This window comes from Nannobrachium achirus (assembly GCF_963921795.1).
Source record: "Nannobrachium achirus genome assembly, chromosome: 1".
Taxonomy (NCBI): Eukaryota; Metazoa; Chordata; class Actinopteri; order Myctophiformes; family Myctophidae; genus Nannobrachium; species Nannobrachium achirus.
Genome location: NC_137810.1, coordinates 59,668,518 through 59,740,606, shown reverse-complemented (window position 1 = coordinate 59,740,606; position 72,089 = coordinate 59,668,518). Strand labels below are relative to the sequence as shown.

General features: G+C 41.5%; 1 protein-coding gene across 3 annotated transcripts; it reads right to left on the bottom strand.

The window, feature by feature from the left end:
• Window positions 1-45,034: 45,034 nt before the first annotated feature.
• Window positions 45,035-64,946, bottom strand: LOC308285015 (uncharacterized protein). Of its 3 annotated transcripts, XR_013962044.1 has the most exons (12): window positions 64,776-64,946; window positions 62,637-62,788; window positions 62,044-62,173; window positions 58,744-59,031; window positions 55,718-55,828; window positions 54,890-55,087; window positions 51,742-51,905; window positions 50,738-50,845; window positions 49,952-50,029; window positions 49,565-49,654; window positions 48,113-48,303; window positions 45,035-47,653 (listed from the first exon to the last, which is right to left on the bottom strand). XR_013962044.1 is itself a non-coding variant. In XM_080725736.1 (11 exons), the coding sequence occupies exons 2-10, from the start codon at window positions 62,694-62,696 to the stop codon at window positions 49,577-49,579; spliced, it is 1,215 nt and encodes a 404-aa protein (XP_080581862.1). In that variant the 5' UTR covers window positions 62,697-62,788; window positions 64,726-64,946; the 3' UTR covers window positions 45,035-48,303; window positions 49,565-49,576. The 3 variants fall into 3 exon arrangements, 2 of the variants coding, with proteins under 2 accessions (XP_080581862.1, XP_080581861.1); XM_080725736.1 differs by having other exon boundaries at window positions 45,035-48,303; window positions 64,726-64,946; XM_080725735.1 differs by having other exon boundaries at window positions 45,035-48,303.
• Between the last annotated feature and the right edge of the window lie 7,143 nt (window positions 64,947-72,089).

The following is a 72,089-nucleotide window of genomic DNA, read 5'->3' as shown; positions in this document are numbered from 1 at the left end:
TTTGGTGAGACTAGAGGTTGTCTTGTTTCATTTCAGGTACTGTAGGACATTGTCAAAAGAATACAGAATTTAGGAAAAATGTCAATATAAAAAAAAATTATAAATTTTTTCATTAAACAAAATGGCAGGAGAGCCAAACAGTCAATGTTAAAATGGCGGCCAATGTGTTAATGCATGCACATGACCTTATCCTTATAATTCTGTGACGGCCAAGTCAGCGGACACAATGTATAAAGCAATACTGTAGTTCAGGGGTCTTCAACGTTTTCAGGCCAAGGACCCCTTAGTTGAGAGAGAGATGAAGCAGGGACCCCCACAACCTTATCATAGATTCCATATATATTTTCATTGTTTGACAGCACAATCATCAGTGTATTTTGGATTCATGTAAATTTGTGTTTTCAGATATTTAACCAATTGAACCGTCCATACTTAATAATCTTGACCTTTCACTCTGTACTTAGTCTGCTCTTTTTCCCCACCTCTTTCCTGAAAATAGCCGATCTACAGGCTCACAATGCCTCGAGGCGTTGTGAGCTTGTAGATCTGCTATTTTTGGCTAAAGTTCTCAGAATATGGACACTAGGGTTCAAGTGGTTAATATAAAAAAGGAGGAAAAAATAAACTTTCTATCACTCAAAGATTTGGAGGACTCCCTGTAGTAACTCTGAGGACCCCCTAACACTTTCCTCTGAAAAGCCATCCGTTTACTGTAATAATCATAAGTATACGATTCACCTTTACAGCTTAGAACCAATTATTGAAATCCTAAACATGGAACATAGTTGGACCATCCATGACACATTTAATGCCTGTCTCAGGAAGGCCACCTGCAGGGACGTGCTGGGCCCCTGATTCAGCCCTGAAAAAGGAATTGGAGAGGGCCTCATTGTGCGTGGCTATTGGCAGTGCGCCAGATTTTTTTCTGGGGCCGGTATTCACATGATAGACAAGCAGGTGGGGCCAATGTGATTGCTCTGTGGGTTGCTGCTACTCAGCACTATAGAGAGAGCATAGGTGCAGTCACCATTTTCAAAATAGTATTGCCATTGAGAGGGGCTAATGCGCACGTGAAGCGCACGCAAAGATTTTCGGATGTCCTCGGGTGTGTGTGTGTGTGTGTGGGGGGGGGGGGGGGGGAGGGTTCAGGGTGAATAGGGTTAGTACTACTAAAGGCCTACAGGAACAGTAATGTGACATTTTCTGATCATTTACATTTTGCATGATTTAAATTATGATCTGATCATTTACATTGTTGCATCATTTAAATTCAAATGTCTTAAGAAACTCATCTTAGCTGAGTAAGCTTCAGTTTTGGTTTGTACACAAGTTAATGACCAAGTATCTCATTTAACTGTATATCCCCTCCATTGACACAATGTGTTTAACACAGAGGTCATCAAAATGTCTGTACAATTTGTCCGTGGCAAGACATAAAAAATATAGTCTATATCAATATTTTCTTTGTTGAGTACCTAATTGTGTTGGGATGACTTGCTCATTATTGTTGCAGGAGATTTGTGGTACTGTACATGCTACTGTACATGATTGCATCAGATGAGAACAAGACAGCTAGAAGTAATATTTGATAATAACCTTAATTCCCTGAAAATAGCAAAACGTCAGGACTGGCTGTGTGTGTGTGTGTGTGTGTGTGTGTGTGTGTGTGTGTGTGTGTGTGTGTGTGTGTGTGTGTGTGTGTGTGTGTGTGTGTGTGTGTGTGTGTGTGTTTTGGTAACATTTTGCCAAGGCAAAAATATATTTCCCCCACAAGCCAGCTGGTTTGTACATGATATATTATTTTTTATATGTATTCATACATATACACTTCCACTGTTCGACCCATGCTGAGAGTTAGCAACTTGAAGATGATGCCACAATACAGCCTGCATGCCTCAACAAATCAAGGCAACAGGTCCTGTTACATGGGACTCCAATTGTACCTTCTTGATTTTGTTAGCCTGGACAAATCGAAGCGAAGCCCCTAACAAAACAATGTCCTCTGACATTTTGCACGCAGTACTGGAGTGTTTCCAAACACCTTGTGGATATTTAACTTAAAATGGGGACACATAATGTTGCCATTATTCCCACAGCCTTGCATTGGTGAGAGCAGGCAACATTACCCCATGCTCCGTGCACTGTGACATGCTGGAGCGCTTCCTTGTTGTTTGACCATTGACGGGACAGAACTACACCAGCCCCCCCGCGTGAACCAGCGTCAAGCCGCCGGTGATACGAGAGAGCGGTGCTTCGCAGATAACTCAGTATCAGTAGCTACACTACAGTCACGGAAACTGGCGAGAGCCGCCAGCGATATGACCGTATACAGTGCGCTTTGAGGCCACCAGCTTGTTTTGTCTGCAAGCAGATAAACAGCCGTGAGACGTGTCAATCAGCGACAACCGCTGACAATACGTCTTTAAGGAGAATCACACCGCGATACGCGTAAGAAAGCGACAAGCCGCTAACGATACGTTCGGTTTATGGTGTGTTCTCCCATGGCCAACTGATTCCCACAGTTTGTTTGTTATACTCACTACAACGAACCATGACAGCAATCCCGAGAGGAGCGAGTCAACATCACCAGCTCTCTGACTACAACTGCAGTCAGTGGATCACTCTGCTGCCAAATCGTAAGTAGTTTAAAAAGTTCAAAAAATTCTGTATAAATTCTGTATCTGTGATAGTGATACTTCACTCTACACTGCTGTAGAGACCACGTCTGCCACTGCTGAGGTGGAGATCATAAAATCAATGTGATCACGCACACCTGGGCCTTTTATAGCCCGTGCGTGCCAGGGTCAGGTGACCCTGGGGTGTCTTAAAGAAATAATCCATGTCGAGGTGGGGGTTAACCCCAAACATATATATGAACATATAATATGTTCGAGTGTAGAGATGGTCTCGATACGATAGAGAACATATTACTCCAGTCTTAGCGTCGCTAAACTGGCTCCCGGTTGTTTTTAGGATTGATTTTAAAATTATTTTACTTGTTTATAAAGCTCTAAATGGCCTGGCACCTTCGTAGCTCTATGACTGCCTGCATAGATACTGGTACGTTCCAAACCGCCCACTCAGGTCTTCTAGTGCTGACCTACTCGATGTGCCTAAAATGAAATATAAAAAATATGGTGAAGCAGCTTTCTGCTTCTACGGACTGACAGCTTGGAATAAACTCCCACTAACCTAAGACAGGCAGCCTCTGTGGATAGCTTTAAAGCACAGCTCAAGACCTATTTCTTTACTCTTGCTTTTAGGTGAATTTTTAAATCCCTTTGATGCTATTGACGTCCACACTGTTCTGAAATTGTTCTTCAATATTTTGTTTTTATTTCTCTGCTTTATTGTATTCATGTGTAATTTATTTTTCTGTTAAGCACTTGTGCTTCATTTTCTGCTCTGTAAAGCGCTTTGAGCTGCATTTTTCATGTCATGAAAGGTGCTATACAAATAAAGTTTTATTATTTTAGTGGCCAAGGCCACAAAGTGGCAAAAGGCCACTTATTAGTGGGCTCGCCTGAAAGGCGAGCACACTCTAGATATTGTCATTATTAGTGTGGTTGCCCTTACAGGGCAACACACTATAGTCCTAGGGAAACTTTATTTTTATTCTAGATAAAACTTTTTTCGGCGCGTTTCACCGCCCACAGTTTTTACGCCACACACTCACGCCATATGTCAAATCGACCGGCTTCATCGGGAATCGAGTGCTATTATTCTGCTAAGAGAAAAGTTGTATCGTTTAATTGATATTAATTTATTAGTGAATTAATTTTCCCCATTGACTTATAATGGGGATCGCTAAAACTCACATTCAATTATTTTCTTTCTCGCAAACCATAGGGGCTACAGTTTCAAAACTTGGAGAGGAGATTTATAATGATATCAAGGATTAAATAAAAAATAATATCGTCAATTGGCCTCATGGTGGTGCTATAACAGCCCACTTTACGTTTCGGCCTGTAACTCTTGAACCGTAGGTCGGAAAATTAAAATTCCTTTTTCCCTGGATTCCTTGGGTCATGACGCATCTCCTCATATAGGCCACGCCCATTTGCGTCAGGATAGATTTTCCGCCATTTTGAATTTTCTTCAAAACACACTTTTTGCTCCTTTTCCTACATATTTTCTCCAAATGTCACAAAAATCGGTACACATGATCTATGGACTCATGCGATAAACATATTCAAACGATATTTTGATAGTCCATACCGTTCTTCCGTAACAGGGTTCCAAAGTTAGCGGGAGGAGCCCGTTTTGTAAGAAGTAGCCATAAATCAGAAACGACACATCCAGTCAACACCAAATTTTAACCACAAATCACGGGTGGGATATTCAACAAATCCCCAAAAGCATTTCCAGTTCGACCCATAGGGGGTGGCAGGGCAGGCAACCACACTCGCAATTTCCCAAATTGCACATTTTCTAGTTTATCTATCAGTCATGCAGGCAATCAGTAGACGGGAACTTCGGTTCCTTTCTACTCCTACATACTTAGTGAGAAAATGAAAATAAAAACATCAATGTGTTCAGTTTACAGTGGCGAAGTGTGCTATTATTTTTTACAGCAATCGGCCAAATGGTGGCGCTGTAGGAAGCCTTCGAAAGTGCGAACTTTGAACAGGTATAGCTCATGCTGTGTTTGAGGTCCAGCCATGAAACCTGTATACACGTATGCGTCTCCTCATGCCGAACAACTTTTACGCTCTGACTTTTGACCTTTGACCTTTAGATCCCCCAACATTTTGAATTATATGAAAAACAGTAAAAATCAATCTCCTCCTGGGATTTTTGCGATACGCGCACAAAACTTTTTTCACATGAACTTTGGACCAATACGGTCAAACTGTCTGGTCGGATTTCTTTTAAAGTGAAATATATTTTTTTAATAATTCAATGCATATTGCGGTTTTATGCAAATTATTCTTCTGCCTCTAAATCATACATGCAAAGTTACACGTTCATGGCATTTGGCAAAGATGTAGAGGGTTAGTCAAAGTATCACTGAAACCAATTTTATTCCAATCGGCCAAAGGGGGGCACTATACAACGCGTTTGAAAACTCAAACTTCAAACGAGTATAAGTCATGACTCGTTTCGTTTGAAGACATGCAACTTGCTTACACGCGGAAGACATCTGTGTCTTTGTTAAGTAAGCTCCGCCCTTAGATTTTCCGCCATTTTGAGCAGTTCGTAAACCGCTTAAACCCGCTTTTATTCTGGAATTTTCGCGTCACGTCCACAAAACTTTTTTTACATGAACTTTGGGCCAATACCTAAAGATCTGTCAGATCGGATAAAAAAAAAAAATCGAAACATGCTTTTTTAATAATTCAATGAATATTGCAGTTTTATGCAAATTATTCTTCTGCCTCTAAATCATACACGCAAAGTAACATGTTCATGGCATTTGGCAAAGATGTAGAGTGTTAGTCCAAATATCACTAAAAACAATCTTACTCCAATTGGCCAAAGGGGGGCGCTATATCATTTTGAGCAGTTTGTGAAACGCTTAAGATTTTTTTAGCAATTTGCATGAAACATTCTACACACAATCTAAGGACCTTTATCTAATATGCCTATGAAGTGCACACACACAAAAAAAAAATAATAATAATAAATATAGCTGCAAGCAGCGTTAAAGTGGCCAAAGCCAAAAACACCTCAAATCATGAACACAGCCTGCAATGTGCGTGAAATCTTGCAAGCACATTCCCAATAGGTCAAGGAACAGATGCCACCCTTCTTACATATGTTATAGCGCCACATGTTATAGCGGGTCAACTTTTGCACATCACATTTTTGGAACAAAATGGACCAATCTTTGACGTCAGTAACGTCAAAGAGAGCACTGCCTGCGAACTTGACATTTTGTACTTTTATAGCCATTGTTTTCTGGCTTGAAGCGAGCCCACAATTGTTTCGAAGGAACAATATTTTCTAGTGTTATCTGCTCCCTTTGTCTGCTGAATATTGCTTGTACGGACTTATACTGTTTTTCCTCTTTCCATAAGTATTATGTCTTTTAATTCCTAATATATATGAGTTAAGTAAAAAAATATATACAATTCAACAAAATGAGGGGGGAGAGCATTAAGAATTTAACAGATTAAAAACTTCTAGTTTGGGGTTTACAGTCTGGTAAATCAAAAAAAATGTTAAAATATGGACCTAGACTGTTTTTCGTCTCAGGTACTCTATTGTAAATTCACAAAACAAAATAGGCTACTATGATATTGTTTTACATAATTATTTCTTATCATTAAAATCGTAGTGTTTTGCCCACAAACGTTGCCCACATTGAGTATAGTATCTAATCAGTATTGAGCTCACCTTCAGTAGTTTGGAGGAAGTCCTCAGAGCTGAGAAGAACCGCGTCAGTAATGTCTATAATTTGAACTGTGAAGTCAATCTGCCCGAGCTACTGGAATATATACTGTCTGTACTAACTGCCCCAGGTGTTTATGGAGGGAGGGGGTTGCAAATATTGCATGCGTGCGTGCGTGCGTGCGTGCGTGCGTGCGTGCGTCTCACACACAGTGTTTTCATAGATAAACATCATATTATGCCAAACAAAAAAGATGCCAATATCAATATTTTGCAGCATAATCAAACAATGCCCAGAGGAACTGTGCTCAACGTCAGTTTGTTTTATTCTTCAAACACGTCTAAAGTATAGTTCTGTCCCGATCATGGCATTTTACGATTCATTTTCATACAAAAAAGTTTTTCTTTTAGGCCAGGGGTCTTCAACGTTTTCTGGCCAAGGACCCCTTAGTTGCGAGAGAGATTAAGCAGGGACCCCCAAAACCTTTTCATAGATTCCATATAGTTTCATCGATTGACAGCACAATCTAATCATCAGTGTATGTACATTTCTGGGTGCGTTCGGAAATGTAGTGTAGTGAGTTCAGTGGGCGGTGACGTTGAGAGTGCTGTGCATTCAGTGTAGCTTATTTACAAACGACCAGTTAAGAGGCAACTGTATGCTTTTTCGGAAAACTTTCTTAAAAGCAGCAGTTGCTAACGTAACGTTGCTATTGATAGGTAATTTAATTAATAACTTTGGCCTACCTGCTGTTAGTTTACACGTTGATGCGTGTGTAACAATAAAGCCCAAAGGACCAATAAAGCAGTAAATAGTGCATTTTCTTATCATTTCCTACGCGATTGTTCACAGATGAGAAGTGCGAGACACCACCATGAAAACCAACCAATCAAAACACCGCACCGACGTACCACACCGTCAAACCCATCTTCTGAGTAGGGTAGGTCGGTGCGTGCACTCAGCACACCGGTGCGCCGCGCATTGGATTTTCGAACGACAAAAGGAATGTTTTTTGTGCAAAACAGATGCTTGCAATCGATTCAGAATCATGAAAAACCCCTAGTTTGACCCCGCATATGCTACTTAAAGCAGATTAATTTTTACCTTTTTTTCCCTGTAATGTAAAGTTAATGGGACACCAACTCTAGCGGGTGATAAGTGCCATTAAGGTACCAGATTGGTGAGTTATCATTACCAAAATATAAACTAGAGACATGTACGAAAAAGAAAATCCAAAACCTTTACGGTCACCTTGGGTGGTACCCCAATTTGTATTAGCCCCTGTACTGGTTAATTTAAACGCAGTCACGTAGTTTATTCTCAGCCTTTTAACAACCCAACCCAAGCCCAAGGGTGTTTAATGGCAGATCATGATGACAAAGACAATAAAATAATTGCTATAATAAAGTTTGTTTTATTAATTAAAATATTTGTGTTCCAAAGACTTTGTTTGCTTTTGCAAAATAATATGACACATGATGCCCTGGGCCAGGGTGGTGTTAGTTTTATTCATTCAACAGACAGGACAATGTTCCAATTTACATTTTAAGCATTTAGCAGATGCTCTTAATCCAGAGCGATTTACAATAATAATAATAAATATAGCTGGTCGTTGGATCTGCCAAGTACCGTGACAGAAGAACATTTGAATGTAATTCTCATAATACAGTGGTTCTCAAATTTTTCTTTTCTGGCTCAGGGCCCATTTGAAAATCTCAAAAACACACCCATCTGGCCACTTAAGATTCTAGTCTATCCACGAGTTTCCTACGCCCCATAGTGCATTGCGCAAACGTCTGCATCGAGGTTCCGCCGCCGATTTACAAGCTCACAACGGGTTGCATCTGCGACGCGACGTGAGCTTGTATGTCTGCTGTTAAACCCGGAAGTTTGGTCCTGATAGTCTCCAGTAAACTCCCGGGGAAACTTGTGGATAGGCTGCCATGTTAAGCACTCAGATGGATGGGCCATGTACATTTTTAAAGCATGCTGTTATCCATCAATTGAGTACCTGAGATGAATAAGTCCATATATATATATATATATATATATATATATAAAGTCATTTGTAATCTGTTAAATTGTTAATGCACTCCCCCCTCATTTTGTTCAATGGTCTGTTTTAATTGTGGGCTCGCCTGTAAGGCGAGCACACTTTAGATATTGTCATTGTGGGCTCGCCTGTAATAGACGCTGAGCTAGGACCACACATATGGGGTCATCGGTATCATTTGGGGGGATTGGGTAGGTATACACCTCTAGTGATAGGAAAAATGTGATAGCCTTGCATTTGTGGTAGCTTTCTCTGTGCTATCTATCCTTTTATAACAACATGCCAAAACTGTTTTGAACATTCTACTTCAAACTGATGGTTCTCTCTTATTATTGATCCTATCTCTTTGAAATATGGTTGGGATAAAGTTCAGACTATATATAGTCCAGTAAGGTGGTTAAAATGTGCATATATAGAATTGTTCTTTATTACAGGCAGTGACATATAGTGACTATATAATTATGTCATAATACTCTGAGCCAGGGCCCCAAATTTGGGGTCATCGGTAACATCTGGGGGGAATGATTCTCATAGTGACTTTTGGGAAGGTATGTACATACCTAGTAGCTACTAGGAAATATGTGATAGCCTTGCATCTGGGGTAGCTTTCTGTGTTATCACTTCATTTATAACCACATGCCAAAACACAGTTTTCAAAATCCGAATGAAGCATTCAACTTCAAACTGATGATTCTCCCTTAGTATTGACCCTCTGTCTTTGAATGGCAAGGATAAAGCTCAGACTACATGTTTTTCATTGTACGTTGACATGCACGTCCTCAGTCATTGTAGTTCATTGTCAGACTGCATCTGTTCTACAACTTGTTGGAAAACTTAAAGTTGCAAAAGAGAAAGATGAACGATTAATGCTTTGAAAGAATAGTGAACTAGTCTAATGCTTTAACTTCCCATTTGATGAATGCAAAGCAGCCTAACCTTAACTGATGTAACGTCAACAAATGTAAGAGGAAACTCAATACAATGACACTGGTGAATTTGCATCTATCAATGGGAAGGTCTGTTAATCATGAATAATGACTTCTTCATTTCTTTCAGGTTGTTTAGGACATTATAGCCTCATTGTAAAGGTCAGGCCACACAAATAATGTTCCCATGGAGACTCAAATAGATTACCTTGTTTTTACGTCCGTCCTCCTCTCTTAACTTTTTTGAGTGCTCGGATCAATCCTCTTTTTTTCAAGTGCTCTGTGCTCCCGATATTGTTTTATTTCTAAATTACAATCTGTCAGCTGCGGATAATCCTCCATCCGTCAATGCTCTTGTAAAGTACCTGTCCTCAACCATGGAGTTCTAAAGGTTTGAATCCATCATGGTGCAAAAGGCTTGTCAAGTGTCTATATGAACACAATTGGCCTGGGATGGGAAACCGGGATCCGGAGGAGGATCTTTGACACTGAACTTATCTTTATCTCCTTATCATGTTATAAAATGATGAGTATCTTGTTAAAAATCTTTTTATTTTCATCCCCTTAGAAAGAAAGAAAGAAAGAAAGAAAGAAAGAAAGAAAGAAAGAACACGTTGTGTGTGTTGTTGGTTTTATGGACTTGTAGAGACAAAGTAGGCTGCCTCCATTAGTCACTGACATCAGAGGGACTCAATGTGTGTAGGGTTCTGATTAACACTGTGTTTACACAATCACTTATATGAACAAAAACACTGTAATGGAACCATGAAACTACCAGTTGTATAGATGAATATACTATGAAACAACATAATTACTGGGTCCGAGGCTCGAAACATTACCAATAAAAATACTCAGGAGGGAAGCAGCATTCTGGTGTGCAGATCTTGTTGTTTCATGTTATTTATAGTTTTGATCCAGCATCCAGCCAGCCTAAATGGATGTTCGTGGAAGGGAGCATTCTTAACTGGAGAATGTAATAGACAACAGGTATAATTCTCTTAGTGTGGTAGGGTTGCAATTTATATAATAGCATTTGAAATAGTAGAACATTGTTCAACTGTTGGATTGAGCAGAGTGTAAATCTGTCAAACAGCTGTTCTGCCTCACCTCCATACCCAAAATCAGCCACTCGGATGCACAGGTAGACTGCTGCTGTATCTGTTCAAATGTCTTTGGTCCAGGTGATAGAAACCACTTCAGAGTGCAGCTGATACATTCAAGACTATTACCACTGAACTTGCCTGTCAGCCCTCCATATGCAAACACAGGCATTTCCAGTGCTGAACTTTGCAACAGTATTGCAATGCATCTGAGGAATGACTATAACATGCATCCCACCGGGTTGCACAATTACATTATAGAGCTGTTCTAGCTGATTCCAGCATACCTGCAACGTGTCAACAATCGTGTCATGTCAATCGTGAGGTGAATACTCTACATGTCAACCAGTGACCATAGCTGCTGCCTGCTTGGACACCTGGATAAGGAGTGATAAGGTGTGAGAGACCTTGACCTGACCTTTAGCACATAGGCCTAAGACTGACTGGCAATTGAATATATAACATTAGAAATGTTATATATTCGGTTGTTGTAAACGTGCTTTATAAATAAAGTTTGATTTGATTTGATTTGATTTGATTTGATTTAGAAATAGATTCTACACCTATGACCCCCCCCCCCTCCCCAGGTCCCCATATGAATCACCATAAGTTCACAGATTCCCTCACACAACTGCAATACTATTGGTTGTTTTTTACATAATTTAGTACAATGGATCATCGCAATACAATGGATTTTACAATAAATAACTAGTAAGACACTGCAGGGCGACATGCAACCGGCGAGGTCGCGCCATGTCTTGGCCATCTAGCCAGTGATGTATATCAGACCAGTTACCCATATATGGAGACCCCTGGTACCCATATATGGAGATCCATGTACTGTATATGGAGATATGCTGTGAGAGCCCAAACATGCTTACTCAGTTATTCGTTATGTGAAAGTCCTATGACGTCTATGACATCTGACATCATACATACAATCCCTTTTATGCTCATACATGGAGATCCCTGTCTGTAGAACCAGCCACACAGATATGGGCTGTCTTGGCCATATATGGATTCTGTTGGTGTGGTATGTGGCCGATGTGGCCTCCATACATGGGCATTCCCATATGAAGTCCTGTTAGATTATTAATATTGATGACATTAGGGATCTCCATATGGGCATAAAAAGGATTACGTTAGTGGTTCCCCTGACATCACAGTGATGTCAGAGCATGATGTCAGAGCGACAGACCCATAGACCTGTGACACACAGTGATGTGTCAGGGGAACCACAGTGTCAGGCGTGACAGAGATACGGACAAGATGTGCCGGTTTTCATAGTTAACTGCGACCTACGGTCGCAATAACTGATGGTAATTTCACTGATTCAGCCACATTCCTTGAACCCTAAAACCTTGGGTTAGATAACCAATACCACCTTTCTATATTTGAACAGTATCATAACGCTAAGCTCCAGTCAGCTATCTTGGACGAAGACATATAAATTCCTACCTTTTTAGTATGTTCTTAAGCATGCCTAGAGGTCCCAGAAGTAGTTGAAAAACCTTTGTATAGGGGGGTTAAGTAGTATGTTTTCATATAATGACCCATGTCATTTTCGCCTAGTGTTATAAAATAAAATGCATGATAGCACCCATAAAGCTACCACTGGTGCAAGGCTATCACATATTTTCTAACTCTAGACATGTATACCATGACAAAAATCACTATGAGCATTAATCCCCTCAGTTGATACCGACCAACCCCAGTGGCTCACCGTCTATAAGGCGAGCACACTTTAGATATTGTCATTAAGTGTGCCTGCTATGCAGGCCACTTATTAAGTGTGCCTGCCATGCAATGGCAAAACACTTATTGTTCTCGCTCATACTTATGTCAGACATGCGGACAGACGAAAACTTCGGCACGCTACTAGTGCCGCACCATTTACGCCACCCGCGCAATATATACATCAAAACGTGCGGCTCGGCCGGGAATGGTGTGCTTGTAACTTTCGTTTTGATCTGCCTTACCATGCCGACGTAATCGGCAAAAAACTACGCTTAATTGTCCCCATTGACTTATAATGGGACAATGCAAGTATTTTTGTCTCGCAAACCATAGGAGGTACAGTTTCAAACCTCGGAGAAGAGATTCATATTGATTTTTAGAATGAATCGAAAAATAATTACATCACTCGGCCTCATGGTGGCGCTATAATGGCCCACTTTACGTTTTGCCCTGTAACTCTTGAACCGTTGATCGGAAAATTAAAATTCTTTTTTCCCTGGATTCCTTGGGTCGAGATGCATCTCCCCATATAGGCCACGCCCATTTGCGCCAGGATAGATTTTCCGCCATCTTGAATTTTCTCCAAAACACACTTTTTGCTCCTTTTCCCACATATTTTCTTCAAATGTCACAAAGATCGGTACACGTGATCTATGAACCCATGCAATAAACATAGTCAAGGGATATTTTGATAGTTCATACCGTTCGTTCGTAACGCGCTGCCAAATTTAGCGGGAGGGGCCCGTTTGGTAAAAAATTGCCATAAATCACAAAACAAAAGGTCGAGTCAACACTGAATTTCAACCACAGGTCGTGGGTGGCATACTCAACGGATCCCCAAAAGCATTTCCACTTCGACCCATAGGGGGCGTCACAAACGCGCAAAACGTAACCGTTTCGTGCCAGAATGCGTTTTTCAGGTGGAACGACCCTCTCAAAACTTAACACAGACAACTTGGTGGATTGCCTCACCGTCCAAACTCGCACATTTAGCGAGCTGCAGGCACACTTGTAAAAATTGACTCTGTCAATTCTAGTTGCAATCGCTCATACTTAAGCCGGACACACATGTATTTCCCCAAAGTTTGGCACGCTACTAGTACCGTAGATCGGAAAAAATAAATTATTTTTTCCCTGGATTCCTTGGGTCGACACGCATCTCCCGATATAGGCCACGCCCATTTGCGCCAGGATAGATTTTCCGCCATCTTGAATTTTCTCCAAAACACACTTTTTGCTCCTTTTCCTACACATTTTCTTCAAATGTCACAAAAAGCGGTACACATGATCTATGAACCCATGCAATAAACATACTCAAGGGATATTTTGATACCGTTCGTTCGTAACTCGCTTCTAAAGTTAGCGGGAGGGGCCCGTTTGGCAAAACATAGCCATAAATCACAAACAAAAGGTCCAGTCAACACTGAATTTGAACCACAGGTTGGGGGGGGGGAACTCAATGAATCCCCCAAAGCATTTCCACTCGGCCTCATGGTGGCGCTATAACGGCCCACTTGCCTCGTAACTCTTGAACTGTAGGTCGGAAAATTAAAATTATTTTTTCCCTGGATTCCTTGGGTCAAGACGCATCTCCCCATATAGGCCCCGCCCATTTGCGCCAGGCTAGATTTTCCGCCAAAACACACTTTTTGCTCCTTTTCCTACATATTTTCGTCAAATGTCACAAAAATGGGTACACATGATCTATGAACCCATGCAATGAACATAGTCAAGGGCTATTTTGATAGTCCATACCGTTCGTTCGTAAGGGGCAGCCAAATTTAGCGGGAGGGGCCCGTTTCGCAAACAATAGCCATAAATCACAAACAAAAGGTCGAGTCAACACTGAATTTCAAGTCGCGGGTGGCATACTCAACAGATCCCCAAAAGCATTTCCACTTCGACCCATAGGAGGCGTCACAAACGCGCAAAACGTAACGGTTTCGTGCCAGAGCGCGTTTTTCAGGGGGACCGACCCTCTCAAAACGAAACACAGGCAACTTGGCGGATGGTCTCACAGTCCAAACCGCCGCACAAGGTCGCACATTTAGCGAGCTGCAGGCACACTTGTAAAAATTGACTCTGTCAATTCTAGTTGTGGGCTCGCCTGTAAGGCGAGCACACTTTAGATATTGTCATTATTTATCTACCAGAGCAGTCAACAGTTCTCCTCAAAACTTAGGTTCCTTTCTACTCCTACATACTTAGTGAGAAAATGATAATAAAAACATCAATGTGTTCAGTTTACAGTGGCGAAGTGAGCTATTATTTTTTACAGCAATCGGCCAAATGGTGGCGCTGTAGGAAGCCTTCAAAAGTGCGAACTTTGAACAGGTATAGCTCATGCTGTGTTTTAGGTACAGCCATGAAACCTGTATACACGTATGCGTTTCCTCATGCCGAACAACTTTCACGCTCTGACTTTTGACCTCTGACCTTTAGATCCCCCAGAATTTTGAATTATATGAAAAACAGTAAAAATCTATCTCCTCCTGGGATTTTTGCATAACGCGCACAAAACTTTTTTCACATGAACTTTGGACCAATACGGTCAAACTAGTCTCGGCGGATTTCTTTTAAAGTGAAATATAATTTTTTAATAATTCAATCAATATTGCGGTTTTATGCAAATTATTCTTCGGCGTCTAAATCATACATGCAAAGTTACACGTTCATGGCATTTGGCAAAGATGTGGAGGGTTAGTCAAAGTATCACTGAAACCAATTTTATTCCAATCGGCCAAAGGGGGGCGCTGTAGGAAGCCTTCAAAAGTGCGAACTTTGAACAGGTAGAGCTCATGCTCTGTTATAAGTACAGCCATGAAACCTGTATACACGTATGTGTCTCCTCATGCCGAACAACTTTTACGCTCTGACTTTTGACCTCTGACCTTTAGATCCCCCAAAATTTGGAATTATATGAAAAACAGTCAAAATCTATCTCCTCCTGGGATTTTTGCGTGACGCGCACAAAGCTTTTTTCACAGGAACTTTGGACCAATACGGTCAAACTAGTCTCGGCGGATTTCTTTTAAAGTGAAATATAATTTTTTAATAATTCAATCAATATTGCAGTTTTATGCAAATTATTCTTCAGCCTCTAAATCATACATGCAAAGTTACACGTTCATGGCATTTGGCAAAGATGTAGAGGGTTAGTCAAAGTATCACTGAAACCAATTTTATTCAAATCGGCCAAAGGGTGGCGCTATACGAAGCGTTTGAAAATTCAAACTTTAAACGGGCATAAGTCATGCCTCGTTTCGTTTGAAGACATGCAACTTGCTTACACGCGTGCTTTGACTCAAGCGGAAGACATCTGTGTCTTTGTTAAGTAAGCTCCGCCCTTAGATTTTCTGCCATTTTAAGCAGTTTGTAAAACGCTTAAACCCGCTTTTATTCTGGAATTTTCGCATCACGTCCACAAAACTTTTTTTACATGAACTTTGGACCAATATCTAAAGATCTGTCAGATCGGATTTTTTTTTTAAATTGAAACATGCTTTTTTAATAATTCAATGAATATTGCAGTTTTATGCAAATTATTCTTCTGCCTCTAAATCATACATGCAAAGTAACATGTTCATGGCATTTGGCAAAGATGTAGAGTGTTAGTCCAAATATCACTAAAACCAATCTTACTCCAATTGGCCAAAGGGGGGCGCTATATCATTTTGAGCAGTTTGTGAAATGCTTAAACCCGTTAGGATTTTTTTTAGAAATGTGCATGAAACATTCTACACACAATCTAAGGACCTTTATCTAATATGCCTATGAAGTGCACACACACAAAAAAAATAAAAATAATAATAAATATAGCTCCAAGCAGCGATAAAGTGGCCAAAGCCAAAAAACACCTCAAATCATGAACACAGCCTGCAATGTGCGTGAAATCTTGCAAGCACATTCCCAATAGGTCAAGGAACAGATACCACCCTTCTTACATTGGCCTGTTATAGCGCCACCAGCGGGTCAACTTTTGCACAACTCATTTTTGGAACAAAATGGACCAATCTTTGACGTCAGTAACGTCAAAGAGAGCACTGCCTGCGATCTTGACATTTTGTACTTTTATAGCCATTGTTTTCTGGCTTGAAGCGAGCCCACAATTGTTTCGAAGGAACAATATTTTTCTAGTTGTGGGCTCGCCTATAGGCGAGCACACTTTAGTTCTTGTCATTATTGTGGGCTCGCCTATAAGGCGAGCACACTTTAGATATTGTCATTATTTACTAGGCAGGCAGTCAGTGCAAGTATCAAAAAACTTCGGTTCCTTTCTACTCCTACATACTTAGTGAGAAAATGAAAATAAAAACATCAATGTGTTCAGTTTACAGTGGCGAAGTGTGCTATTATTTTCTATAGCAATCGGCCAAATGGTGGCGCTGTAGGAAGCCTTCGAAAGTGCGATCTTTGAACAGGTATAGCTCATGCTGTGTTATACATACAGCCATGAAACCTGTATACACTTATGCGTCTCCTCATGCCGAACAACTTTTACCCTCTAACTTTTGACCTCTGACCTTTAGGTCTCCCACAATTCGGAATTATATGAAAAACAGTAAAAATCTATCTCCTCCTGGGATTTTCGCGTCAAGTGCACAAAACTTTTTTCACATGAACTTTGGACCAATACGGTCAAACTAGTCTCGGCGGATTTCTTTTAAAGTGAAATATAATTTTTTTAATAAATCAATCAATATTGCGGTTTTATGCAAATTATTCTTCGGCCTCTAAATCATACATGCAAAGTTACACGTTCATGGCATTTGGCAAAGATGTGGAGGGTTAGTCAAAGTATCACTGAAACCAATTTTATTCCAATTGGCCAAAGGGGGGCGCTATACGAAGCGTTTGAAAATTCAAACTTCAAACGGGCATAAGTCATGACTCGTTTCGTTTGAAGACATGCAACTTGTTACACGCGTGCTTTGACTCAAGCGGAAGACATCTGTGTCGTTGTTAAGTAAGCTCTGCCCTTCGATTTTCCGCCATTTTGAGCAGTTTGTAAAACGCGTAAACCCGCTTTTATTCTGGAATTTTCGCTCCACGTGCACAAAACTTTTTTTACGTGAACTTTGGACCGATATCTAAAGATCTGTCAGATCGGATTTCTTTAAAATGTAAACATGCTTTATTAAATAAATTCAATGAATATTGCAGTTTTATGCAAATTATTCTTCTGCCTCTAAATCATACATGCAAAGTAACATGTTCATGGCATTTGGCAAAGATGTAGAGTGTTAGTCCAAATATCACTAAAACCAATCTTACCCCAATTGGCCAAAGGGGGGCGCTATATCATTTTGAGCAGTTTGTGAAACGCTTAAACCCGTTAGGATTTTTTTTTTGCAATTTGCATGAAACATTCTACACACAATCTAAGGACCTTTATCTAATATGCCTATGAAGTGCACACACACAAAAAAATAATAATAATGAATATAGCTGCAAGCAGCGATAAAGTGGCCAAAGCCAAAAACACCTCAAATCATGAACACAGCCTGCAATGTGCGTGAAATCTTGCAAGCACATTCCCAATAGGTCAAGGAACAGATACCACCCTTCTTACATTGGCCTGTTATAGCGCCACCAGCGGGTCAACTTTTGCACAACACATTTTTGGAACAAAATGGACCAATCTTTGACGTCAGTAACGTCAAAGAGAGCACTGCCTGCGATATTGACATTTTGTACTTTTATAGCCATTGTTTTCTGGCTTGAAGCGAGCCCACAATTGTTTCGAAGGAACAATATTTTTCTAGTTTATCTATCATGCATACTGTAGACGGGAACTTCGGTTCCGTTCTACTCCTACATACTTAGTGAGAAAATGAAAATAAAAACATCAATGTGTTCAGTTTACAGTGGCGAAGTGTGCTATTATTTTCTATAGCAATCGGCCAAATGGTGGCGCTGTAGGAAGCCTTCGAAAGTGCGATCTTTGAACAGGTATAGCTCATGCTGTGTTATACATACAGCCATGAAACCTGTATACACTTATGCGTCTCCTCATGCCGAACAACTTTTACCCTCTAACTTTTGACCTCTGACCTTTAGGTCTCCCACAATTCGGAATTATATGAAAAACAGTAAAAATCTATCTCCTCCTGGGTTTTTTTCGATACGCGCACAAAACTTTTTTCACATGAACTTTGGACCAATACGGTCAAACTAATCTCGGCGGATTTCTTTTAAAGTGAAATATAATTTTTAATGATTCAATCAATATTGCGGTTTTATGCAAATTATTCTTCGGCCTCTAAATCATACATGCAAAGCTACACTTTCATGGCATTTGGCAAAGATGTGGAGGGTTAGTCAAAGTATCACTGAAACCAATTTTATTCCAATCGGCCAAAGGGGGGCGCTATACGAAGCGTCTGAAAATTCAAACTTCAAACGGCCATAAGTCATGACTCGTTTCGTTTGAAGACATGCAACTTGTTACACGCGTGCTTTGACTCAAGCGGAAGACATCTGTGTCGTTGTTAAGTAAGCTCCGCCCTTCAATTTTCCGCCATTTTGAGCAGTTTGTAAAACGTGTAAACCCGCTTTTATTCTGGAATTTTCGCGTCACGTGCACAAAACTTTTTTTACGTGAACTTTGGACCGATATCTAAAGATCTGTCAGATCGGATTTATTTAACATTGAAACATGCTTTTTTAAATAATTCAAACAATATTGCATTTTTATGCAAATTATTCTTCTGCCTCTAAAACATACATGCAAAGTCACATTTTCATGACAAAATAGTGTAGAGGGTTAGTTCAAATATCACTGAAACCAATCTTACCCCAAATGGCCAAAGGGGGCGCTATATCATTTTGAGCAGTTTGTAAAACGCTTAAACCCGTTTTTATTCTAGGATTTTTTTTGCAATTTGCATGAAACATTCTACACGCAATCTAAGGACCTTTATCTAACATGCCTATGAAGTGCACACAAAAAAATTATAAAATAATAATAATAAATATAGCTGCAAGCAGCGATAAAGTGGCCAAAGCCAAAAACACCTCAAATCATGAACACAGCCTGCAATGTGCGTGAAATCTTGCAAGCACATTCCCAATAGGTCAAGGAACAGATACCACCCTTCTTACATTGGCCTGTTATAGCGCCACCAGCGGGTCAACTTTTGCACAACACATTTTTGGAACAAAATGGACCAATCTTTGACGTCAGTAACGTCAAAGAGAGCACTGCCTGCGATCTTGACATTTTGTGCTTTTATAGCCATTGTTTTCTGGCTTGAAGCGAGCCCACAATTGTTTCGAAGGAACAATATTTTTCTAGTTATTTATCTATCAGGCAGGCAGTCAGTAGACGGGAACTTCGGTTCCTTTCTACTCCTACATACTTAGACAGAAAATGAAAATAAAAATACCAATGTGTTCAGCTTATAGTGGCGAAGTGTGCTATTATTTTTTACAGCAATCGGCCAAATGGTGGCGCTGTAGGAAGCCTTCAAAAGTGCGAACTTTGAACAGATAGAGCTCATGCTCTGTTATACGTACAGTCATGAAACCTGTATACACGTATGCGTCTCCTCATGCCGAACAACTTTTACGCTCTGACTTTTGACCTCTGACCTTTAGATCCCCCAGAATTTTGAATTATATGAAAAACAGTGAAAATCTATCTCCTCCTGGGATTTTTGCATAACGCGCACAAAACTTTTTTCACATGAACTTTGGACCAATACGGTCAAACTAGTCTGGTCGGATTTCTTTTAAAGTGAAATATAATTTTTTAATAATTCAATCAATATTGCGGTTTTATGCAAATTATTCTTCTGCCTCTAAATCATACATGCAAAGTTGCACGTTCATGGCATTTGGCAAAGATGTGGAGGGTTAGTCAAAGTATCACTGAAACCAATTTTATTCCAATCGGCCAAAGGGGGGCGCTATACGAAGCGTTTGAAAATTCAAACTTTAAACGGGCATAAGTCATGCCTCGTTTCGTTTGAAGACATGCAACTTGCTTACACGCGTGCTTTGACTCTTTGTTGAGTAAGCTCCACCCTTAGATTTTCCGCCATTTTGAGCAGTTTGAGCTGATATGAACTTTATTTTTGATTGGTTTAGCCAAAGAATATTCGGCTTTGATAGTACACACAGTCTTCAAAGATGGGGATTGGAATTGTAAATCTGTAATGTGCTGTTCGACTACCACCTTCAAGATTTTGAGAAGCTAAACCTGTGCTGCCTACACATTATACAATACCTTTCTCTGCTCTAAACATAGCTGCAATCACTTTATTTTTCCATATCCTATAGGCAAATTCTTTTCATGGTGTTGTTCTATGGTTCAAGCACTGCCTGATAGACAGCTTTACAGAGTTTTTTTTTTCTGTTCCTCATTTAGCTGATTACTAAGCAAATGTACAATATTTTCCTGCTCTGTTATGTTGAATACGTTGAATGTTGGATGGAGGCTAATCACTCTGATGGCTCACCTCTGCCATTCACGTGGTATAATAATACTACTTATTATGAAATAATGCATACTTTATTTCATAATCTAATATAGGCCTATCTTCTTTACAACTAGCCGACTAGTGCATATACCGGTAGGGCCAGTGGGACATCGTGCGTCATTTTGGACTCATATCATTTATAACAGTGGTACATTGTATGCCATGGTGCAAAGTAGAATCTTGTCTTTTAAAATACTCATGGCAGCCTCGGTTGTTTCCTTTTCCACACTACTTGTGCTTAAATTTGTTTTGAGTTGTCTATCAACTCACATGTCAGCAGAGAAGCAATCATTAAGTCCCAAGTTAACATATGGAGAAAGTGTACGTCGTAATGAACAGTCAGAATAGACAAGCGTATTTTCATTTTGACAAATGAATGCACAAGACGATCTGCCCAACCATCTCCAAGTATTCATAAACTCTTTGGATAAAGCCAAGTAATATAGTCAGCAAGTGTGACTTCCATGTGTATGCACATACATAGGAAAACATATTTTCACATTATTACCACACAGACACATACAAAACAGAAAAAGTACAAAATAACATAATTTTGAGGCAGAAACTGGTGGTAAATGGATATTAAGACTGAGTGTGATCGTTATGGTGGGAGGTCTGGGGGTCCTCTCCCAGAAACTTTTTTATCAGAGTAGATGTCATTTGTTTGTTGTTCTGGTGCATTTTAACAGGGAGTTTGATACTTTTATCAGGGTTTACAAGCATGGGAAAATGATGGTTATATGTTTTAATGTCATCAATTAAAAAGCAGAGAAATTGATTTGATGACTGAATCAATTAAAAAGCCATCTTTAATAATAACCACGTTGGCCTGGGCCACAGGGTAGTGGTCCAGGCAGACTGGTAATCTGCAGCCTGTTGCAGGTTTGAGTCCTGATCCTGATGACCGTTGCTGTCACCCCCCTGTCTTTCTCCACGTTTCCTGTCAACCTACTGTACACCTATCAATAAATGCAATAAACTAAAATGTATTACTTAGGTATAGTAGGCTATAATGTGTATACTGTATGTTGGCATGAATGGGAATGGACTGTATTCACAGTCATTATAAGTGAGTAGATGAGTCAGAGTAGCCGGTGTACAGATGGTGACTCTCCTATTGTACTATACTAGATGATCCTCTAGTGTCGCCACATAACGTCTATAGGATTATATATACCTTGCAAACAAACCCCTCAGGCACAGGGTGGCTTTGAGCAGATTCCATTATTGGCCACTTGTGGACAACCTGGCCTGGCAGAGATATTCCACTGCTGTCAGCTCACCAGGCTAGCGCACAGCAGCACTGACTGCCTATGAATTTCACAGGCCTGGGTAGAAAACCTGGCCTGGCAGGGATATTCCCCTGCAGTACACAGCTCACATAGGCTCTACAGCAGCACAACAGCAGCTGAAACAATTGACTTAACTGAGGGACTTTGTGAGAGAAAAACAACTGCTTAACAATGTCAAACTGTCATAAATCTAACAGCTGAAAATGTCCTATTTGGATCTTGTTTTAAAAGTAACAAAACATGGATTTATGTATTTTTTTGCAAAAGGATTAGCCTATAACTTATTGTCCATCAGAACAGTAAGGTCCATCAGAACAGTAAGGTTACAGGGGCTACTCTCTTATTTGAATGATGCCTAAGCTTTGAATTTGTTTTCAGTAATTAATGTCTATTGCTTGCTGGATATTAAGTTAATAAAGGTATTAAAGTGGGGATGTTACTGTATTTTGTCACATTTATTTGCATACTGTATCAATCTATCTGTGCCTCTCTATAGTAGGCCTATATTAATTATTATTATTATTATTATTATTATTACTATTGTTATTGTTATGATTTGTAGGATATCTCTCTCTCTCTCTCTCTCTCTCTCTCTCTCTCTCTCTCTCTCTCTCTCTCTCAGGGCTGTGTCACACACACACACACACACACACACACACACACACACACACACACACACACACACACACACACACACACAGCTCTCCCTCTCTGTTGTAAATGTAATTCGATACACTGCTCCGCTCCTCGATCCCCCCCATGTGTGCGCGCTTCTCTCTCTCTCTCTCTGTGTCTCTCTATCTCTCTCTCTCTCTCTCTCTCTCTCTCTCTCTCTCTCTCTCAGGGCTGTGTCACACACACACACACACACACACACACACACACACACACACACACACACACACACACACACACACACACACACACACACACACACAGCTCTCCCTCTCTGTTGTAAATGTAATTCGATACACTGCTCCGCTCCTCGATCCCCCCCATGTGTGCGCGCTTCTCTCTCTCTCTCTCTCTGTGTCTCTCTATCTCTCTCTCTCTCTCTCTCTCTCTCTCTCTCTCTCTCAGTGCCTGTGTGAGGGACATGTTGTTTGTGACTACCCTGTGCCTTTGCTTGAAGTGGGCGTGGCCTCTAAGCCAATTGTATATACCGTAGTAGATGCACCTTGAGCCAAGGTACTTTCCTTTATTTGATTATTTAGTACGCCACACATTAATAGCCACATCTGAGCACATATCAATATATAAGGCCAAATCTCATTAAGCCATTGGAGATGTTTATAGATTAGAATCTTTACAGCTGCTGCCAAATAATTAATTATATAATTCCAGTTCACTGCAAATTTAGGTTTGATTGATTGATTGATTGAAGGCTTTATTAGAAGTTTGCATAGGAAAATGTACAGATTCATGACGGTACAGTTCACTGGTACAAGGTCTACTAAAAGGAGATCCATGAAAAGACTAAGCTTATTTCAACAGGAAACCATTTAAGTATCTCATATAACATTGAATGACAGACAAATAGAACACAGTACTATGCAGTAGACATGTAAAGAAAAAAAGAAAGAAAAAGAAAACAGTAGGTCTATACAATCAGTAAGTACAGTATATACAATATATACAAGGAAGGGGCAGGTAACAGTAAGTCTAAACAATCAGTATGTACAGTATATACAAGGAAGGGGCAGGGAGGGTAGGGTTGGGCTAGGTTTTTACCAGTTGTGAACGGCTGCTGCCTGTAAGTGGTTTTTTAGGGCAATTTTAAAGGATGCTAGTGATCCACACTCCTTTATGGCCTTCGGTAAGGCATTCCACATTTTTGTGGTATAGCAGAAGAACGAGTTCGACCCTTTCTTTGAGTTGACTCTGGGTTGAACGTGATCTGTGGCACTGCCTCTGGTGTTGTAATTATGGACATCCTTAACGTTTATAAAGTATTTTGACAGGTACTTGGGTATCATAGTGGTGTAGTGTATCTTGTACACCAGTCCCATTGCAAGTTGCTGTACTCTGTCATCTACTCTGAGCCACCCCACTCTTAACTGGTGAGTAGCGGTGAGGTGAGTCTGATTGGCCACCCCACTCTTAACTGGTGAGTAGCGGTGAGGTGAGTCTGATTGGGAAGGTTAAGCAGGACCCTAATTAGTTTATTTTGGGCTGTTTGGAGTTTAGTTTTTAGGGCTTGTGGGGCGTCACGATACCATACGTGGACTCCATAGTCAAAGAGGGGCTGGATTATTGCACCAGCTATGGTCTTCAGTGTGTTGAAGTTGACCATTGGGGCGATCCTCTGTAGGAAACGAGTTTGTTGGTTGATTTTTTGTTTTACTTTTGAAGTCATCTTTTCGCTGGAAAGATTAGCTTCAAGGATACATCCTAAGTAAGAGATTTCGTTTTTTCGTGTTATGACCTTGTCACCCACTTTGATTGTGAAGTTCTCTACCTTTTTGAGGTTATGATTTGATCCAAAGAGGATGGACTCGGTTTTGCCCAGGTGAATTGATAATTTGTTGTCGTTAAGCCATGTGCAGATCTTACTCAGTTCAGAGTTAAGTGTCTTTTCAACCTGCAAGTGGTCCTTGCCCGAGACTAGGAGAGCCGAGTCATCCGCGAACAGGAACAGGTTGCAGTCGCAAGCAGATGCCATGTCGTTCACGTATATTAGGAACAACAGAGGTCCCAGTATGCTACCTTGAGGAACTCCACAGCTTACTGGGAGGGGGGGGGACAGGGTACCGTTAATCTCCACCACCTGTTCCCTCCCCACCAGGTAAGGTAATTTCAATTAAGCTCTCACTCACTCCAGTCAGCAGCGCTGGTCTGAACAGAGCCCTTAGTTTAAACTAGGCTCTTCAGCAAGTTTAACATCTTAATGAAGAAGGTATAGATAAGACCTTTTTGCTTTTGGACAGATGCAACCTCTCTCGCGTGTGCTCTCTCCCTCTCTCTTTTTGCTTTTTGAGAGAGAGAGAGGGGACACACACACACACACACACACACACACACACACACACACACACACACACACACACACACACACACACTGCGAGCGTCGGCATCCTCAGTCTACCAGCCGCCTCCCCTCCCAGTTGAACAGCCTTTCGGACTTTAATGCCATCGGAAAATCACCACGCCCCCATGGAATCAAGCCCTGCTAGCACTCAAGCTTGGTAGCTTTCTACCTGTTACCACCACCTTTAAATGAGAAATAATGTTTTTTTTTTATTAATTTCCATTATAGTATCCTTATAATGCAATTGAATATGTAAAATCATGCCTGGAATTGATGGGTACTGAATGACTGACGGTGACGTCAGACATTCTTTTTTTTTTCTTTTGTAGACGAGTACTCGGAATTTAATTAACTAACTATAGCCTAAGCACTGTCTATAGCAGCCTAACTTAAGACCAGATTGTAAATGTTAACCATGTCATTTTAAGGGACGCCCAACTACTCTTTACTGAAAGTTAAGAACTCTACATGAAACATTGGATTGCATTTCAATAAACATCACAATAACGTATTATAATATTATTATACACATTAATTATATCCCCAAACAAAGTCAATCCCCTATGAACCTCTGAAATTGGTTCAGAGAACCAAAAGCGCTTCTCCAGAGATCAGAATGAAGCCGACTTAAAAAAAAGAAAAAAAGAAAAAGAAAGACGCATCCAACATTATCTTAAGGACCGACCGACTAACCTAAAATGCTGTTGCTGTAGCTGTAGCAGCTTACAATAACATACAATAACATACAACAATGATGTTAAATTGCATGTTTTCGCCTCAATGAAAGTAATCCATAATAGGGCAAGTAAAGCCACCATGCACTTTGGCTCTCTCAACTGAACTGACTACTGGTGGAGGACAACGATTTGATGCGTATTAGCCTGTCTGGCACTCTGGGTTGAGACTAGCTCCTTTTGGAACCCCTCACTCCACTGCTACGCAGCTCCGAGATGGGGTTCCTACTGGTAGCATGCCGGAATCCTGCGGCTGGATCGCCTATCCGTCGTTAGGGAACACTTCTTACCTTTGGTGAACACTCTATCCAAAAAGTGACCGTCCTCTATTCATCTATAATCGTTTTACTTCTTATATCGCTCAAAATATCAGCCGGTTCTGTGTTTTTAGACATTCCGGAAGTTGTGGCCGCATAGGGAAACATTACTGCCTCCCCTGGTCACGTGGTACACAAGTTACACAACGGGGAAAACACAGAACCGGCTGACCTTCTGAGCGATATAAAAACGTTATTTCACCCCAGTGCTTTGAGTTTCTTCCACCTTAAAGAAGTAAAACGATTATAGATGAATAGAGACCGGTCACTTTTTGGATAGAGTGTTCACCAAAGGTAAGAAGTGTTCCCTAACGGCGGATCGGCGATCCAGCCGCAGGATTCCGGCATGCTACCAGTAGGAACCCCATCTCGGAGCTGCGTAGCAGTGGAGTGAGGGGTTCCGAAAGGAGCTAGGTTGAGACAGTGAGCACTGAGCAACTGCCATGTACCGGTAGCCACAGAACGGTCACTGCAGCCAGAGGCACGCAATACACAACGATCACGCATCAAAATGGGAAATGGCAGAGTGCTAAAAAAAAAAAAGAAGCTTGACAGCTAAAAGGTCGGGGGACATGTTCTGGAACGAATGACACCCCCTCCGACAAAGATCCCAGGGCACACCTAGATATACAGTGTGTACGGCCAATGTTTGACCAGTTTTTAAATACAAGACTACCTTGGCTGTCAAGCATTACTCAGAATTGGAGATGCACAATATTGTTTTTTAAACTGAAAGATAAATTCCTGCTTCTCAAGAGCGAATGTACTATAACTTTTTAAGTTTGAGAAACTCTGTTATAAAACATACCTTCTTGGAGATGTGATGGGATGATGAGAAACCAACCCCACTGGCTGGCTAACGTAAATGCTATTCCAAACACATCGGCGACACTGTCGGCGACATGTAAAAGCCGTCGTCGAGAATAGTCTGGCAGGCGAGAATTCCACCGAAATTTTCACTTCCACGTTTCCCAGTGACCTTCATTCCGGCGACTCTACCAGTTACCTTGGAGAAGCCTCAGAATCCTTTATGCTTCTGTCAGCATTTCACTGACCTGGCTTCTTTCTCACTCGCCGACTATCAGGGGAGGCATATTCGCTGGAAACAACACAACACACCAGTTCACAACTGTTTGTTGGTAACTTTTGATGCAGTACTGGTCTTTTTTCTTTCTTGAGTTATTAAAATGGTCTTCAAAGTCCTTAAATTGAGACTTACTCAATGATTGTTTGTACGTATTACAGATTGTGCCTGTTAGACTGTGAACCGCTGTTCTTTTTACCCCCTTTTTTGTTTTGTACAGTCTATGCTGCTACTTAATTTGTTTTGCCCCAGTGGCTTTAAACTAACTACACGCTAGTGGTTTGATTGATTGATTGATTGATTGAAGACTTTATTAGAAGTTTGCATAGGAAAAGGTACAGTTTCATGACGGTACAGTTCACTGGTACAAGGTCTACTAAAAGGAGATCCATGAAAAGACTAAGCTTATTTCCACAGGAAACCATTAAAGTATCTCATATAACATTGAATGACAGACAAATAGAACACAGTACTATGCAGTAGATATGTAAAGAAATCAAAAAAGAAAACAGTAAGTCTAAACAAACAGTATATGTTACAGTACGTTTGGGTAACTCAGTACGTTCATGGTAAGAGCGCTTGTTTTGTCGTTCACCACACACCAATCACCACCAGATGGCGACAACAGCCATTCACTAGTGCAGGCGCTGACGTCACTCGTTTGCGACTCTCTTTCTTTATTTACTAGCCTAGCTCGGCAGTGTTTAGCCATTAGCTTATTATGCCTTACTCTAACCCTAACCCTAACCTAACCTCAGTAAAACTATGAGCGCTCCATTGTAGTCACTTGGACAGGGCGTTTATCGTGGGCTTGCCCAGGCCTTACGGCCTGGGCATAAATATAACGATTGCATTCACCACGGCTTCGTAACTCACGCCCTGGCCCGCTCTTCGCGGCCACTCGCGCCTGCGGCGCTCGGGGGCGAAGAGCAGGACCAAGGTCCGCTGGCCTTCGTGCTGCTTGCAATGTCGTGGACAATCGAGCGGCTCCGCCTGGAGCTGCGGCGTCATTTCAAATAACGCCAAAGGGACCGCTTGTTCTGCCCCGTGCCGCACGACGAGTGCTCCGTTTCTCGATCGTACTGTTTCTCTATCAAACCGTGACATATACAAAGAAGGGGCAGGGGAGGGTAGGGTTGGGCTAGGTTCGTTTTTTTTTACCAGTTGCGAACGGCTGCTGCCTGTAAGTGGTTTTTCAGGGCAATTTTAAAGGATGCTAGTGATCCACACTCCTTTATGGCCACATTTTGGTGGTATAGCAGAAAAACGAGTTTAAAACTAACTTTAAACCACTGTCTCTGACTTTGTCATTGACGGGTTGTTTGTGTACAGTGATAGCCCCGGTGGTTTAAAACTAACGTCATATCTTCTGTCCTATGATTTTGTCATTGGTTGTTTTGGCTTCCTCCAAAGACAGAGATTCTTGGTTAACTGTTGCACTGCAGATTGGCACTTAATTGATTATTGTCCCTGCTTGCTGTGTTGTTTTTACCCTTTTTGAGTGTAGTCCCAGTGGGTGACTGCTCTCCATTCCGACATGTCTCCACTCCGACAGTGACTTCAGACATGTAACGTGCCTTTTAATGCAGGTGCACCTGGCTCTTAGTGTTTTATTTTTGCTGTGTTTAACATATTGTGTGTGGGCCTGAACACAATTGGTCGCCTAAATCTCAGTGCCAATACTAAACCAAGTCTGTTGACTGTCCCTAATGATGTGTTGCTTTAAACAATCCATTTGGCATATAGTTTTGTGACCATATATTGTCAATGCTTTGTACTTTTCTCCATAATGTGAATAAAGTCTATTTTTGCATTTGAAGCCAAGCTCTTATTGTTCACTCAAACTGAACACTTACCTTAACATCCGGGTCTTTCACCCTGTAATTGATAGTGGCGTTGTCTTACTGTATAATAGGAGTACTAGGTGACTCCATCTGGTTACAGACAGATGTGACCTCTGGGAGCTAGTAGGGTTACTGTAAATAGTAATAAAGAAATTGCCGACTTATTGTGTCTAAAAAGACATTTAGCCACTTGTAAGTGGCTAACTGAAATCAAAATCGCTAAAAAAAAGAAAGCAGTGAATGAAAACATTTTAACACCCTTGTTGTAAAAAGAAAATTCTTTAATACCTTGCTGTTATTATGTAAAGCACTTTTGAAACATAATTATAGCTTAGTAAATGCATAACATAAATGTATAGCATGTAAATACATAAGGAATATAGTAAATACAGAGCATAGTAAATAACAAATAGTGTGTGTGTGTGTGTGTGTGTGTGTGTGTGTGTGTGTGTGTGTGTGTGTGTGTGTGTGTGTGTGTGTGTGTGTGTGTGTGTGTGTGTGTGTGTGTGTGTGTGTGTGTCTGTGGGCCTGAATACTCACACAACACGAGACATCATATTCCACAGTCAGCGCGAGGGAGGGCTAGGGGTTCCCGATATTGAATGGACATATATTTCCACACGTCTCTCCCACCTACTCAACATGCTTAACAGTGACGACCGGACAGTTAGAGAGCTTGCCAGAGCCTCTCTCCTCCTTGACATGGAGCGGCGCAAAGTGCCACGGGCGAGAGACCTGCCCTCCAGCTTCCTCGGTTTCAAAAAGAAACAGAGTGGAAAGCTGGACACCAACGCAGCTGGATTTGGCGTAAATTCTGACTGGCCGGACTTAAATGACTTATGCAACTGGAGCGACGTCTCCATTCACTGGAGACGAGACGACGCGGAGCCGGTGCGCGCCACGGAGGCTGTAATTACTGACCAGGCAGTCTCTGTGTGCGCAACAGTGTGCCGGGACGACGGCACGTCGTGCGCTCTGCCTATATTAAGCGCGCGCGCGCATCTCCTTGCGCAACGGGAACAAAAGCGGAGACAGCGCTGGACGGGACTTCGGCTGCAGGGGAAGGTTGCCTGCCTTCAATCAGCCGACCACTCAGTGTCCCACTCATTCCTCAAAAACGCAGCTATTGATGAGGAAATCCTCATCTTCACGGTGAAAGCACGTCTCCATTCCTCATTGATTGAAGAACTTCTAATAAATTCTTCAATCAATCAATCAATCAATCAATCCAAGTACTGCCCACCAAACTCAACCTTTCCATCTGGTATCCCAATAAACATGACTCTTTCTGCCTACATCATGGACAGCAGCACATGATAGAGTCTATGTCTCACATCCTCAATGGTTGTCACTTTTATAAAGGACTTTACACAGCCAGACATGACAGAATTGTCAACATAATAATGAAATCAGTTTGTTCCATCTCTCCTCCTGCTGTGTTCCACTCTAACATCCCAGTGAAACCACACATGTTTGAAAATAGTAACCCCCATGCTTTTGTAAATATTTCTGCTAATACACCTGATATAATCAAAATTGATGAGGAACGCAGGGAAGTCGTCCTACTGGAAGTAGGCTGTACTTTTGATTTCAGCCTGGAGGAAGCCTTCCTCACTAAACAGCTGAAGTATCAGCCACTAGTACAAGCCATTACTCAGATGGGTTACAACTGTCAGCTTGTTGTCTTTATATTTGGCAGCCTAGGCCATGTCCATAGGCTAGTGGTCAGGGGCCTTAGGATTATGGGGCTGACCAAGTGCAGAGCAAAGCAGCTGGCTAAGTACTGCTCAGTCTCCTCCATTATAGGCAGTCGCTGCATTTGGAGGAGGAGGTGTTTTTTGTACCCATAAAAGTGATGTTTTCTTTTTCTTTCTTTGGTAATTGCATGCAAATATCCTGCTTGATTGAAAATTGCGATGCATGATCTTAATATGAAGTATACTTCATCAGGCAACTGAAAGATTTGAGACCTTGTTATGTATTTTATAAAATGTGGACTCAAATAAAGAATTCAAATGTGTGTGTGTGTGTGTGTGTGTGTGTGTGTGTGTGTGTGTGTGTGTGTGTGTGTGTGTGTGTGTGTGTGTGTGTGTGTGTGTGTGTGTGTAAATACACGTCATTGTAAGTAAATAGCATTGCAAATACACAGTAAACATGGTAAATAAATACCATATAGTGAATACAAAACATAGTAAAATGAAAATATTGCATAATTTAGGGCACTGCATTCACTTTCACATCAATCAATCGGCTGTAGTTTCGGTTTGACGTCTGCCTGGTAACAAGTGATGAGTTAATAGAATGTTTTTCATTGGTTGTTTTCAGCAGAGACTGCTGAAAAGGTTAGTCAGTGTTCACTTCGACATCAGAATGTCAACTGATCAACACTTCAACTAAACTCTGAAACATCTCAACTCATCAACATGACTTCAGCTAAACTCTGGCTCTGCGTGTGTTTCATCTGTTTCCATGCAACAGGTACACTTACTATATTAACAATTAAACTACAATTAACAGTCAGTAACAATGTACACTTTCTTGAGATTACAATACAAATATGAAGAGGCCTATATACATTTTTACTCTACCTTTCTATTTCCAGATGGGTATCCATACTATATGCTTGAGGAGTGTGTGTTTAACGCCACTGATCTACAGGATATACAGTATATGCAATCACAGTATTTCAATAAACAAGTGTTTGTCAGGTTTGACAGCAGGGTGGGGAAGTGGGTTGGTTACACTGAGGACGGTGTGACGCAGGCAGAGTACTGGAATGGACTACCTGCATTCCTGGCTGGGTGTAGAGCACGGCAAGAGAGATACTGCAAACGCAACATTGATGCAGAGTACCCCAAAATCATGGATAAGAGAGGTGAGCTGATCTCAGAACAGCACTACACATCATCAACAATAATAATAATAAATATAGCTGCAAGCAGCGATAAAGTAGGAAAGGAAAAAAGCTGTGGAAAAAAGCAGGAAAAGCAAGAAAAGTGGGAAAAGAAATCAAAGAAAAACTGGAAGCAGTGAGCAGTGAGCACCGAGAACAGGTCTCCGGCAGGTCAGGTAGGATTTTTTTGGCCTCCTGGTGGCTCTATAATAGGCCAAAGGGAAAAGGGTGCCACGTGTTCTTGGGCCTTTCATGGCAATTGGACGCTACATGCGTGATTTGAGACATTTTGTTCCAAAAATGTGTTATGCAAAAGTTGACCCCCTATAGCAGGCCAATGTGAGAAGGGTGGCATCTGTTCCTTGACCTAGTGGGAATGGGCGTGCACAATTTCACGCACATCGCAGGCTGTGTTCATGATTTGAGGCGTTTTTGGCCACTTTATCACTGCTTGCAGCTATATTTATTATTCTTTTGTGTGTGTGTGTGTGTGTGTGTGTGTGTGTGTGTGTGTGTGTGTGTGTGTGTGTGTGTGTGTGTGTGTGTGTGTGTGTGTGTGTGTGTTTTACAGATCAGGAGTGAAGATCTCATGCATGGTGGAACTCCCCGAGACAGATCTGACCGTATTGGTCCAAAGTTCATGTAAAAAAAAAGTTTTGTGCGCGTGACGCAAAAATCCCAGGAGGAGATAGATTTTTACTGTTTTTCATATAATTCAAAATGGTGGGAGATCTAAAGGTCAGAGGTCAAACGTCAGAGTGTAAAAGTTGTTTGGCATGAGGAGACGTAGAGAAGTGTATACAGGTTTCATAGCTGTACCTCAAACAGAGCATGATCTATACCTGTTTAAAGTTTGCATTTTCAAAGGCCTCCTACAGCACCACCCTTTAGCCAATTGTTGCGAGCATGTGTGTGTGTGTGTGTGTGTGTGTGTGTGTGTGTGTGTGTGTGTGATACGGGCGGCTGGACTTAGATCACCTATGAAAGGATGTCCATGAAAGAATGTCCATCCACCTGGAGAAAAGAAAATGTAACAAGGAGGTGGCAACGGGCGGCCAGATAAAGTTATTAGGCCTGGATCCAACTTTAAGTCGATGTATCAAACCGGTACTCGAAACGTACTTAGAATTTAACATATTAGTATACCGGTAAGTAAATATGGGGGCGGCTGTGGTAAGAACGTTTCGTTGTCAAGCTCAACGTTGGGCATTTGGACCTATACATGGAGAAATGGAGCGAATCTGTTTGGCTTAAACATGGAGATGTGGATAACACTATATATGGAGATAGTCTAGTCCAATATGTCATATGGGACTACCGTCATAGACAGTAGCCATTGTTAATCCGGAGTCAATGGCTGACTGTCTGTACAGGAAGTGATGTCACATGACATACTTTTTATGCCCATATATGAGTCCTAACATGGAGATGTGGATAACACTATATATGGAGATAGTCTAGTCCAATATGTCATATGGGACTACCGTCATAGACAGTAGCCATTGTTAATCCGGAGTCAATGGCTGACTGTCTGTACAGGAAGTGATGTCACATGACATACTTTTTATGCCCATATATGAGTCCTAACATGGAGATGTGGATAACACTATATATGGAGATAGTCTAGTCCAATATGTCATAATATGGAACTACCGTGTAAAGTTGCCCGAGCGGCCAGGCTTCCAAAAACAGTCCAAGATATCTTTTAAGGGTTTTTATTTTACCCCACATCTCCCATCAGCAGTGCAGTTTACAATTCATTCACGTAGACAAAAGTATGACTGGCCAAAAATAGAAAAAAGTAGAACGAGCTGCAAAATAAATAAACACTTAGGCGAACACTAACATTAACCCAACAGGCCAAGAACTCTCTTCGGGTAAAACCAAGTCTCCGCAAGGCCCCGTAGTTCTCCCTTCAGGGAATGCTCTCTTGTGTTATTTGCCCACATCAGAACTAACTTGGCTGTCACTGCAGCCTCCCTTAAGTAGAGAGTGGATCCTACCACAGGACACCAATTAGCCTTAGCAATACTTCCATATACTTCCAAATAACATTCCAAAATAACCCACAGCTAGTAAGAGAACTTAAACATTCTAAATGATGCATGTTACACTTACACTTGGGTGAACTTCAAATGAATGACATTATAACTAAACACAACTCTGAAACCAGAGGAAACACCCCTCTCCTCCACAGCACTTGGCCCATCCCTATTAACCAAGGAATTGCCACCGGCTGCGAAGGAGACCCAGGAAAATTGGCCACACCCATTTCACCAACACCCCAATGATTCAATAAACCAACAGGAGAACATTAAAATGCATGTAAACCCCATGTTAAGAACACTGTCCATTAACCCACACTTTCACACAGTCATTTCCCAAAGCCGGCCGGCAAAGTTAGTCAAATGGTAGACGCTGTGTAGTTAGATGAGTGAACACTGTCCTCAATCATTGTATATAAATATATACTGTATGTATGTATAGGGCACGGGCTGCCCCGTGACAATTCCCCCCCCCCCTTCTGATGACGCCCCCTGTGGCGTCCAGGAACTGAAGTCTTCTTCTGTAAACTTCTGACCCCTTCCTGCACAGAAGTGGAAGGCTGCACATGGAACCAGATTCTTTGGCATTGTGCTCAAGTCTTTCCACCCACCCGGTTCGGCTCCACCTCTGGCACCAGTGTTGCTGCAGCTCCTGCTGTCGCCGCCGTTGTGTCGCTGCCACCGACAGGCTGTGTTGCAGGCACCTTCTGCTGTGCCCTGGTTGCCTCCACGTCGACTGGAGTCGGGTGATCTGGTAGTTGAGAACATTGCACGTCTGCCGGTTCCACTCCTGCTCAATCTTCCTCCTGGCCAAACACGCCTCCCCGGAAGTGGTTGTGTCCATCTTGGGCTGGAACCCTTCATCGATGGCTCCCCCTGTGGCACCCTCTTCCTTCATGGCTGTTTGCTGCTGCTTGTGCTGGTTCTTGGGAGGCCTTCTGGATCCTGGACCATCTTTACTTTTCTTCTGACACCACATGTAAAGTTGCCCGAGCGGCCAGGCTTCCAAAAACAGTCCAAGATATCTTTTAAGGGTTTTTATTTTACCCCACATCTCCCATCAGCAGTGCAGTTTACAATTCATTCACGTAGACAAAAGTATGACTGGCCAAAAATAGAAAAAAGTAGAACGAGCTGCAAAATAAATAAACACTTAGGCGAACACTAACATTAACCCAACAGGCCAAGAACTCTCTTCGGGTAAAACCAAGTCTCTGCAAGGCCCCGTAGTTCTCCCTTCAGGGAATGCTCTCTTGTGTTATTTGCCCACATCAGAACTAACTTGGCTGTCACTGCAGCCTCCCTTAAGTAGAGAGTGGATCCTACCACAGGACACCAATTAGCCTTAGCAATACTTCCATATACTTCCAAATAACATTCCAAAATAACCCACAGCTAGTAAGAGAACTTAAACATTCTAAATGATGCATGTTACACTTACACTTGGGTGAACTTCAAATGAATGACATTATAACTAAACACAACTCTGAAACCAGAGGAAACACCCCTCTCCTCCACAGCACTTGGCCCATTCCTATTAACCAAGGAATTGCCACCGGCTGCGAAGGAGACCCAGGAAAATTGGCCACACCCATTTCACCAACACCCCAATGATTCAATAAACCAACAGGAGAACATTAAAATGCATGTAAACCCCATGTTAAGAACACTGTCCATTAACCCACACTTTCACACAGTCATTTCCCAAAGCCGGCCGGCAAAGTTAGTCAAATGGTAGACGCTGTGTAGTTAGATGAGTGAACACTGTCCTCAATCATTGTATATAAATATATACTGTATGTATGTATAGGGCACGGGCTGCCCCGTGACATACCGTCATAGACAGTAGCCATTGTTAGGTCGGAGTCAATGGCTGTCTGTCTGACTGTCTCTACAGGAAGTGATGTCACATGACATACGAAGTGGATGTCTCAGTGACACTTGAGTTGACGCAGTTTTCCACTTTGTGACGGCTGGTGATATGACGGCGTGAGAAATACGATGTGTGGCGTGAGAGCGTGAGAAGAGGGTCATTTGTGTGAGTCTCACGCTCATTGCGTGAGGGTTGGCAGCTCTGTCTATAACATGTAGACTAATTCAAGTATCCTTTATTAAAAATATATCCCTTTATCTACTTCTATGTTTGAAATTGAAAATATTTTATTTTTGTATTCAGCACTGTAACAAATTGTACAATTATGTAAAAGCTACAGATACACATTGATAAAATGTTTCCCTGGCACCATCTGCTGGCCAAATACTGACACTTACATTTCACTGATATTAGGATTAATATTCTTGTCATTCCAGTGGAGCCCTATGTGAGACTGAGCTCAGTGACACCCCCTGGTGGAAGCAGCCATACAGTGATGCTGAAGTGCAGCATCTATGGCTTCTATCCTAAACTGATCCTGGTCACATGGCTGAGAGACGGAGAGCCAATCACCTCTGGTGTGTCCGACACTGAGCTGGCTGATGGAGACTGGTACTACCAGCACCACTCCTACCTGGAGTACACACCCAGGTACACACCTAATACACACCAATACATAGAAATACACACCTCTATACCAGCAACACTCCTACCTGGAGTACACACCCAGGTACACACCTAATACACGCCAATACATAGAAATACACACCTTTATACCAGCACCACTCCTTCCTGGAGTACACACCCAGGTACACACCTAATACACACCAATACATAGAAATACACACCTCTATACCAGTACCACTCCTTCCTGGAGTACACACCCAGGTACACACCTAATACACACCAATACGTAGAAATACACACCAGCACCTAATACACACCAATACATAGAAATACACACCTCTTTACCAGTACCACTCCTTCCTGGAGTAGGCCTACACACAGGTACACACCTAATACACACCAATACATAGAAATACACACCTCTACTACCAGTACCATGTTTTACTTGGGTTAAAGTACAATTATCAAATACGGCAATGTATAGAAATACTCTGTTACAAGTAGAAGTCAAGTCACATTACAGAGTATCAATGATTCTTTTGTATTTAAAAACATTTGAATATTGTTTTCCCTTTTCAAAAACACATTATTATAGGCTATTCGAGGAGTGGCATTATTGAAAGTCATCATAATTGTGTGTGTGTGTGTGTGTGTGTGTGTGTGTGTGTGTGTGTGTGTGTGTGCGTGTGCGTGTGTGTGTGTGTGTGTGTGTGCGCGTGTGCATGCGTGCGTGCGTGTGTGCGTGTGTGTGTGTGTGTGTGTTTGTGTGTGTGTTTTACAGATTAGGAGTGAAGATCTCATGCATGGTGGAACTCCCTGTCCTGACTGAGCCTAAGATAGTGGACTGGGGTCAGTTGTACTCTACTGTACTTTACTGTAATGTACTGTACTTTACTGTAGTCTACTGTACTTTACTGTAGTCTACTGTACTTTACTGTACTCTACTGTACTTTACTGTAATGTACTGTACTTTACTGTAGTCTACTGTAGTCTACTGTACTTTACTGTAGTCTACTGTACTTTACTGTAATTGCGACCGAAGGTCGCATATACTCTGAAGAACCGTGTCACTTGAGTGTCCTTCCTTCCTTCCGTATCCTCGTGACCGTCCTTCCGTATCCTCTGTGATGTCAGTGTGATGTCAGCGAGTTGTGACATCACTTCCTGTACAGGGCGGCTACACGAAATGTGGATAACACTATATATGGAGATAGTCCAGTCCATCATGTCATATGGGACTACCGTCATAGAAAGTAGCCATTGTTAGGCCGGAGTCATTGGCTGTCTAAACATGGAGATGTGGATAACACTATATATGGAGATAGTCTAGTCCAATATGTCATATGGGACTACCGTCATAGACAGTAGCCATTGTTAATCCGGAGTCAATGGCTGACTGTCTGTACAGGAAGTGATGTCACATGACATACTTTTTATGCCCATATATGAGTCCTAACATGGAGATGTGGATAACACTATATATGGAGATAGTCTAGTCCAATATGTCATATGGAACTACCGTCATAGACAGTAGCTATTGTTAGGTCGGAGTCAATGGCTGTCTGTCTGACTGTCTGTACAGGAAGTGATGTCACATGACATACTTTTTATGCCCATATATGAGTCCTTCTGTACCACATCTCCATGTTTAGGCAAACTCCACACAGAAAGGCCCTATCGCCAACCCAACCTAGGGTGTGAGCGATCGGGCCTTTCTGTGTGGAGTTTGCATGTTCTCCCCGTGTCTCCTAGGGTTGATACCCTCACAAAAACATGAACAAACTCCCCCCAGAATGACAACAACTAGAATCGTCAGAGAAACGCTGTGGTTGGCCAGATGGTCAAGAATTGGCGCGACCTCATTTGGACCTAAATGGAGAAATGGAGCAAACCTGTTTGGCCTAAACATGGAGATGTGGTACAGAATGACTCATATATGGGCATAAAAAGTATGTCATGTGACATCACTTCCTGTACAGACAGTCAGACAGACAGCCATTGACTCCGGCCTAACAATGGCTACTGTCTATGACGGTAGTCCCATATGACATGATGGACTGGACTATCTTCATATATAGTGTTCTCCACATCTCCATGTTTAGGCCCTATCGCTCACACCCTAGGTGGGGTGGCGATAGGGCCTTTCTGTGTGGAGTTTGCATGTTCTCCCCGTGTCTCCTAGGGTTGATACCCTCACAAAAACATGAACAAACTCCCCCCAGAATGATAACAACTAGAATCGTCAGAGAAACGCTGTGGTTGGCCAGATAGTCAAGAATTGGCGCGACCTCGCCCTTTAGGGCGAGGTCGCATGTCACCCTGAGGTCGCATTCCACCCTCAGGTGTCTTACTAGTGTACTGTACTTTACTGTAGTCTACTGTACTTTACTGTAGTCTACTGTACTTTACTGTAATGTACTGTACTTTACTGTAGTCTACTGTACTTTACTGTAGTCTACTGTACTTTACTGTAATCTACTGTAACTGCTTAGCTCAAGACCCAAAAGAGAAATGAAAACGTTTGTTTTAAAATGTATTTAATATTTTTTTAAATAAACACATTTTTTGGGGGGGAAGGGAGAAATATTTTGAAATTATTATTATGTATAATGTAATACTAGTGTTTGGTTGTTGTATTGTCAGATGACTCCATGCCAGAGGCAGACAAGAACAGGATCGCCATCGGAGCATCAGGTCTGGTTCTGGGTCTTGTTCCTGTCTGGATTCATCTACTACAAGTGGAAGAAACAAGGTCATTAACCTGTTTAATTAACTGATTTACTACCACTGGAAGAAACAAGGTCATTTGCATGTTTAATTAGCATGTTTAATTAACTGATTTACTACCACTGGAAGAAACAAGGTCATTAACATGTTTAATTCATTAATTTACTGCCAGTGGAAGAAACCAGGTCTGAGTTGTATTTCTGCCCGATCTCGAACCGGCGGGTCGAAAATGTGTGCTAATTGATTGGGCCGGGTTCAGGCTGCAATGAAGATTTTAAGTGTATTATATGAACGGCAGTGCAGTCCATGTGGTGCTGAGCCTGTGCTGACTGCTGAGTGCTGACAGTGATGCTGATGACTGGGTTTTAATGGAGGCTACAATCAGGCAGCAGAGGAAACCTGTTGTTGCCAATGACCTGCAGTTTGGAGTGGCCGCTGCTTGTAATTGCATCCCGATTTCTGCTGAATTGCACACTGTTGTTGTGCACCGAAAAGCCAAGCTCACTGAAGCTCACAATGCATCGCAATCCTAAGATGTCCTGAACTTGTCGCATGTCGCTGTTCTGCAACAACCTGAACTTATATAACTCTGGATCAAAGTTGTAAATCTGATTATAATTTAATCTATAACTTGACCTTTCTGTCTGTCTGCCTGTCTGTCTGTCTGTCTGTCTGTCTGTCTGTCTGTCTGTCTGTCTGTCTGTCTGTCTTTCTGTGTTTTAACCATCTCTCCTCTTCTACCAGGACGTGTTCTGGTGCCGTCAAACTGAAGGTGAGAATCTTTAGACTTCCTCTTCCTGTTAGACACAAACACATCTTTATAAAACTTTCATTTATTTAATAAATGTAATGTGAGTTTTATTAAAAGCACGAGTGCAAACCATATTAAACACATTAAATTAAATTAAACCAGATTATATTAATTACAGTATGAATTTGAATTCATCCAATCAACTTGAATTTTAACTGGTTACATTTTTCATACAGTTAATAAAGTCTAATTCAGGGGTTCAGGGACCCTCATCGTTCAAATGGACCCTTATAGGTCTGTAACTCTGAGAGTGTACAAATGGAACCAAATGGACTCTCTCAGGTCTGTAACTCTGACAGTGTATTTCTTTTCCACTCACAGAGTTATGGGGGTTCTTTAACATTAACATTTCTCAAACACTAAAAAGTTTGAGAGACACTGGTCTTATTCTTAATGCTTCATTGTATTTTCATGCGTTGTTCTAAGTAACAGCATCTTTGTGTTTTCACAGATGCAGACAGTCATTGCTGACCCCTGGTGAAGAAAGGAGGAACTTTACATCTGTCCAAGCTTTGAAATACTAACAGCATTACAATGATGATTTAACCACTTTAACCCTATAAACTTCACTGTACCATGAATAGAAGAAGACAGTCAATTTACCATCTGACTCTGTGTTGAGATGTGATGTGAGCTAATTTGATAAAAGTGTGACTTTTAACAATTTACAGCCTATGGTCACCAGGTTGAAAGTAGTTACTGTAACCACACAAACCATAGTAGGGACCATATTCTGGGCATAATATTATGCAAACATTAGACAAAAATAGAACATTCAGCAGAAATTTCCCACCTACAAGTTTGGCTACTGTCGGCAAATAAATTTGGTGTAGAGGGGAAAAGGAAAGTACAGACCCCTTCAGTCAGCAAAGTATGTAGGACTAATAGGGTTTACATGGTTAATACATCTTTTTTATCAGATGCAGCTTTTTTCATAAAACTAGCTAAACATAGTTATAGTGTCATCAGACAACATAAACATTGTGTCAATATCACTGTGTTAAACACAAGATACGCGATCACAGACAGAACAAGAGGGAGCAGAATGTTGTACCGGTATGTAATACCATCTAAATGGAAGAGGAAGTAAGTTGGCCATGTTTGTGAAAAAGCTCTTATAATTGACCATCAGTTTTTATGTGATCATTTATGACTTGCAATTTAACATGCAATCATTTATAATAAGTAACCAACTGACCATTTATATGTAATCATTCACAATATGTTATCATGAGTGGTTTTAAGTTTAGCCGTTAGATTTGAGTTTAAAATTGCTTGGTTTGAATGTATTTCATTCATAAAGTTTAAGGTAAGGCTATGGGTAAAGGTTTGCCGTAGGTAAAAAAGTAGCTGATCTACCAGCTCACAGACACGAAATTGTTGTTTCGCTATTTTTGTACACCACGTACCATTGTACAACAAAGTATAGTAATGGATTAACTGGTTATTCACTGATCAGGCTAATCAATTTAGTCGAATTCTATTCAAGTCACTGATTAAGAAATGATCAAAAAACATCTAAACCCAACAACCTGCACGCTTCTCTATTAATTAATTATGAGCAACAAGATTTATTGTTTCTACTACTGAACGTCGGTTTGGATATTATTTTATTTCCCATATTAATATGATATTATTACATTTCCCAGCCTTTAGTTTGAGATAGAGTTACCGTTAGGGTTTGTGTTGACTTCGTTTACCAGCCGTTTAGGGTTTGTGTTAAAGGAGAATTTCACCAATGTTTTCAGTGTTCTGATGTGTGGAGAATATATTAATGTGGAACACATCCTATATATTGTGTGTGTTTAGAGCTATAGCCTCCTCCAGATCTACAAAGGTACATCCCATGGCGTGCAACATGTAATGTGATGTAACTTCATTCTACAATCTGTATTTTCTCTCTTCTTGTCTTGGAGTTCTTGGAGGTCAGTGTTGCATTGGTCCGGTCACACGTGTACACACCGTCCCGTATCTTTTGTGACCACAGTGTCATTCCTCTCATGCCCACGGACATGCATCGATTCAAAATATGAAATGATATTCAAGTTCACACCTGACCTCGACAACGTTTAGTGTCACAGCAGGGTGATTTAACAAAGGGACGAGCCTGTATGGATATGTCTGACCTGTTATAACTCCTGTAGTAGGGGATAAGCGACGTACACGTGGCGTCATTAAAGTCTCGTCCCCCCAAACATTGAATCACCAATGCAACACTGGTCAGCACTATGATGTCACTCAGTACTGTGACATCAACGCCTGTTGTCAGAGTAGACTACTATGATGAGAGACCGACAGACAGACAAGCTTCCACGTTATGGTAAAACCTATATACTTATGTATTTACACTTTACAGTATGATATGTATACTTATTTTTGTTTCTGTGTTTGTTTGCTTGATTTTCCCGGTGTGGTCTCATCTCCAGCTCCAGCTTTGGAATCCTCTTCTCTCTCCTACAGTTACAGTCCAGCAGGTGTGCCCCCTCCTGACATCCCTCACACCCTGACTCTGAGCAGGGCAGGATCTCATGACTACAGGAGGCGATGTTGAAGAGGGAGTCCAGATTGTCTAGGAAGTTCTTCCTGTCCTCTCTCTTCATGCCCCCTCTGTTCCAGGCGAAGTTCTCCAGAGCAGTCCAGGCCACTGTTCTATGGACCTGTCTTTGAATATGACTGGGGGTCTGAACTGAGCATTGGCCCTCTGCCTGCAGCTCACCACCTCCATCATGACATCCATACTCAGCTGCTTGATGCTGTAGTTCCTCCCATCCACCCCTTCCTCCAACAGCTTCTTCTCCTGCAGGTAGATGCCATGCCTCAGGACGCCCCGGAGGGTAGGTAGCTCGGTCTGTGCCATGGGTTCTCCTGGACCTGACACATCAGCAAGGCTAGTCCCAGCCTCATGCCTGGTCTTGGGACCCATCCTAATGTGAGTTGCCTCAATTTAATTCAAATAACAGGTTGTGAAAGGTGAGAAACCAGTCCAGTGTACAGAGTGTACTCTCAATCAGTTGTGATGGCTGGTAGCAACTGGTTGGCTGTCGTCTTTGCAGGTCAGAAGATTAAAGGCTTTATTGGAAAGTAAATAAAGGTTTTATTTTTAAAAGGACCATTTCCAAGTGCTGTAAATATTTGGTTTTGAATGGTGATGATAAAAATTGCCAAAAAAATTACAAATAAGAACATTTTTGATTTAGGCGGAAATGGTCAAAATCCACCAAAAACGCCTAAAAATGCAATTTTTCAATCAAAAAAGGGGGTAGGTAAATAAAGTCAAACTCACTTTTTTGCTTTTGATTATGGTTCATTATATCATAATACAACTTGAAACCATAGGTAAAACCCTGATTTCTCAATTTTTCATTTCATGACACACCCTACTGTCCATGGGGGCCCCACACCAGTGCAACAGCAGTCTCTATATTTACACCCGTGCTTTTTATTGTGTGTATTGTCATCAAGTGTCCAACTCAGTATAGATGTGCACATTGTGCAGCCATCTCTGGTCCCACTAGGAAGAGGCCCTCCTCTGTTAGGTCTATACAGTGGAGGAGAGGGGGGGTAGTGGGGGTCCCTGCTTCATCTCTCTCTCTCTCATCTATACAATATGTAGTGGGGGTCCCTGCTTCATCTCTCTTTCAGCCACGATGACGCATTACGTTTCTGTGCTATGCAGGAGCAGCACAAGACAGTCTCATATCCAACGCAGTTGCGCCCCAGATCCACCAGGTGGCCTCATAACACATACAAAAACTATAACCCTTCCAAGATAAACTGGTATATTAACAGGGCCAAATTAAGAGTCAAAGCACCTAATCCACCTGCCAGTCACAATATCCTTAAAGTCTAAGTAAGTAATATCTGTGATGCATTGCATCATGTGATTTTTCACTTGAAAACAGGTTATTGTCAGTAAACACCATCCTGTGGCAACTATGTATGAAAGGCAGTGTTTTTTCATCCAGTGTCTCCCATTAATGTAAAAACCCTGTAACCTAGCTCTTACTTTTGAATACCTATTGGATTATTAACCACAATTTCCAAAAATAGCAGATCTGTAAGCTCATAGACTGAGCTTTTATTGCTGCTACTTCTGTTTTCGATTTTTTATAGGGCTCAAGTAATTAAGAATTAAGCTGTGGGTACTCAAATTTAGTTACAAAACTCTAATCAACTTATTCTGAGCTATTTAATTTGTCACACTTTTTAGGTTAGTTAAGCCACAAAAACATAAATGAATGGCAAGTTGAAAGTGACACTGAATAAGTTGGATTTCCCATGAATGTAAGAATACTTGGCCAGAAATGAACAGATTACAAGAGCAAGCATCGGATGTAGGCTACAATGAAAGTAACAATACAATGATTTACAAGAGCAGTTCACCCCTAAAATGACTTTTCTATCGATTACTCACCACATGGAGACATGGAGTTTCAATAATTTAGTTTTTGTCGCATTCGTAAACCAATAGTTTGATTACAATAAATGTACCCCTATTGAGTCCAGATCACCATCTGGAATCAATGGGCCTACAAAGAGTCTGCTCAAATTATTGGCTTAGGAATGCGTCAAAAACAAAAAAATATTGAACTCAAGTCTCCATTGAGCAAGTAATCGATAGAAAAGGTCATTTTGGGGCTGCACTCCTCCTTGAATACATGACATGTAAATTACACTGTTCCAATTTGTCTGCTCATTTGTTTCATCACTTCCATGTTCACCAATTTATCCTATACGAGTTCTCTGTCCTGATTGGATGAAATTGATCTCAGACCTGACAATGCATTTTCTGTTTACTAAAGAGCTGGAGACAAGCATGCTCCTACTGAGCAAAAACTCTATAGCAATATTAGAATAGAGCAATTTAATACATACTTGTTTTAACCTTTAATATACAACAATATATTGTAAAAGATGTCTGGAAGCCAAGGCATGAATATTATATGGCACATGTAGAGTACTGTCTCTGTTGACAGAGTTAACATGTGTAGACCAGAAATGCTAAGTGAAATAATATAAAACTAACAGAGAAATAACAGAATAAATTCACAGGAAGGCATCAGCTGTTGCTGGAACTCAGTCATGAATGTAACTGAGGCAGGTTTATTCACTCACTCATTAAAGGAGTAGTTCACCACTTTTCAACCTGTCTTCATATAATAGGTCCTCACTAATGTTCATGATAAAATATCACCATTTTTTTCTACTCAGTCCAAGTCTCCTAGGAGAGCTGTGGGACGTTCAGAATCCATCGTCTTGTGACATCATCATTTTCCAAAAAAAAATTTAATCAATATTTTTGAAAAAACTATTTCGATTTTTATTATCGCGAGAACAATGGCTTCCACTTTAAAATTGCAACTTTTCAGGAATAGAAAGCCTGCAGTTTCTATAAGCTGGATTGGCAATCAATGATGTCACAAGACGATGGGTTTCTGACCTGCCCACAGCCCTCCTCTGAGGAAAAAAAGAAAAAAGCTATTTTTGAGTGAGGACCAATTATATGAACATAGGTTGAAAAGGTGGAGCTCCTCTTTAAATACAAAAGTCACATTTGTCAATGTAACAAGCAATTCCGGACATGCACTTCGAAATAATTCATACAATACGTGAGCACATATCACACAATTGAGATAATTATGTCAACAGTCTGCTTGTAATAAGGTACAGTTGGTACAGTGTATATGAATAATGATCAAATCAATACAAGGCAAAGGACATGAACTGCTTCTTGGTTAATAAGTCTTTATCGTCCTACATTATTCAGCTTTACAGTCTGTTCCAAAGACTATCAGAAAGCGTGGGTGAGGGAAGTCCGATAATCTTAGAGCCAATATGAGTAACACTGAAACGTTTGTTTTTGTTAAACCTGGTCAATAGTTTATTCTATTTTAACCCCTTCAACTTGGCCTCCCTATTTTGGGCATATCATTGTAGGCAAAGCTTTTAAAGAATGTTCTAAAATAGCTACAATAGCTGAAACACAGGGTCACAAAACGTTGCAACTAGACAAGTTGTGACCCTGTAGAATGGAGGTTTTAATATCTGTCGTACAATGAATTATACACAGCTTAAAGGTCACAACTAGGATTTACCAAAACGTAGAAATATTCTGTTACAAGTAAAAGTCAAGTTTTCAAAATGTATCCACAAGTTTCCGCGGGAGTTTACTGGAGACTATCAGGACCAAACTTCCGGGTTTAACAGCAGACATACAAGCTCACGTCGCGTCGCAGATGCAACCCGTTGTGAGCTTGTAAATCGGCGGCGGAACCTCGGTGCAGACGTTTGCGCAATGCACTATGGGGCGTAGGAAACTCGTGGATAAAAATAGCAGATCACAAGCTCAAAACGCACTGCGATGTGATTGTGATTCTGCACTGATCTCAGAAATAGCCCCCTATGGAATCCTCAAGACAGAAATCAGTTCCCAGGACTGAGAACTTTAACCCCTGTGAACAAACAAATTCAGAACTGAGTAGCTAAGCATTAAATGAAAAGGAAACTTTATATGTCTATGCAAAATTAAATTGACCCCTGTTGCCTTTGAGTGTCGTACTATAATAACTAACGTCCAGACATTATTGTTTGCCTTATTTCCATACTTAGAATAAACATAGGCTACAAACATTGTACAAACACTAAAGCTATGAAAACCAGAAGAATCTGTGAAGCATATGGATTTATGGAATTTGCCTAGTCTTCAGGTAGCCTGGCTATTCCCTGAAGTATTTTTCCTTTTTCTTTCTTTATTTTATTTTTTAAGTTGTATTCATATTTTTATAATAGTTTACAGTTTAGGCATTTAGCAGACACTTTTAATCCAAAGCGACTTACAATAAGCAGATAACATCACAATAATAAACAAGATAATATGTCAGAACATCATCAACAATATAACAAATGCAAATGGATATCTATCTAGAAAAAACACAGTATAATCAAACCTAAAGACAAAAAACTAATGCTAACTAGCTTCATGTATGGTCACTGACTTTTCTGTAGTGCTAAGGGTTTAGGTGGAGTCTGAAAAGGTGAGTCTTCAGTCCACGGCGAAAGCTAGCGAGTGAGTCCGTTGTTCTAAGTGCGACAGGGAGTTTATTCCACAACTTGGGGGCCAGGAGGGCAAACTGTCTCGGACGAGTGGATTTTTGCCCTGGAGTTTTCTTTTTTGGAGTTAATAGCCCATTATAGTATTGTTATTTTGTCATTTGTGGTGTTTATATTATGTCTCCCAAAACATTTGTTCATGTTCTTCAGTCATAAAGACACAAACACACATGCACTTTTATGAGATGACTAATTATGTACAGTAATAATATTAGAGAGCCCTTATTTAGAAGATTTGATTTGATTTAATACAACGTAGAGTGACAACAAACCTGTAGAGATCCACAAGTAGGTCTCTGTGTATAGAGCTCTCTCTCTCTGTGTTCTCAGCAGGTGAATAGGTGCTGCGTTTGAGGTAACCAGGTCCGACCCTATGCCTGTCACTCAATCATCCACACATTCCAGTTATAGTGCATTCATTGACCAAATATAAACATAACAGTAAACCAATTGGCTTCTATTCTACATCTATCATTTTCACACTTCGGGATTTAAAAAATAATAATCATCAAGGCAGTTTGTAGGACAAATAATTTGACCCGCTTTTCTTTCTTTTTTTGCACCTGTTAACCTGTGATAAGACAATAAAGCTGAGGTTGAAAGATCACAGTTCAGAGGTTAGAATTCAAAGGCAGCTAGAAGGTTCGATTCCCGCCGGGGGACGCTGTGGGTGCTGGGGGCGAGTTCCTCCCTCCGCGTCATCATCAGCACCCACACCCTAGGTGGGGTTGGCGATAGGGCCTTTCTGTGTGGAGTTTGCATGTTCCCCCTGTGTCTCATAGGGTAGATACCCTCACAAAAACATGCAGTAATCCTGGTCTCTATAATGCCTCCCCCTGGCGGAAAGGAACTGGTTGGAATAACGTGTTCCTTCCACGCGCTACGTCCAAACCGGGGAAATCCCCCCTGTCAGGTGAAAAGAAGGAACTTGGACTCCTCATGCATAGAAGGAAGCATGAGGTCAGTCGGTTGCTCTCCCCAGGCGCGGCAGAGGGCAGAGCCCAGGATTACATAGGCAATTGACATTGGGTGAAAAATGGGTTACAAAATCGTGGGATAAAAATTATATAAAAAAAAAAAGAATTCAAAGGCACAACTGGTCTTTCGTGTATCATCATATCCAACACAGTATCATGTAGCCACGCCCTTGTCTCTGCCTCTGAAGGTGGTCTGTACAGGGGGCAGGTGGTAAATATGTGCTGGGCAGACTGCTCAGGCTCTCCGCACTCGCATGCTGCACTGTCTGCCAAGCCCCACTTCTTCATGGCTGATTTGAGGCGGCCGACTCCAGTGCGCAGGCATCACCAGAAGAAAACAGAGAAAAGATTAAAAAAAAAAGAGAGAAAACATTAATTAACACATCGAGTGCCCGGATGTATGACGTGTGTGTGTTGCTGGTGCCCATGGCAACGCGTCATTCTACTCGTACTGGCGAGAAAAGTAATCCGAGTAAATGTAATCGGAGTATGTCCTGTTTATTTCGCGAAAATCTTTTCTTTCAGTCAGGACCGTTTTTTATCATTTCTAAGCCACATTGTTTGTGTTATGGCAGGTAGAAGAGGCTGCCGTTTTGAAATGAAAGTGATTTAAAAGCTAGATTAGGAGAAAACCACGTTTTTGTGCAGCCGTTAGACAGGAAGTCAACGAGACACACAGCGCGTCCGGATGACGTAATTGCGCGCTGCATGTTGGGAAATGGAGTTTGTTTCATCACCGCGGCAGCCAAGTGCAGTAGCTACAGTACAGTATAGTTTACTGTAAAACGCGTCAAACGCGTCGTGGGCCTCCAGCGACATCAAAGAGATTGGCTTGTAGACACCACGTGGGCACCCGATGTGTTAAAGTCACTGACTTGAAAAGAAACCACTGGGTCACAGTTATTACATGAACGCCTAATCACAACTATTTGAGATATTAAATGGCAATGATTTTTTGCATAGTGGAAATTCCAATCTACAAGCTCAAGTTTGAAAGCTATTAAATGTGTAAGTTATCTCTGTCATATCAGCCATGTGCAACTTTAGTTTACAAAGCCTAAAAGCCATTTAGTTTAGTTTTAGTTTAGTTAAATTTAGTTTTTTTAATTCATAATGTTCCAATGTTCAAGAACAGAAATATCATGAAATCGCTAATAAATCACAATTATTTGAGCAACAATTCAGGGCCCTCCAGATGAGCAGCGGTTGACGCGGGGGCTCCCGCTAGGATCAGCGGCAGCAGCGCCGAGACACAAACACACTCGCTTCAGCGAGTAAAAACGCTGCACGGTATTTCAAAAAAATGAACACCATCCAGCTCTTACCGCCTGTACGCATGCACAAACGAGCACGCTTGCGGGGATTTCACGGGACCGTGCCCGCTTGCCTCACCGCCCCTAAACTTCTCCGCGCGCCCAAAATAGCCGCCCGCCTCTCATTGAGAATTAATTACTAGGACGTGGTGACCACATATCGTCTGGAGGGCACTTTACTCACCAGGTAAAATGTCATAATTGTGACAGCCTTACTACTGGGCTAAATAAATGGTGGAATGATGATACCACCTACCAGTGGTTACCACTAGAAGTGGGTCATTGGATGAATGAAGACTGGAAGACCAGACGCTGGACTGGACTCTACTGGACCAGGAGCCTGGTACTGTAGGATCAAACAATTCTTTTCAGTAATGATTGTTGAAGAAAAGCATATACACATGACCAATGTACACATATTTGTACATTATCTGTCCAAAAGATAACACACAAAACGAGCCAGAGCCCATTTCCATTGTTGTCCTTTGAGTGCAAATGTGTGTGAGTAAACTGAGTGTTGCTGTTCACTAGCTTATGAGTCGGCAATGAACCATGGCAATGAACATGTTTGCCTGACACAGTTTCAAGAGCACTGGACAAAGACATTGTAGGTGGATCAAATGATGGTGTATGAAGAACCTACCAGGTGGTCAGTGGACCCAGGCCCTTGGGGGTAGGGTGTGGTTGCTGCATATGATGAACTCTCAGGAACAGGCGAGGCCTGTAAGATAGAATGGGTACACATTATTGTGTATCATTATTTTATGCTTTAACTATTGAAAAATAGCAGATATACAAGCTCACAGCTCGGCACCGAGTGCCGCGCTGCGAGCTTGTAGATCTGCTATTTTTGAAAAATCGTGAAAATTAGAATTTTGATCCAATTCTATAAGTGTCTTTTGAATCCTTCTAAGGTTTTTTTTATGTTTAAACCTGTGTTTCTATGTCAGCAATCTGGCTAGCCATTGTCAAAGAAAAGGTCCTTTTCACTTAAATGGAGCTCAGTTGGTCTGTTCTTGAGAGACTACTATGTCAGTAGTTCTCAAACCTTTTCATGTGAAGGACCCCCAAAATGATATGTATTTGGCCACGGACCCACATCTTAAAATATTTAGTTCCAGGGACCACCCAGAAGCAAAATCGTTCGCTTTGAAAATACATATATTCCAAGATTTGCACAGATTTTCACGACTTTTTCAAAAATAGCAGATCTACAAGCTCGCAGCACGGCACTCGGTGCCATACTGTGAGCTTGTATATCTGCTATTTTTCAATAGCTAAAGCATTCAATAATTCTAGACCTAAATGGGTTTTAAACAATCCTAATGAATCCGTATAAGTCAGGGAATAAATGAATACTTTGAGGTGGACAGCATGATTATTTATAAAGTGCCAAGTGGTCAGTGGATCACATGATGAAAGCACATACCAGTGGTTGATGGTCAGAGGACCCAGGCTGTTTGGAGGGCAGTGGGGCAGGGTAAGCCTGTCTATGAGCTGAACTGGGATGAGCTGAAGTGGAAGGTTGAGTGGTGTCCTGGAATTGAACCAAGGACGTTGAAATTACGAACATGAAAACACACAGAGCCAATTCCCTTTACGTCCCATTGGCTGGAAGGACAGGAGCCTTTAGGGCTGGGCGATATGACTTCCGATCAATATCACATAAAGTAAACTGACGTCGCAGACAGAACGGCCCATGCAAGGAGATATGCACGTGTGTCGCGTTTGATACCATTTGCACAGGTGTGATTTATTTTACCCGTATTTTCCGGACTATAAGGCGCACTTAAAAGCCTTTAATTTTCTCAAAAAACTACAGTGCGCCTTATAGTCCAGTGCGCCTTATATATGGATCATTCATTGACATTGACATTCCCTTTAGCACAGCTCCATCTGTTGGATGCATAACGCAACGGTAGCGTCTATTATGTGCGCCTTATAGTCCGGAAAATACGGTAATACAGTTGTGAAAATAAGAAGCTGTGAGCTTGTACATTGTCTATTTGTTGTACAACAAAGTATAATACAGTCATCTAGTTAATCAGACAAATCAATTTAGTTGATTATTAAAAGAAGAAAACTCTTTCGTCCCGTTTCTAGAATATTCAATTAACCTACATGAGCAAGATTTAAGGCCCATTCCCACTGGGCCAGATAACAAATAAAAAAATCTCTTTCTCCAGATATTTTTCCATTCAAAGTGGATGGTAGATACAGATAAAAAAAATAGCTGCCACAGATAAAAGTATCTGTGGCAAGATAGATATTCTTTTTATCTGTATCTACCATCCACTTTGAATGGAAAAATATCTGGAGAAAGAGATTTTTTGATCTGTTATCTGGCCCAGTGGGAATGGGCCTTAAGTGGGTAATTGGCTCTAAATATCGGTTTCGATATATTTTGGGGTTAATCTTCATTCTTCTACTTACATTAGTGAAAGATACAGCTTCTGCTGCTGCTACGTCATTGAGAGGAACAGAGTTGTTCTTTCTGCATTTGTTTTTGTGCTTCCTCGCACACAAACAGCAGACCACCAGCACCAATAGCACACCAAAGCCAATGCCAACGCTGACGTAAATGTCATGAGAAGAGTCTGTGAGAACAAGAAGATGTCAATGTTACGAGAGGAATACAATTCATACATTTATCAGACACTCTTATCCAGAGCGACTTAACAATAAGCAAGGTAAACATAATACATCAAATACAGAGAGACGGCGTACCAACCCCAGTAATAATGGTGGTATAAAAGCAGCAACAACACTAGTATATCGCCGTTGTCGGGTGGATCTCCACATTTGTAAGTTCTTTCGCAAATCATACAAGGCCGTCACTCAAAAGTAGTGAAAACAGCAGATCTACAAGCACACAACGCCTCGCACCGCGAGGAGTTGTTTGCTTGTAGATCGTCTGTTTTCACTAGTTTAAATCATTTTTAAAACTAGAAGCTGGGCCGCCCTTCGGGCGGCCCAGCGTCTAGTCGGCGACCTGGCCAACTCGGAACAATGTAAATAGGGAATGAATGCCCCGCCCTTTAATGCAAACCCCATTATACCTGTTTTCATAGGACCCGTTTTGACCATCTGTCTGCCTGTGTCCATTTATGCCCATATATGGAGATATCTGTATCTGTCTGTCTGTCTGTCGGCGTCCATTTTATGTCCATATATGGAGATCACTGCAGTTATAGTTCTGGGTCCATTTTATGCCCATATATGGAGACATGTGTCTATCTGCGTCCATTTTATGCCCATATATGGAGTATCTGTCTGTGCCTCCAACTGTGTTGCAGACACAGTGCCGGTTCCCCCTTTAATGCAAACCTCATTATACCTGTTGTCATAGGACCCGTTTTGAACATCTGTTTGCCTGTGTCCATTTATGCCCATATATGGAGATATCTGTATCTGTCTGTCTGCGTCCATTTTATGCCCATATATGGAGATCTTTGACCATCTGTTTGCCTCTGTCCATTTATGTCCATATATGGAGATATCTGTATCTGTCTGTCTGCAATCCATTTTATGCCCATATATGGGGGCATTCATTTTATGCCCATATATGGAGAACGCGCGTGCCCGTGGGACGAACGGTTCATGCCCATACAGTGCCGGTTCCCCCTTTAATGCAAACCTCATTATACCTGTTGTCATAGGACCCGTTTTGAACATCTGTTTGCCTGTGTCCATTTATGCCCATATATGGAGATATCTGTATCTGTCTGTCTGCGTCCATTTTATGCCCATATATGGAGATCTTTGACCATCTGTTTGCCTCTGTCCATTTATGTCCATATATGGAGATATCTGTATCTGTCTGTCTGCAATCCATTTTATGCCCATATATGGGGGCATTCATTTTATGCCCATATATGGAGAACGCGCGTGCCCGTGGACGAACGGTTCATGCCCATATATGGAGATGGGCGGCCGAGCGTCTAGTCGGCGCCCTGGCCAACTCGGGAACAATGTAAATATGCCCGTGTTGTCATAGGAGTGTGGGGTCATGTGGTGTACGTGATGTCAGAGCCTTTTATGAAGTGATGTCACAATGACATGATTTCCTCCGGAACAGCCTGATGTCAACAATCAGCTCCGCATAAGGAGATTCCGAACGTTTTGCGCCGGTTTCGGAAAACCGCGCGTCGGGTCGGGTCGAGGCTCGGCACTGCACTCCGCGCCGCGACGGGGAACGCGCGTGCCGAATTCTGTTTGCCTCTGTCCATTTATGTCCATATATGGAGATATCTGTATCTGTCTGTCTGCAATCCATTTTATGCCCATATATGGGGGCATTCATTTTATGCCCATATATGGAGAACGCGCGTGCCCGTGGGACGAACGGTTCTCGAGATACGCGGATTACATACAAATACATACACAATCACAGAGATTTTTTGTTGACTCATGTGGCGTACGTGATGTCAGAGCCTTTTATGAAGTGATGTCACAATGAGTCAGAGCTTTCGCCGATTTCCTCCGGAACAGCCTGATGTCAACAATCAACCCCGCATAAGGAGATTCTGAACGTTTCGCGCCGGTTCGGGAAAACCGCGCGTCGGGTCGGGTCGAGACCCGGCACTGCACTCCGTGCCGCGGCGGGGAACACGCGTGCCGAATCTGAAGCCGGTGGGACGAACGGTTCTCGAGATACGCGGGTTACATACACGCAGACAGAGACTTCTCGCATTTATAGATAGATGATAAATTCAAAATGAACGGTTTTGGACGAAAACTGTCACTGGAGTAGCGGGAAAACCACCGTCGCCCCCTGCAATGTTGTGGCCTCGGCTTGGTACCCTAGACATAATTCGGCCCTTGGGGAAAACTAATTGGGGAACCCTGTAGTGCCTCAGTAAACTAGGATCACAGGTAAACCAAGAACCTAAATAACATGGAATAAGATGTGTGGGGGACACGATGTGAGCCACAAACGTAAGCCTTATAGGAAACTTGTAGGAAGAAAAAGTTAAAAGAATAAATAAAGTTGGATTGATATCAGATTGAGTGGATTAAATTAATTGAGTAAAAGTACGAAAGCATTGGCATCAAAATGTAATTAAAATACCAAAAGTAAAAGTACTAAAATATTAGAAAATAGCAGATCTACAAGCTCAAATGGCATCGCAATGTGACGTGTTGTGAGCTTGTTGATCGGCTATTTTCAAAAAAGCCTAGGTATAAAATAGGGCTAAGGTTGTTTATGTATGTTTTACAATATTATAATTTATATCTGCAATGTACAGTAACTAGTAACTAAAGTTTTCAAATAATTGTAGTGGAGTAAAACACAATGTTTGTATCCGAGATACAGCTTGTAGATCGGCTATTTTGGGCAAAGAGGTTTGGTGTGGAGGGGAAAGGGTCAAGTTTAAAGTGTTGACAGTGGTTAAATATCGGAAAACACAAATTGACATCAGTCCAAAATACACTGATGATTGTGCTGTCAAACGATATGGAATCTACATTAAGGTTGTGGGGGCGTCCCTGCTTCATCTTTCTCTCGGCTAAGGGGTCCTTGGACCGAAAACGTTGAAGACCCCTGCTTTACACCACTGCGTGTAGCAACATCACTCGCCTGGTATGTCCAGCTCCACCAGCAGAGCCAGATTTCCCCGCTGGTCTCTGAACTCAAAGTCACCAGCGTCAGACGGCTGGAGGTCCCAGATCCTGACGTGCAGTATTTTGGCAGTGACGGTCCAGTATATTCTACCATCAAACAGCTCCTCCGATTCAGTATGCATCTGGCCGTTCTGCATCATCGGCCTCTCCGCGCCTCCATTAGAATAGCAGGGTAGAAACTGGTCAATAATCATCAATTTCGTGCACTTTGTGAAACGTTTTTGATTTTTGGTATGGTGTTAGGTATGGGTATAAGTTTTTCAAAAACCATCGCAAACAAGTTGGGCTCGCCCCCTAGTGGTCTGTTTGCAATGAATTCAATAGTAGATATGTCAGTATATGGTTGAAACCCCAAATAATTGATAAATGAGATTTTACAATGGATTCTGTTACTATTGGGTATGATAAACAACATACTAAAAGTTTAGGTAAAACTAACTAACGGAAAGGCATAATTTTCAAGATGGCGTCCACGATGGCTGCCGGGAGCTAAAAATGCCTATTTAATGTGTAGAAATTCATATAAAATATGCACTTGGTAACTAGCTTTTACATTTTGACATGGTGTTAGGTATGGGTATAAGGTTTTCAAAAACTATCGCAAACAAGTTGGGCTCGCCCCCTAGTGGTCTACAATATACTGACCTATCTAATATCTGATTAATTGCAAACAGACCACTAGGGGGCGAGCCCAACTTGTTTGCGATGGTTTTTGAAAACCTTATACCCATAACTAACACCATGCCAAAATTCAAAAACTCTTCACCAAGTGCACAAACTTTACCAGTTCCTCTCCAGCTAGAAGGGATGTAGCTCATGTCCAACACTTCGAGGTCCATTTCTACGATGAAGTCAAACTCCTCGCCATTTAATTTGTGGAAATATTGGTGCTGCGCTGTATACGAGACAGAAGAGATTACACATCAGAATACTGATTTCACTGTGGAAAAGAAATTACGTTCCTTAAGCATTCATTTCATACGATTATTTCACATCTTGAAAACAAATTGGTAAAATGTGGAACATTTTTGAAACGACAAACACAAATCTTGTATGGAGGGTCCCTGACACCAATATTTACAGATGGGGGTCCGCAGCCAAACACATTAATTTGGGGGACTTGAGATGAAAATGTTTGAGAACCACTGGTCAATTCATCACGCTGCTAGTGTGAATTAAAGGTTATTGTCTCCACCAGCCGAAGGCAGGGGGAGAGTATGTTTTCGCCCCTGTCTGTCCGTCCGTCCTCCGAGTTTGTTACCAGCTAATCTCCGGCACCGTTGGCCCGGTCGCTGCCAAAATGAGCACACACACTCCCTGAATGCCAATTCAGAACCTCTGCCCCACATTCTTCAAATGGCCCTGTTCTAGCGCCACCATGAGGCCGATGTTTGCAAAACACATTTCTGTACACTACTCCTACAGATTGTGTCCAAAAATCACGCAAATCGGTAGACAGCATCTCTACAGTCATGTGATCGACACGGATCTGTCTGATTGTCCATATTCCATCCTGATTGGCTGATATTGGCTTTCAAAGTTTGTAAGATTGGTCCATTTTGGACAAAATGCCTCAAATCACAAATGCAGAGTGCAATTAACATGAAATCGCGCACACACGTTCCCACTAGGCCCAGGAAGAAATGCCACTTCAAATTTTTGAAATCAGCCTCATGGTGGCGCTATAACAGGCCGATTCGTGGTTTTACCTATAACTCCACCGATCAGTTTCAAAGCGCACTCCCTGGATGCCAATTCAGAACTTCTGCCCCACATTTTTTACATGGGCCTGTTCTAGCGCCACCAGGAGGCCAATTTGTGCAAAACTACCTTTTGGCCAGTACTCCTACAGATTTTGTCCAAAAATCACGCAAATCGGTAGACAGTATCTCTACAGTCATGTGATCGACATGGATCTGTCTGATTGTCCATATTCCGTCCTGATTGGCTGAGATTGGCTTTCAAAGTTTGTAAGATTGGTCCGTTTTGGACAAAATGCTTCAAATTACAAACGCAGAGTGCAATTACCAGTAAGACTCCCTAATCGGGAGATAAGCGACCGTCAGGTCGCAGCGTGATTTTAGGGCAAAATGTGTAGGAGCAGTGTCCAAAAAATGTGTTTGAAAAAAGATATGGGACAGATCCATGTTGATGACATGAGTGTAGACATACTGTGTACCGATTTGCATAATTTTAGGGCAAAATCTGTAGGGGCATTGTCCAAAAATGTGTTTGAAAAAATGTGCCTGATGGTGGCGCTATATGGGACAGATCCATGTTGATGACATGAGTGTAGACATACTGTGTACCGATTTGCGTGATTTTAGGGCAAAATCTGTAGGAGCAGAGTCCAAAAATGTGTTTAAAAAAATGGGCCTGATGGTGGCGCTATATGGGACAGATCCATGTTGATGACATGAGTGTAGACATACTGTGTACCGATTTGCGTGATTTTAGGGCCAAATCTGTAGGAGCAGTGTCCAAAAATGTGTTTGAAAAATTGGGCCTGATGGTGGCGCTATATGGGACAGATTCATGTTGACGGCTCTCTTGGCGCCGTCGAGGCGGGTGTGTGGGTACCGGCCCCGGCTCTCCCGGTCGCTCCTAGCCCGAGTTACGGCATTTTATGTGTGCTGCAGTGGCGGGGGTCCTCCACTAGGGGGCGACCACTTTTGCATCCATTCTGGAGCACCAGGAGTCGGTGGTCCCTGGGAATTCCCCGTGAACAGCCCCGTTGGGGTGGTCATTGGTCATTTTAGCACTTTTTAGCGGCGGCGACAGGGGGTCCCTGGGGGTCCCTGGAGCTCCGGGGGTCCCGGGAGGGGTGGAGGTTGTGGATTGGCAGGCAAGGAGTGTGTGTGCAAAGTTTGGCATGGATTGGGGCAACGGTGGCGGAGATATGAGTTGGGGAAAAGTGTGACGTGACGGACAGACTGACAGACTGACGGACAGACAGCCTGTCGAGGTTTTGGTAGTAACTGCGACCTGACGGTCGCAAAACATGAAATCGCGTTCCCACACGTTCCCACTAGGCCGAGGAAGAAATGCCACTTCAAATTTTTGAAATCAGCCTCATGGTGGCGCTATAACAGGCCAATTCGTGGTTTTACCTATAACTCCACCAATCAGTTTCAAACTTTGTAGAGGCCAAGGAAAAACCCTTTCCTTGCATTTTTCACATCAGCCTTTTATAGCGCCACCAGGAGGCCGACTTATGTAAGACACATTTTTTGGATATTACTCCTTCAGATTTTACCCAAAATTAACACAAATCAGTAAACAGTATCTCTACAGTCATATGATCAGGACGGATCAGTACTGTATTAAATATTCCATCCTGATTGGCTAAGATTTGCCTCCAAACTTTGCAGGATTGATCCATTTCAAACAAAATGCCTCAAATCAAACACAGCGTGCAATTGCAATGAAATTGTGCACGCACATTCGCAAAAGGCCAAGGAAGAAATTACACTACAAAATGTTCAAATCAGCCTCATGGTGGCGCCATGAAAGGTCTAAGATTGGTGAAGAACACATGCCACCCTTTTTACATTGGCCTATTATAGCACCACCAGGACGCGTGGCTGGTGAAGACCTGTGCTCGGAAGAGCACTTCTTCTAGTTTGTTATTGCGCTGGTTCCCACACTTTTTAGCCCATCTTAGATTGTGAATTTTGTGGGATCTTTTGAAATAATTATTAAAAACGAAATCTAGGAAACAAAAAATAAAGCGATGTTCACTCGAAACCAACAAATGGACTCTGAATCCCGACCCAGTGTTTGGTAAACAGTGTGTTATTGAATCCAAACCTTTAACTATCATCTTTCTTTTGTGCGTGCGTTCCTGGTTCTTGCTCCTGAAGGTGTAGTAGCCGTTGTGCTCCTGAGTGAGGCGCTCTATCCTCCATGTCCTCTTGTTGTTCACCAGCCTTCCCATCCCTCCATCCCCAACGGCCTGTGGGTTGCCGGTGCGATTCCACAAGAGCACCGCTGGCTCCTTTGGGTACCAATGTGGGCTGAAATCCAGGCTGTACGCATATGAGAACACTGGGAACTCATAGGTGTCTCCATAATCCTTGTGTATTTCTTCTGCACAATCTAGACACACACACACACACACACACACACACACACACACACACACACACACACACACACACACACACACACACACACACACACACACACACACACACACACACACACACACAGCGGCGGTTAATTGCTCTACGCACACTACGCACCTGCGTAGAGCCCCTGGGCAGAGGGGGCCCCCTGCTGGGCTGATTGATAATTACATTTCAGTCAGCAGCAGGTTCTTTTTTTCTACCTACCTGTCCCGAGCATGAAGCAGTCTCAAGTACTACTACTATTTCCGGTATAATTTCAAAATAAAACGTGTGTTGAATGATCAATAGTATAATTGAAAATAAAAGAGACTCTTGTTTTGAAATGCGCACCGGCACCTTTGAGAGGAAGGAGGAAATAGCTCTCTCAATGTAGCCCATATGGCGACTCTCTCCCCGTGCGTCACAGACAGTGCGTCGACTCAAAACAAAACAGCGTCAGCATGGAGAAGGAATAACAAAGCCAGAGCAGAGGAATATATTATTATTGTGGAAATAGATCGCCGTGGACTAGAATCCAGCTTTGAACAAACGTGAGTAGCAGCTGCAACTTTATGAACATGTCTTTGTTTGTGTATGTCGGACTGCAACGCGTTGATATTAGCGAGTTTCGATGCTATAAACACATGGTTTGCTGTTCTGTAATCACAATACCTGTAGCTTTAAATAGGTATGCAACATGCCCGTGTATGTGAAACATACGCTTGCGTGGACGTGAATGTTTGTCAAAGTGAACTGATAACAGGTTAATATGTAAAACAATAATATATATTATGTGGGAGTGTTGTGGCATGGGCTTTCGTTGTGTTGTTTTGTGCAAAGATGTTGAGTAGCAGCTGCAACTTTATGAAAATTTCTTTGTTTGTGTATGTCGGACTGCAACGTTGATATTAGCGCGAGTTTCAATGCTACAAACACATGGTTTGCAGTTCTGTAACCACAAGACATGTAGCTTTAAATAGGTATGCAACTTGACGTGAATGTTTGTCAAAGTGAACTGATAACAGGTTAATATGTAAAAACAATAATATATATTATGTGGGCTTGTTGTGGCATGGGCTTTTGTTGTGTTGTTTGTGCAAAAATGTAACGTGGTGGTCTTGCAAAATGTAGTAGGTGATTTTATTTCATATTTGTATTCCATCATGATAAATCAGTGATTTGTCATGATGGCATAAAATATGAAATAAAATATGATGACCTATTTGGTTTTCAAACAGTAGTCCGGGATTTCCTGGTGGTTCCCAGCTAAATGATGGAGAGTTGGTAACCAAATGAACCCAAATGCAAATAGTGGTCTGTGGCCCAAATGCTGAGAATGAAAAAGGTTGAAAAGCTCTGCCCTTGATAATTAGCTTGTAGATAAGCATTTTTCATGAGAATGGCTGATATGAGAGACATGATGACATCTTATCTGGCTAATTTGTTGGAATGTAGTTCTTTTTTCCTACCTTTTTCCACTTGACCTTTTTCCACTTGACCAGTTCTACTAGTTGTTGAAAGTTAGTTCTGCTGTAGGTATGTGTGTGCTTTTCTTAAATTAATCAAATAGATACAAAATGATTATGGTTAGGTATTTAAAACCAACCATAATGACAACAGATAGGCTTCCTCTGCCAATCAAGTGTTCAATGTCATGCAGGTGTAGGTGTTCTCTTAATCCTGTTGGTTTGTTTGTTTGTTTGTTGTACTTGACAGCCTGCAGCCATGAAGAGAAGCTACCCTAGTGGAGCTGTTGGAGGGTGGCATTTTTAATTTCCGTGCTTCGCGCTCGCATACTGTGTTTCGCGCAGACCAATTCTTTGCGCGTGCGTATGGGGGGGCCCCTTTTACTACCTTTGTGGGGAGCCCCCAGTTTTTAATAGTTTTTAATAACCGCCCCTGCACACACACACACACACACACACACACCATATTTAACATAATGTAATGTGTCTCATCAGATAGAGACTATTTTCGGCAAAAGGGCTTAAAACTGGCACAGTAAATATTTTATATATATATATTTACTGTATATATATATATATAGGGAGAGAGAGAGAGAATTGACATGCGATTTTCTCTATAGTGCATTTTCCACAGGCCCCACACCACACCACACCGCCTACTTGTATCAGGTTTTCCACTACAAGGAACTGGGTAGAGTGGTGAGAAAGTGGTACTAAACGAGGTACTATTTAGTATCCACTCAAGAGTGGGTCCGGGCTAGGCGAAGCGGTGCCTTAAAAGTGAAGTATATGCGCTGCTGATACTGATTGGTCGGAGAATCTGGCTCACTGGCTGAGCTGTGTGTCTTCATAACAACTTGAGGCAGATTTGAGTTTGCAGTCACGGCTGCAAATCAAATATAAAAGCAACGCCTGTTTGTTTTATAGGCTATATCTGTTTATAAAGAGGTCGATTATAGGCAGAATCTACAGTACATGTACTGTAGCTGCGCTAGTAGCATGTATGCTAGCGCAACTAGCCTCTACATTCTAGCATACTTCTTTGTGTAGTTTGGCCAATAAAGTTATTATTTGACTATGTCCCCCCCGACGTTAGTCGTCGCTATAGTTGTAAAGACTCGATGAAGACCTGTGTCTTAGACCAGTGACCTACTGTAGTGGAAAACCTAACTATAAAATGCGGTGCGGTGCGGTGTCGTGCGGTGTCGTGTAGTGTCGGGCTAAAAACTGGTATGGAAAACTGGCTTATGACTTCAATTAGCCAGTAGCTTTGCCCCTCCCCTAAAAGCTTTTGTCCAATGCTAGCTTAGCAACCGGCAGCTTGCCAAGGCTGTTGCCAAGGCAAACCTTGGCAATCAGGAAGTTATTCTAAGCTAGCATTGGACAAAAGCTTTTTGGGAGGGGCATAGCTACTGGCTAATTAGTTCAGACTGGTTAGTTTTTTTTTCTTCTTATTTTGTAATTTTTTTTTTGTTATTCTGTTAGTTTGACAATAAATTATAATATCCCTGGATTGAAGCGTCCAGTAGTCTCACCTTGGATCATCAGTGTCAGGACATCCGTCAAGACGCCGTCCAGCAGGGCGGAATACACTCCGTCATCTTTCGGCCCCACTTCACGCACAATGAACATCTCATGAGTGAACGCGTAGTGTGGGTCCAACACCTGCAGGGGGACACCACAAACAAATTCATAAATACACACATAGTCAGAGAGGAACATGAACTTGAATTCTGCTACACCTGGTAAGAAGGTGGTCCAGTGGCGTCAGTTCGGAAAAAGCTAAGGTATGGCAACATGACTGGTGTCTTGCACGCACGCGAAGGCGCGCGTGCAAGACACCACGGCAACGTCGTTTTTAAATGTGCTGTATAAATAAAGTTTTGATTGATTGATTGATTTGATGTGGTTGCTGGGGGTGTTCCCAGACATATAGCCCGGGTGAACCACCCCAGGCCGAGGTGGTAAAAGGATAGCCCCTCTGCCCCGTACCTGGGGGAGCGGAGAGAAATGACAAAACGACGGAGAGAGAGAACGTAGGAGGGCTGGCCCCCGAATTCTCCCGCAACGCTTGAAAGCCAATCGTTGCCGATCGGAAATTAATCTGAAAATCAGATATGTTACTCACCACTCCGTTTTGAGATATTTGTATCCTTTGTCTGCCAGGTCGACTTGGAGTGAAGAACATGGTCAATTTGGAGGGATCGATCCACCCCAAGCTGTACCAGCCTGTAGTAGAATCACCCGAATCACATGGTAGTATTGTCTCTCCACATGAGCCTTAGAGACAAGCAACAACACACACACACACACACACACACACACACACACAGAATAAGCTACAAAATGAACATCCATCAATCCATCCATGATCCATCCATCCAAAATAAAAACTAAAACACATGAATTGACCCATACGTAAAATCAGTATGTGTCATTATGCACAAGTCTATCTTACCAGCTACACCACTACACTGCCCATCAACTAGGGTCGGCTGCCAAATGATATAGGCTAAAGTAGGTTTAGTCAGGGACCCACAAGCCCAAAAGCTCAAGCTCATAGGGTTGAACCTGTGATGTCTTGCCGTACTTTTTATTTCAGTTTTATCTAAGGTCCACAGAATGAGAGGTCTGCTCTGCCGGAAACATCTCGAAAGAAAGTTATGGCCATTTGTGTATTCACTGTCCCATTGACTCCACTACACAACTAACAAACTATGGGTTCTTCATGATTCTGAATCCATTGCAAGCATTTGTTTTGCATGAAAAACATTCCTTGGGCTAAATTTCGGCCCCAGAAAACTGTGAAAAGTGGTGAGTCATCAAAAAAAAGTTAATAAAAAATCACACCCAATGTGCCCGCGGTGGTCGTGCTGACATCATGTTCTGATGTCACTGTGATGTCAGGGGAACCACTCTAAACAGAATGGGTTTGCCGCTCTGACATCACGCTTTGGCTTGATATCCCTTTTATGCCCATATATGGAGATCGCTGATGTCATCACGTTTTTGGTATTTGGTAATGCCCATATATGGGCATGTTCTGACATCACATTTTGTTGACTATCATGCAGGGGTCTCCATCCATATATGGGTAACTGGTCCGATATACATCACTGGACAGATGGCCAAGAATTGGCAAGGTCACATGTCGCCCTGAGGCATCTTACTAGTAATAACAAGTAAGACGCCTAAGGGCGAAAAGCGACTTCGCCCGAGATTACCCAGGCATAAAAGGGATTCTATTGTATGGGCATTCCCAGATATGGGTTTATGGGCATTAAAAGGGATTCTGTTAGTGTGGTTGCCCTAACAGGGCATCATCTGGGAATCAGATGTAGAGGGCAGCTCCATATATGGAGATCTAGGTGATGATCCAGTCATCTCCATGTATGGATATCCAGGGTTTGATCTTTGATGAGGTGATGTCACAACAATGTGATGTCACAACAGGTCAGCAGCTATACTCACAGACAAGATGTGCCGGTTTTCATAATTAACTGCGACCCTACGGTTGCAATAATATTAATATGGCCCTCTTCTAGCGCCACCATGAGGCTGATTCTTCCAAAACACATTTTTGGACACTGCTCCTACAGATTTTGCCCTAGAGTCACGCAAAGTGGTTCACAGTATCTCTAAAGTCATGTCATCAACATGGATCTGTCCCATTTTCCATATTCCCTCCTGATTGGCTAACAAAGTTTGTGTATGCGACCTGACGGTCGCTTATCTCCCAATTTAGGGAGTCTTACTGGTATTAATAACTAGAAAAGAACATTTCTAATTAGTGTCAAGTGCATGTGCCTGCTGCTCACTAAGTGTTTGCAGATGTTGTGCTTTTTCTGCTTTTGAAATTGATGTTATCCTAGATAAAGTACTATGTTCTATCCGTCTGTCTTTCAATTTTATATGAGATACGTAAAGTGGTTCCTGTGTAAATAAGCCGTAAGGCTTTCTAGGATCTCCTTTTAGTTGACCTTGTACTAGTGATTTGTGCTGTCATGAAACTGTACTTTTTTCTATTGCAAACTGCTAATAAACTCTTCAATCAATCAATCAATCAATCAAACCTTATGATGTGCTTTCCTCTAAGCACATCCTCAAATAAGAATACATTATAATGAGTTCATTATTAAAGTCGACTCCTGGCTTAATTCCAGGCTGAATGAATGCATCCAGAGACTAGTTATTATTTTTGAAAACTTTTTAACTACCTCATATGACCTCTGCGTCCTCATCTTGCCATGTTGCTTCGTTTACTTACCAGCAAAATAACTCAGGACCACGAGCAATAAATAGAAAAAACGGAACATTGTGGTACTGTACAGACACTGGAGACAAGCCCCACTAACTGACGTTATTACAACTACAAGTTAATTTTACTTTATAAACGAAAAAAACAACCCAGATTTTCTGGCAGGACGTTCTCAGGCAGAAAAACAACAAACCTCCACCCGTAAAGCTCCGCCCAGAGCCGTTCCCCCGATTGGATGGTGCTTGTCATGTGCCGCCTTGCTGTCTTTTGATTGGGTCAGTATGACTGCCTTCAAACTATATGGAATCTATACGAACATGTTGTGGGGGTCCCTGCTTCATCTCTCTCTGTCTCAGCTAAGGGGTCCTTGGCCTGAAAACGTTAAAGACCCCTGCACTAAACGTTGACACTGCGTTGACAACATTGAAGACCCCTGCATTGACCCAGTCAGGCGGATGGGATTTGTTTACACAAAATAAACTTGAAATAAACTACATAGATTGCTTTAATTGAAAATATCTATTTCCCTTATTTATCCTTTTAGAATTATAGTTTTTGATATTTAATAGTTAGAACATGTTTTGGTGCAGTTTATGAAGTCATTATATAGTGTTTTTTAGTCTTGTAGTTGTAAGTGATTGATACAGTATGATATAGGCTAGTGATTTTTGATTGATATTTTGATTGATTGATTGATTGAAGGCTTTATTAGAAGTTTGCATAGGAAAATGTACAGATTCATGACGGTACAGTTCACTGGTACAAGGTCTACTAAAAGGAGATCCATGAAAAGACTAAGCTTATTTCAACAGGAAACCATTTAAGTATCTCATATAACATTGAATGACAGACAAATAGAACACAGTACTATGCAGTAGACATGTAAAGAAAAAAAGAAAGAAAAAGAAAACAGTAGGTCTATACAATCAGTAAGTACAGTATATACAATATATACAAGGAAGGGGCAGGTAACAGTAAGTCTAAACAATCAGTATGTACAGTATATACAAGGAAGGGGCAGGGAGGGTAGGGTTGGGCTAGGTTTTTACCAGTTGTGAACGGCTGCTGCCTGTAAGTGGTTTTTTAGGGCAATTTTAAAGGATGCTAGTGATCCACACTCCTTTATGGCCTTCGGTAAGGCATTCCACATTTTTGTGGTATAGCAGAAGAACGAGTTCGACCCTTTCTTTGAGTTGACTCTGGGTTGAACGTGATCTGTGGCACTGCCTCTGGTGTTGTAATTATGGACATCCTTAACGTTTATAAAGTATTTTGACAGGTACTTGGGTATCATAGTGGTGTAGTGTATCTTGTACACCAGTCCCATTGCAAGTTGCTGTACTCTGTCATCTACTCTGAGCCACCCCACTCTTAACTGGTGAGTAGCGGTGAGGTGAGTCTGATTGGGAAGGTTAAGCAGGACCCTAATTAGTTTATTTTGGGCTGTTTGGAGTTTTTAGGGCTTGTGGGGCGTCACGATACCATACGTGGACTCCATAGTCAAAGAGGGGCTGGATTATTGCACCAGCTATGGTCTTCAGTGTGTTGAAGTTGACCATTGGGGCGATCCTCTGTAGGAAACAAGTTCGTTGGTTGATTTTTTGTATTACTTTTGAAGTCATCTTTTCGCTGGAAAGATTAGCTTCAAGGATACATCCTAAGTAAGAGATTTCGTTTTTTCGTGTTATGACCTTGTCACCCACTTTGATTGTGAAGTTCTCTACCTTTTTGAGGTTATGATTTGATCCAAAGAGGATGGACTCGGTTTTGCCCAGGTGAATTGATGATTGATACTGTATAACCTAGTTGGCTATATTAAGAGCAGTGGTGGAAAGTAACTAAGTACATACATACTCATACTCAAGTACTGTACAATTACCGTAAAAACTGTTACTTTCAGTATTAAGTATATTTAAATGTCAATACTTTTGTACTTTTACTCAAGTACATTTTGAATAACAGACTTTTACTTGTAACAGACTATTTTACTTAAGTAGAAAATGTGAGTAGCCTACTTCCTCCACCACTGGTGTGTAGAGACCTTCAGAATGATACATCAGGGTTTCCCAAAGTGAGTGCTGTGTCACCCTAGGGTGTAAAGTGGTTAATGTATGTTTTGTTGCGACCGTCAGGTCGCAGTTACTGTCAAAACCTCGACCAGCTGTCCGTCTGTGAGTCAGTCAGTCAGTCAGTCAGTCAGTCAGTCTGTCAGTCAGTCATTCTGTCACACGTCACATGTCACACTTTTGCCCTGCTCATATCTCCGCAACCCTTGCCCCGATCCATGCCAAATGTTGCACACACACTCCTTGCCTGCCAAACCACAACCCATCAATTCTCACATGGCCCTCTTCTAGCGCCACCATGAGGCCGATTCTTGCAAAACACATTTTTGGCCACTGCTCCTAGCCTCCTACAATCTTTGCCCTAAAATCACGCAAATCGGTACACAGTATGTCTACACTCATCTCATCAACATGGATCTGTCCCATATAGCGCCACCATCAGGCCGATTTTTTCAAACACAGTTTTGGACACTGCTCCAACAAATTTTGCCCTAAAATCATGCAAATCGGTACACACTTGCTCTACACTCATGTCATCAACATGGATCTGTCCATTTAGCGCCACCTTCAGGCCGATTTTTTAAAACACATTTTTGGACACTACTCCTACAGATTTTGCCCTAAAATCATGCAAATCGGTACACAGTATGTCTACACTCATCTCATCAACATGGATCTGTCCCATATAGCGCCACCATCAGGCCGTTTTTTTCAAACACATTTTTGGACGCTGCTTCACACATTTTGGCCTAAAATCACGCTGCGACCTGACGGTCGCTTATCTCCCAATTAGGGAATCTTACTGGTAATAATACTCAGAATCAAGAAAGTAACTAGCGACTAAAAGTTTCAAATAATTGTAGTGGAGTACACTTACAATATTTGCCTGAGAGTAGTGGGGTAGCAAAAGTATAGAAAATTGGAAATACTCCAGTAAAGTAAAAATCACAACAGTGTGAAGTGAGCAGTGCTCACATCACACACTAGAAAATACTGTTCCTGAAGAATAACTAATCTAATGACCAATCCTAAAATCCATTATATTGTTCAATAAGAAAATGGAAAGTTGCAGACCTCTCCATTCTGCAATTTCCTCCATTCTATGTAATGGAGAAATCTAAACAAATACTTATTTTACACACGTGGACATAAACGGGTCAGTGACGTGACGCCCCAAAAATGTGTTTTTAAAAAAACTTTAAATTGCAGGCATAAAAGTTATTTACTTTTGTTCTACTCACTCTCAACCTTATGGAAATACATTTTGTTTTTAGATATTTTATTGGAATCAGACGTTATTCAGCAGTTTGTTGTACTTGTGCCTAAAATCGTCATATGGTGTGACATGAAAATAATTGTTCATAAAATGAAAATGGAGTACATCTTTCTTAAGTTACTCACTTTATCAAAGTCCTTTATCATAACTAACCAGTGATCCACTATAGTTTTTTGAAAATTAATTATATCTGTATATTTTTTTCATAATCGACACTCTGTGTGAGGCCCATGTTCATGAACTTACAACATATTTTAAATGTATTCTGTCAAAACTTTCTCTAAAATTACACAAATATTTGTGACTCTTCCTGATAATATTCTCTATGTAATCCATAAACATTTTTTTGGTTTAATCATTAATAAAGGTATGATTTTTCACTATTTGGAATGTCACACCAAATGATTTAGTGTCACACCGTATGATCATATCTTCATGTGTCAAAGCAAACTGTGTTTTAACCTAGCTATTAGTGAGTACTGAACTTTACTGATTGATTAAACAATTACCCAGGATAACATGGCCTTAATATTTCTGAACAGGATATTATTGTAGGGCTTTAACATAGGATAAGAAAGAATTGTAGTAGTAGATGGATGATGAGGATGTGCACAGGAATGCTACGCACACCTAAGTCTTCTGCCGGCCCACGGCAGAAGGATCCTAAAGAGACAATAAGGCGCATAGCCACACTTGGAGCCAAGGCAACATTTTATTAACACCAATTAGTGGAAACAGAACTCAGCATTCAGGTAAATTGCTTTTTTCCGAAGTCTCCTGAACTTGAACACAGCATTTTGTGTTGAACAAATGTAATTAGGAATCATGACATTACACCACATCTCCACTAGCTAAAGAGTGCTGGGTTGCGCAACTCCGAAAATAGCTGATCTACAAGCTCTCGCAGCACAACGTGTTGAGAGCTTGTAGATCAGCTATTTTCGCTAGTTTTGTCTCGGGTCCTACCTTAACACTGTCCACTGTCCAGTCCAGTGAGTGAAAGTACAAAAGTATTAGATCAGATTAGATTATACATTTAGACTGTATTGTACATCAGCCAGTCGTATTTGGTGAGGGTAGCAAACCGGCTGCCTTGTTGCGGTTCTGCTATGCCACAGACAACCTCCTGCTCTTCGTAGAAAATGCAGTCTCGCCCCTTTGGCTCCTCTCTCCTTGCTGGGTCATTGTTTAGTTTCTCCCTGTACTTTCTCGTTCTCTCAGCACTTGTCATTTTCCAGCTGACAAAAGAAAATGGAATGTATAGTTTAAGACAAAGAGAAAATATTGTTTAGATTGAAACAATATGTTAAGGTTTCTGTGAAGGGGTTTCTGCTCTGTCTGATGAATTTGAAGTATCACTGAATGAAGCTAAATTACATTTTATGTAAAAATGTTTAAAACAAATGTTTAAATGTACAAAAGAAGCATGGAACTTTGTTATTTATTGTTATATCTGTAGTTAAATACAGTATAAATCATATGGTGTGACAATCAAGTCATATGGCGTGACAAGCAGACATGTCACACCATTATGATTAAGTGTCACACCATATTACGTTTTCTGCATTTAGGTTTACCTTGAGGCTACTATGTACACATTAGCATGCTAACAGCATGCTAGCTATAACAAAGCAACCTAGATCTACATGGAAATATGACCAAAACTTCAAATAACTTAAGCTTTTTTTAATGAAAAGGTGTCACACCAACAGACATCCAAAGTGGTGAGTTTGTCAAAGTTTCAACAAGATGGCATTTCATGAAAATGTTAAAATCATAACTCACCTCAGACACCTGTCTTGCAGTTGTGCTGGGAGTGCTGAATAGCCTTACAGAAGAAGGACCTCTCTAGCCAATAGGTGTCCAAATAATTGCCTGTTTAATTTGTCCAAACTAGTGTCACACCAAATGATTTTGGTTTGGGGACAAAATGTTTTTGATCAGAAATGACTGAAAACATTATGCTTTGACTTTGAAAAGATATAGGCTCACAAATAGACATTTTTTTAGCCTAAATTCATTTTCAAATGATTTTTAGCAATTCTTTTTCTTAGTTTTATTCAAGTTCCCACTTTGAGAAACAAGGTCAGGACAGTCACACCATATGAGTTTTGCCATGTTTGGTTGAAAATTCTGAAGAAATGAGGAATGAAATGTTTTAATCTTGAGTAAGTTCACATAAAGCTTAATGTCCTGCACAATATTCAGAAGGTTTTTGACAAATATATTTTTTATTTATACATGTTTGACACCGAGGACAGCGAAAACGTTACGTCACGTCACCCACCCAAACACAAAATCACATAGTGGAGAGGCTATAACACCGCTCAAAAAATACCTCAGAATTGTACTCAAGTACAGTACAGAGTAAATAGCTTCCGCCAAGGACGTGCAGAGAATGTTATAGAGGCAGGGGCTGAAATTGACCGAATTCACGTTACACAACTTCCTGGTGCTGACGTCACGGTTGAAGGGAAAAAACCCTACTAAAAGCCTATAGAGTTGACACAGAAATTTAATGCAATTTCCAAATAGTACAGTATAAAATACGGCTAGCATGATCAAGAACACAAGATAGTAAATGGCACAAAGCGTTATAATTTACTTTACCGTTCTAAATAATGATTTGTTGGCTTTAAGTCCAGCAATTTCTGTATTAATTTACCCTTCAAAGCTGACGTCAGCACCAGGAAGTTGCTGAGAAATCTGCTGAGTGCGCGTGCGTGGGTGGGCCGTGAATAGGGTCTATAGGGGGCATTTTGGTGAAAATATTGAAAATAGCAGACCTCGGGTCGGCCATTTTCTAAGCATAATCAAGTCAATACTGGAAATGTGGCATACGGCATGGATTTCTACACAGAGAGAGCAATTCTTTCAACATAAAATGCTGCATTCAAGTTCAGGAGAGTTTGGAAAAGGCAATTCTCTTGAATGCTGCCTTCAGGTATGGCATGGTTGGAAAGGGGGCATTTGCATTTATTTCACCATAGTGAAAACTGCATTCATGGTCGGGAGAGGGCACTTTTTTACAGACGGATAAATGGGCAGGGGCTCAAGCCCCCTTTGATGTCTATATGTGCACATGCTAGGGCATTAACGAAAAAGTCGTCAAGTCGACTCAGTCGACTTCATTACACAAGTCGACTCCCACCAGAGAAAGTCAAAAGTCGAAGTTGAAAAAAAACAAAAACTTTCTATTGTGAAAATAGCAGATCTACAAGCTCACAACGCCTCGCGATGCGAGGCGTTGTGAGCATGTAGATCGGCTATTTTCACAATTTCTGCCTCTATATATTTGACAATTTGGACAATGTTTAATTTGCCATTTTAGAGGTATTAAAAAGTCCTTAAATTTGCACTTTAGGAATGTGAAGATACCCTCTATACACTTAAACTTTATGATGATTTGTTTACAGTTGAGTGAGAAAACAATGTTGCACATTAAGTTAATCATCTGGGGACCCCCCAGATGATTAACTTAATGTGTGTGTGTGGTGTGTGGTGTGATGACGTCATCAAATGATAAAGTCGACTTCAACTCAACTTTTTACTTTAAGCACATGCCTGCTTTACGCCACTGCTGGGGATGGCTTGGCGTCAGCTTAATGAATGCTCTTTCTTGTGCTTGCTGCCTTGAGTCCTGGCGTGTGTGCCTAAGTCTTCAGGGACATAATGGTTGCTGATCCCACCTGTCTGGTGGACTGCAGGAAGGACAATAGAGAAGACAGAGTGTGAGAGAAATAAGCAACCAGGTCTATGAAAACAAGCCCAAAAGAAGCCACGACTGGCCACATGAGCACTTTAGATAGATAGATAGATACCTTTATTATCCCAAGGGGGGAAATCAGTCGCAGAGAGGCAGCACAGCAGTTTAAAGTTGAAGTTTAAAGTTACAGAGAAGTAAGGCACAATATATATATATATATATATATGTAACGGAGGTGATCGGACCTCCCCACCCAGGCTTCGAACCCAGGTCTC

Excerpts from the sequence above, each read along its gene's own strand:
- LOC308285015 (XM_080725735.1), bottom strand. The coding sequence starts at position 64,824 with ATGTTCCGTTTTTTCTATTTATTGCTCGTGGTCCTGAGTTATTTTGCT. Across the intron at positions 62,174-62,636 it reads AAATATCTCAAAACGGAGTG|GTGTTGGACCCACACTACGC; the intron begins GTGAGTAACATA and ends GTCCCCCTGCAG. Across the intron at positions 55,829-58,743 it reads AAGAAAGATGATAGTTAAAG|CGCAGCACCAATATTTCCAC; the intron begins GTTTGGATTCAA and ends TCTCGTATACAG.